Source organism: Leucoraja erinacea, chromosome 13, assembly GCF_028641065.1.
Source record: "Leucoraja erinacea ecotype New England chromosome 13, Leri_hhj_1, whole genome shotgun sequence".
NCBI lineage: Eukaryota > Metazoa > Chordata > Chondrichthyes > Rajiformes > Rajidae > Leucoraja > Leucoraja erinaceus.
The window spans coordinates 28,123,644-28,176,792 of NC_073389.1; the positions used below are offsets into that span (position 1 = coordinate 28,123,644).

A 53,149-nucleotide genomic window follows, 5' to 3' on the forward strand; every position below is an offset into this window, starting at 1 on the left:
ATGAAGCCAAGGATCACGTCTCTCTGAGCTCTGAATAACACTGAACAAATGTTTACACAACTGTGAGTACCCTTAATGTGGTTTGAAAATGAAAATATGATTTGTTTGAAGTAAAACGGCACTGCCTGCAAATGGTTGTTTGGGTGCTTTGGCTTGAAGTTGAAAGGCACTACACTGCACATAGTGGCTTGGGTGCTTTGGCTTGAAGTTGAAAGGTGCTATTTACTGCAAATGGTGGCATGAAGTTGAAAGGCACTACTTACTGCAAATGGTGATCTGGGTGCTTTGGCTTGAAGTTGAAAGGCACTACTTACTGCAAATGGCGGCTTGGGTGCTTTGGCATGAAGTTGAAAGGCACTACTTACTGCAAATGGTGGCTTGGGTGCTTTGGCTTGAAGTTGAAAGGCACTACTTACTGCAAATGGCGGCTTGGGTGCTTTGGCTTGAAGTTAAAAGGCACTACTGCAAATGCACTTCCTGTTTGCGCTAAATTTTCAATTTAGATAAAATGCTACCAATTACGGCTGTGATTTTTGGCCATCTTACTCACTTCCCCCTCCGCTGAGCAGGTTCAAAGAATTCATCCCATCAATGAAAAGTGTTATTAGTGTTTAAAAAATGTTGAGAATCTCTCTCCTGTCAATCACGCCCTGAAAGCTACAACTTTTCCGGTGGGAGGGGGAGGGGTTATAAAACCCGGAAGTGTGCGTGTGGCTCAGTCTCTGCATGATGGGGGAGGGAGAGGTCATGATTCTGGCTGAGCTGTGAATCAACTGAACACACTGAATGTCTACTGAACTGTGAGTTTGGTGTTTTGTGTGGTTTTATGGTGGTTTCACCCTGCATGAAATGGTATGAAGCTGCATTTGAATTTGGTGGTCTTCGACCCTGCTTGAAGTGGAATGAAACTGCACTTGAATTTGGCGACCTTGCATCCTGCTTGAAGTGGTATGAAACTACACTGAATTTGGTGGCCTTGGATCCAGCTTGAAGTGGTATGAAACTGCACTTGAATTTGGTGGCCTTGCACCCTGCTTGAAATGGTAGGAACATGGATTTGAATTTGGTGGCCTTGCACCCTACTTGAAATGGAATTTCAAGGAATAGTCATGAGTCAACAGCAGCCCACCAACCGTGAGTGAGCTGCCAGCAGATCAGGCTTGAGGGACTGAGCTGCCACCCCAAGAACCCATACCAGCACTCCAGAAAGCCCCCCCACTGGCCACCAATATTGGAATTGGTGGTGAGGTGGAATATTACGTCGGGGGACCAGCCCTCCCGTGTGAACATGGGACCCAACGGGTCCCACTTAGTATAGTAATTTTATAAACCTCTATAAGGTCAACCCTCTGTGTCCTACGTACAATGAGAATAAATCTAGTTTAACCAATCTGTCTTGTCCAGCATGTCCCCTGTGTTGAGAGCTGGCATATTTTGTCAGGTTGTAAGACTAATCTTTCTCAAGGTCCATTTAATTGGTGGATAACAAGGTCTTGAAGTGCATAAGTGCAGCAATTGAGAAGAGGAGAGCACAGGTGAATTCAGTAGGCATTGGGGCTGAGAGAGTAGCGATTCATTTTGTCCGTAAGGGAGAGAAAGGTAGAGGAGTTTTCAGGCAGGTATGAATTAGGCCAATGATTGGGAAATGCAGATAGATTTGGGAGTAAAGCTTGTTGTTCCGCAGGTAATAATTAGTACTAGTTTGAGGCCAGATATAGTGTTATGGTCAGTTAGTTAGCGGACGTCAGCGTTCCTTGGGAGAACTTAGTGGATGAGTTTTATGAAAGGAAAGTGCTCAGATATGTAGATTTGGCAGCAGAGGTTGAGCAGCGAGGATGGAAAGCAAACGTACGTCCAGTAGAAGTGGGTTGTAGAGGTTTCATTGCATGATCGACCATGTCGCTATTTGGAGAGCTAAGAATTTGCGGACAGAGTTTGCGTCAGGCCGTAACAGAGATGTCAGAGGCAACAGAGCGAAGCAGTAGGTGTATTTGGTGAAGAAGAAACGGGGTCAGTTGGGGAGCAGAAAGGAAATGTATAGCATGTGGTTGGTGTATTTCTTTGTAACTATTCCATGTAGGTATAACTTCTAGAGTTAACCCTTCATCTATATTACTAAATCTCTGATCTTGACAGCTTTTGGCCCACTGTGCTGCGATTTCCGACAGAACGCCGCCACCTACAGCCGTCATTTTTGGCCACCTCGCTCAGAGCCCCTCTCCGCCTTACGGGTGCAGAGGATTTTTCCTATCGATGACAAATCAGAGAGATATTAATGTTTTTTTTTTAAATCACCATTCTCTCTGCTGCCCCTGCTGGAGGGAGGGGGGGGACTATAAAACCAGGAAGTGGTGTGCCTCACTCACTCTCTGCAAGATGGATGAAGCCAAGGATCACGTCTCTCTGAGCTCTGAATAACACTGAACAAATGTTTACACAACTGTGAGTACCCTTAATGTGGTTTGAAAATGAAAATATGATTTGTTTGAAGTAAAACGGCACTGCCTGCAAATGGTTGTTTGGGTGCTTTGGCTTGAAGTTGAAAGGCACTACACTGCACATAGTGGCTTGGGTGCTTTGGCTTGAAGTTGAAAGGTGCTATTTACTGCAAATGGTGGCATGAAGTTGAAAGGCACTACTTACTGCAAATGGTGGTCTGGGTGCTTTGGCTTGAAGTTGAAAGGCACTACTTACTGCAAATGGCGGCTTGGGTGCTTTGGCATGAAGTTGAAAGGCACTACTTACTGCAAATGGTGGCTTGGGTGCTTTGGCTTGAAGTTGAAAGGCACTACTTACTGCAAATGGCGGCTTGGGTGCTTTGGCTTGAAGTTAAAAGGCACTACTGCAAATGCACTTCCTGTTTGCGCTAAATTTTCAATTTAGATAAAACGCTACCAATTACGGCCGTGATTTTTGGCCATCTTACTCACTTCCCCCTCCGTTGAGCAGGTTCAAAGAATTCTTCCCATCAATGAAAAGTGTTATTAGTGTTTAAAAAATGTTGAGAATCTCTCTCCTGTCAATCACGCCCTGAAAGCCACACCTTTTCCAGGGGGAGGGGTTATAAAATACGGAAGTGTGCGTGTGGCTCAGTCTCTGCATGATGGGGGAGGGAGAGGTCATGATTCTGGCTGAGCTGTGAATCAACTGAACACACTGAATGTCTACTGAACTGTGAGTTTGGTGTTTCGTGTGGTTTTATGGTGGTTTCACCCTGCATGAAATGGTATGAAGCTGCATTTGAATTTGGTGGTCTTCGACCCTGCTTGAAGTGGAATGAAACTGCACTTGAATTTGGCGACCTTGCATCCTGCTTGAAGTGGTATGAAACTACACTGAATTTGGTGGCCTTGGATCCAGCTTGAAGTGGTATGAAACTGCACTTGAATTTGGTGGCCTTGCACCCTGCTTGAAATGGTAGGAACATGGATTTGAATTTGGTGGCCTTGCACCCTACTTGAAATGGAATTTCAAGGAATAGTCATGAGTCAACTGCCAGCCCACCAGCCGTGAGTGAGCTGCCAGCAGATCAGGCTTGAGGGACTGAGCTGCCACCCCAAGAACCCATACCAGCGCTCCAGAAAGCCCCCCCCACTGGAATATTGGAATTGGTGGAGAGGTGAATTATTGCATCAGGGGACCAGCCCTCCCGTGTGAACATGGGACCCAACGGGTCCCACTTAGTATAGTAATTTTATAAACCTCTATAAGGTCAACCCTCTGTGTCCTACGTACAATGAGAATAAATCTAGTTTAACCAATCTGTCTTGTCCAGCATGTCCCCTGTGTTGAGAGGTGGCATATTTTGTCAGGTTGTAAGACTAATCTTTCTCAAGGTCCATTTAATTGGTGGATAACAAGGTCTTGAAGTGCATAAGTGCAGCAATTGAGAAGAGGAGAGCACAGGTGAATTCAGTAGGCATTGGGGCTGAGAGAGTAGCGATTCATTTTGTCCGTAAGGGAGAGAAAGGTAGAGGAGTTTTCAGGCAGGTATGAATTAGGCCAATGATTGGGAAATGCAGATAGATTTGGGAGTAAAGCTTGTTGTTCCGCAGGTAATAATTAGTACTAGTTTGAGGCCAGATATAGTGTTATGGTCAGTTAGTTAGCGGAGAACTTAGTGGATGAGTTTTATGAAAGGAAAGTGCTCAGATATGTAGATTTGGCAGCAGAGGTTGAGCAGCGAGGATGGAAAGCAAAAGTACGTCCAGTAGAAGTGGGTTGTAGAGGTTTCATTGCATGATCGACCATGTCGCTATTTGGAGAGCTAAGAATTTGCGGACAGAGTTTGCGTCAGGCCGTAACAGAGATGTCAGAGGCAACAGAGCGAAGCAGTAGGTGTATTTGGTGAAGAAGAAACGGGGTCAGTTGGGGAGCAGAAAGGAAATGTATAGCATGTGGTTGGTGTATTTCTTTGTAACTATTCCATGTAGGTATAACTTCTAGAGTTAACCCTTCATCTATATTACTAAATCTCTGATCTTGACAGCTTTTGGCCCACTGTGCTGCGATTTCCGACAGAACGCCGCCACCTACAGCCGTCATTTTTGGCCACCTCGCTCAGAGCCCCTCTCCGCCTTACGGGTGCAGAGGATTTTTCCTATCGATGACAAATCAGAGAGATATTAATGTTTTTTTTTTAAATCACCATTCTCTCTGCTGCCCCTGCTGGAGGGAGGGGGGGGACTATAAAACCAGGAAGTGGTGTGCCTCACTCACTCTCTGCAAGATGGATGAAGCCAAGGATCACGTCTCTCTGAGCTCTGAATAACACTGAACAAATGTTTACACAACTGTGAGTACCCTTAATGTGGTTTGAAAATGAAAATATGATTTGTTTGAAGTAAAACGGCACTGCCTGCAAATGGTTGTTTGGGTGCTTTGGCTTGAAGTTGAAAGGCACTACACTGCACATAGTGGCTTGGGTGCTTTGGCTTGAAGTTGAAAGGTGCTATTTACTGCAAATGGTGGCATGAAGTTGAAAGGCACTACTTACTGCAAATGGTGGTCTGGGTGCTTTGGCTTGAAGTTGAAAGGCACTACTTACTGCAAATGGCGGCTTGGGTGCTTTGGCATGAAGTTGAAAGGCACTACTTACTGCAAATGGTGGCTTGGGTGCTTTGGCTTGAAGTTGAAAGGCACTACTTACTGCAAATGGCGGCTTGGGTGCTTTGGCTTGAAGTTAAAAGGCACTACTGCAAATGCACTTCCTGTTTGCGCTAAATTTTCAATTTAGATAAAACGCTACCAATTACGGCCGTGATTTTTGGCCATCTTACTCACTTCCCCCTCCGTTGAGCAGGTTCAAAGAATTCTTCCCATCAATGAAAAGTGTTATTAGTGTTTAAAAAATGTTGAGAATCTCTCTCCCTGTCAATCACGCCCTGAAAGCCACACCTTTTCCGGTGGGAGGGGGAGGGGTTATAAAACCCGGAAGTGTGGGTGTGGCTCAGTCTCTGCATGATGGGGGAGGGAGAGGTCATGATTCTGGCTGAGCTGTGAATCAACTGAACACACTGAATGTCTACTGAACTGTGTTTGGTGTTTTGTGTGGTTTTATGGTGGTTTCACCCTGCATGAAATGGTATGAAGCTGCATTTGAATTTGGTGGCCTTCGACCCTGCTTGAAGTGGAATGAAACTGCACTTGAATTTGGCGACCTTGCATCCTGCTTGAAGTGGTATGAAACTACACTGAATTTGGTGGCCTTGGATCCAGCTTGAAGTGGTATGAAACTGCACTTGAATTTGGTGGCCTTGCACCCTGCTTGAAATGGTAGGAACATGGATTTGAATTTGGTGGCCTTGCACCCTACTTGAAATGGAATTTCAAGGAATAGTCATGAGTCAACAGCAGCCCACCAACCGTGAGTGAGCTGCCAGCAGATCAGGCTTGAGGGACTGAGCTGCCACCCCAAGAACCCATACCAGCACTCCAGAAAGCCCCCCCACTGGCCACCAATATTGGAATTGGTGGAGAGGTGGAATATTACGTCGGGGGACCAGCCCTCCCGTGTGAACATGGGACCCAACGGGTCCCACTTAGTATAGTAATTTTATAAACCTCTATAAGGTCAACCCTCTGTGTCCTACGTACAATGAGAATAAATCTAGTTTAACCAATCTGTCTTGTCCAGCATGTCCCCTGTGTTGAGAGGTGGCATATTTTGTCAGGTTGTAAGACTAATCTTTCTCAAGGTCCATTTAATTGGTGGATAACAAGGTCTTGAAGTGCATAAGTGCAGCAATTGAGAAGAGGAGAGCACAGGTGAATTCAGTAGGCATTGGGGCTGAGAGAGTAGCGATTCATTTTGTCCGTAAGGGAGAGAAAGGTAGAGGAGTTTTCAGGCAGGTATGAATTAGGCCAATGATTGGGAAATGCAGATAGATTTGGGAGTAAAGCTTGTTGTTCCGCAGGTAATAATTAGTACTAGTTTGAGGCCAGATATAGTGTTATGGTCAGTTAGTTAGCGGAGAACTTAGTGGATGAGTTTTATGAAAGGAAAGTGCTCAGATATGTAGATTTGGCAGCAGAGGTTGAGCAGCGAGGATGGAAAGCAAAAGTACGTCCAGTAGAAGTGGGTTGTAGAGGTTTCATTGCATGATCGACCATGTCGCTATTTGGAGAGCTAAGAATTTGCGGACAGAGTTTGCGTCAGGCCGTAACAGAGATGTCAGAGGCAACAGAGCGAAGCAGTAGGTGTATTTGGTGAAGAAGAAACGGGGTCAGTTGGGGAGCAGAAAGGAAATGTATAGCATGTGGTTGGTGTATTTCTTTGTAACTATTCCATGTAGGTATAACTTCTAGAGTTGCTGCATTACAGCGCTAGAGACCTGGGCCCAATCCTAATGATGGGTGCTATCTGTACGGTGTTTGTACGTTCTCTCTGTGACCGTGTGGCTTTTCTCTGGGAGTTCCAGTTTTCTCCTACAGTCCAATGACATGCACGTTTGTAGGTTAATTGTTTTTTGTAAATTGTCCCGAGTATGTAGTATAGAACTAAACGGGGATATCTGATCGGCACGGACTTGGTGGGCCGAAGAGCCTGTTTTCATGTTGTATCTCTAAAATGAAATCACTTGCAAAATAAGAGCATCTACATCAGGCTGCTGTTCATCAACTACAGCTTGTCGTTCAACACCATTATCCCCTCCAAACATATGATCAAACTCAGATAGCTGGGTTTCTGCTTGTCTCCATGTAATTGTATCCTTGACTTCCTCATTGGCAGACCACAATCATTATGAATTGGCAGCAACACTTCCTCCTCGATAATCATATAACCATATAACAATTACAGCATGGAAACAGGCCATCTCGGCCCTTCTAGTCCGTGCCGAACACTTATTCTCCCCTAGTCCCATCTACCTGCACTCAGACCATAACCCTCCATTCCTTTCCCGTCCATATAACTATCCAATTTATTTTTAAATGATAAAATCGAACCTGCCTCCACCACCTCCACTGGAAGCTCATTCCACACAGCTACCACTCTCTGAGTAAAGAAGTTCCCCCTCATGTTACCCCTAAACTTCTGTCCCTTAATTCTCAAGTCATGTCCTCTTGTTTGAATCTTCCCTACTCTCAGTGGGAAAAGCTTATCCACGTCAACTCTGTCTATCCCTCTCATCATTTTAAAGACCTCTATCAAGTCCCCCCTTAACCTTCTGCGCTCCAAAGAATAAAGACCTAACTTGTTCAACCTTTCTCTGTAACTTAGTTGCTGAAACCTAGGCAACATTCTAGTAAATCTCCTCTGTACTCTCTCTATTTTGTTGACATCCTTCCTATAATTAGGCGACCAAAATTGTACACCATACTCCAGAATTGGCCTCACCAATGCCTTGTACAATTTTAACATTGCATCCCAACTTCTATACTCAATGCTCTGATTATAAAGGCCAGAACACCAAAAGCTTTCTTTACCACCCTATCTACATGAGATTCCACCTTCAGGGAACTGTGCACAGTTATTCCTAGATCCCTCTGTTCAACTGCATTCCTCAATTCCCTACCATTTACCATGTACGTCCTATTTTGATTTGTCCTGCCAAGATGTAGCACCTCACACTTATCAGCATTAAACTCCATCTGCCATCTTTCAGCCCACTCTTCCAAATCAACACAGAAACATCTAGGATATGTGCTCAGTCCACTGCTCTATTCTCTCTAGACCCTTAATTGTATAACCAGAGACAGATCCAATGCTATATGTAAATGTGTTGACAATACCACTGTTGTTTGATGAATAATGGGCAACAATAGGTTAATGGACCCGTTAAGCTGCAGCAAGATGGAAGATTAATAATCTGATTGAATTCAATCTTGCTCTGATTGTTAGCAAGACCATAGTTGTTGCAAGTTGACTTTGAATACTCTATGGAGCTTCAACATATGTACAGTACTGAGTATAGAAACTGGTTGCATCCCGGCCTGGTTCAGTAACTCGAATGTCCAGGAGGAGGCTGCAAAAGTGGTAGACATTGCCTGCTCTTCACAGGTTCGGACCTCCCTACCTTCAAAGGGATCTAAAGGAGGTGCTGCATGAAAAGGCAGCAAATATCAACAAAGACCCACACCACTTGGACACACTGTCATCTTGGTACCACCATCACGTAGAAGATATAGGTGCCTGAAAACCATGACCTCCAGGTTCAAGTACAGCTTCTTCCCATCAACCATCAGGCTCTTGAAAACTACGCAACACCAACAACTACCTCAGCAACTATGGTGTTGGAATCCAAACTTCTGTTTTGCACTATTCTGGTTGCCAGTGTTACTCATATTAATTCAGTGTATTATAGATTATGATATATTTATATGTGTCATGGGCCTGTTAAGCTATAGCACGTAAGACTTTCTTTGCTCTGTTGCTGGTGCATGTGACAATTAAACATTTTTGATTCCTGATATTCTTTTTTGTTCTTTCTTCAATCAAGCTTACAGGCTCTCGTGTTAAGGAACTGTATACTCAGTCATATCCATTGCTATCATCTTTGTCATTTTCTTTGCAAATTCCTTCAGTCTGAACTGTCGGAGACATCCTTCCCTCCTAAAGGGCCTGTCCCACTTTCACGAGTTATTCACAAATTCTCCTGAGTTTTCCCCTTGATTCAAACTCGCGGAATGTTGGTAACGAGTCCATAGATCGTCATAGGAGTTCGTAGATATATCGTAGCGGCTCATTATGCCAGCAGTAGGTACTCGTGGCATCAGGTAAGTCGGGACTTTTTTTCCAGTCCGATAAAAAATGTCCACGAGTAAAAAAATGGTCGGGATGAAAGAAATTGCAACTTTTTACTCGTAGCGTTTTATCTAAATTGAAAATACAGCGCAAACAGGAAGGGCATCATAATGGAAACATAGAAACATAGAAAATAGTTGAAGGAGGAGGCCATTTGGCCTTTCGAGCCAGCACCGCCATTTATGGCTGATAGTCCCCAATCAATAACCCGTGTCTGTCTTCTCCCCATATCCCTTAATTCCACTAGCCCCCAGAGCTCTATCTAACTCTCTCTTAAATCCATCCAGTGATTTGGCCTCCATTGCCCTCTGTGGCAGGGAATTCCACAAATTCACAACTCTCTGGGTGAAAATGTTTTTTTTCACCTCCGTCTTAAATGGCCTCTCCTTTATTCTAAGACTGTGGCCCCTGGTTCTGGACTCACCCTACATTGGGAACATTTTTCTTGCATCTAGCTTGTCCAGTCCTTTTATAATTTTATATGTTTCTATAAGATCCCCCTCATTTTTCTAAACCCCAGTGAATACAAGCCTAGTCTTTTCAATCCTTCTTCATATGACAGTCCCGCCATCACAGGGATCAATCTTCTGAACCTACGCTGCACTGCCTCAATCACAAGGAAGTCCTTCCTCAAATTAGGAGACCAAAACTGTACGCAATACTCCAGATGTGGTCTTACCAGAGCCCTATACACCTGCAGAAGAACCTCTCTACTCTTACACTGAAATCCTCTTGTTATGATGGCCAACATTCCATTAGCTTTCTTCACTGCATGCTGTACCTGCACGCCAACTTCAGTGGCCGGTGTACAAGGACACCCAGGTCTCGCTGTACCTCCCCCTTACCTAACCTAACCCCATTGAGATAATAATCTGCCCCCTTGTTTTTGCCACCAAAGTGTATAACTTCACATTTATCTATATTATACTGCATCTGCCATGCTTCTGCCCACTCAACCTGTTCAGGTCACCCTGCAACCTCCTAACATCCTCTTCACAGTTCTCACTGCCACCCAGCTTTGTGTCATCTGCAAACTTGCTAGTGTTGCTCCTAATTCCCTCTTCCAAATCATTAATATATATGGTAAACAGTTGCGGCCCCAACACCGAGCCTTGCGGCACTTCACTCGCCACTGCTTGCCATTCTGAAAAGGATCCATTCACTCCTACTCTTTGCTTCCTGTCTGCCAACCAATTTTCTATCCACGTCAACACCCTACCCCCAATACCATGTGCTCCAATTTTAGTCACCAATCTCCCATGTGGGACCTTATGAAAGGCTTTCTGAAAGTCCAGATACACTACATCCACTGGCTCCCCTTCATCCATTTTATGTCACATCCTCAAAAAATTCCAGATTAGTCAAGCATGATTTTCCTTTCATAAATCCATGCTGACTTGGACTAATCCTATTACTGCTATCCAAATGCCCCATTATTACCTCTTTAATAATTGACTCCAGCATCTTTCCCACCACCGAAGTAAGGCTAACTGGTCTATAATTCCCCGTTTTCTCTCTCGCTCCTTTCTTGAAAAGTGGGATAACATTAGCTATCCTCCAATCCACAGAGACTGATCCTGAATCTATTGAACATTGGAAAATGATCACCAATGCATCCACTATTTCTAGAGCCACCTCCTTGAGGACCCTGGGATGCAGTCCATCAGGCCCCGGGGATTTATCATCCTTCAGTCCCATTAGCCTACCCAATACTATTTCTCGCCTAATGAAAATTTATTTCAGTTCCTCGACCCCCTTAGATCCTCTGTCCTCCAGTACTTCTGGGAGATTGTTTGTATCTTCCTTAGTGAAGACAGATCCGAAGTACCTGTTCAACTCTTCTGCCATTTCCTTGTTCCCCGAAATAATTTCACCCGTGTGTGCCTTCAGGGGACCCACATTTGGCTTTGCTACTCTTTTTCCCTTAACATATCGAAAGAAGCTTTTACTGTCCTTCTCTATATTCCTGGCCAGCTTCCCTTCGTACTTCATCTTTTCAGCCCGTATTGCCCGTTTTGTTTCCTTCTGTTGTCCTATGAAAGTTTCCCAATCCTCTGGCTTCCGGCTACTCTTTGCTGTGTTATACATCTTTTCTTTTAGTTTTATTCTATCCCTAACTTATCTTGTCAGCCACGGTTGCCTCCTACTTCCCTTAGAATCTTTCTTCCTTATTGGAATGAAATGATCCTGTGTCTTTCAGATTATGCCCAGAAATTCCTGCCATTGCTGTTCCACCGTCATTCCTGCTAGTATCCCTTTCTAGTCTACCTTGGCCAGCTCCCCTCTCATGCCTTCGTAATCCCCTTTGTTCAGCTGCATCACCGCCACTTCCGATTTAACCTTCTCCTTCTCAAATTGCAGCTTAAAACTAATCTTATTATGATCACTCCCTCCAAGCGGTTCCTTTACCTCGAGTTCTCTTATCAAATTTGGTTAATTGGACAACACTAAATCCCGAATTGCCTTCTCTCTGGTCGGCTCCATTACAAGCTGCTCTAAGAATCCAGAATTCCCACGACTAAGAAATAGTCGTGGGAATTCGTAGACATACTCGTAGCAGTTCGTAAGAGTTCATGAACATAGTCGTGGAAGGTCGTAGGAGTTCGTAGATTACCACAATCTTGATTTTTTTTTTTAGGTCCTTTAAACTCGGCAGAGGTTTTGAATTATGTCGTGAAAGTGGGACACCAAGTGCTGGGTGAAGTAACTCAATGGGTTAGGTAGCATCTCTGGAGACATGGATAGGTGACCTTTCTGGAGGGGACCCTTCTTCAGACTTGTGCCATAAAAAGTAAGGTTAAGGTCCATTGTAGGATTGGGTGTGTGAGGTCTGGAGCTGCGGGAGGGATAGCGTAAGGGCCTGTTGGTGCCAGCACATGTCGGCCAGTGTAGAATGCAGGCCACAGGAGAACTGTGGAATATGTGTCGATTCCTGAAAATCCTGGTTGGTTCCAAACGAGGAGGCCTGGAAGTGGAACAAGAAGCCATGTGGTAGAAGATGACAGTGGAGGCAAGTGTTGGGGAAACACATGTGGCTGTGGTATCCAGTCCTGGCCAGAAATGGTCGGAGAGCAGCAGCAATCGCAGAGGGAAAGCAGTGAGAGAAGCTCGGAGGAGGAGAACTTCATCAAGGTAGATGAAATGTGTAGGAAGGAATTGCAGATGCTGATTTACACCAAAGATAGACACAAATGCTGGAGTAACTCTATCAGGCAACTTCCGTGGAGGAAAGGAATAGGTGCCATTTCAGCTCGAGACTGAAAAGTAGACTCCAAAGTAGACGCTCTTAATCATCTGCCTAAATAGAATTTGGGTTCTGACTCTCATCCCGCCTCTCCTCGTACCCAGCTAGTGCCCAGATCCTGGCTCCGGCTGCACACCGTGTCCACATTCCAGAGCTTGGCTCAGGACAGCCCACCCAGGCCAGCACTCCCTGTAATGCACAGATTAATTTATATTAATTTGATTAGATTATATTAATTTGATGGTTTCGGCCCGAAACGTCGCCTATTTCCTTCGCTCCATAGATGCTGCTGCACCCGCTGAGTTTCTCCAGCATTTTTGTGTACCTTTAATTTGGTGACTGTTTGTTTGTAAACTGTCAATATAGCCAGCCTTTCATTGTGTTAATAGTCTGTATGTTTATCTTTATTTTTTTGAATAGAAGTATTGTATAATTTAAAAAAAGTAATGCACAGGTGACCTCTCATACAACGACTGTGAATAATGAAATCTTAATATATTGTCACTCAGGTCAAACACAGCTCAGAAAGGCATATTCTTTGTAAGGCATCTCAACAGCAGGCAGCAGCAAAGATAGTCTTTTGGCAGCAGTATCAAGCAAAGATCTTTGGTATCAAGTTCAACTATGTATATACCAGGTGTGGCATCCCCATTCACTGCAGATGCAGAGTGTGGGAGGATATGGATCAGGCAGCAAAGTGGTACAAAAGTCAGGCATGACCTCATCGAAGACGTGGCACTCCAGTAACTACACCCCACCCGCCACCCCCAAGTGACAGCGGCCGCAGCCGCCCACAGTTCCCCAGCTCCCGCTGACACCTGGCAACAGGCCGCGCTGCCGGCGCCGTGACCTCACCGGAGCCTCATTGAGTGGGCGGTGACAACGCTGGGCCCGGACAGGAGCAGGCGGTGATAGCGCTCGCTCGCTCGCTCGGCCCCAGCCCGACAGCCTGGTGAGTGGCAGCAGCGTGACGTGATGTGATGTGATGTGGTTGCTGCGGGGTGTGAGGGGTTGCTGGGGAGGGAGGGAGGGGAGGGGGGGAGGGGAGGGGGAGGGGGGAGGGAGGAGGGAGGGGGGGGGGGGGGGGGGGAGGGAGGGGGGGGGGGGGGGGGGGGGGGGGGGGGGGGGGGGGGGGGGAGGGGAGTGGGGGGGGGGGGGGGGGGGGGGGGGGGGAGGGGGGGGGAGGGGAGGGGGGGGGGGGAGGGGGGGGGAGGGGGGGGGGGGGAGAAGAGGGGGGGGGGGGGGGGAGGGGGGGGGGGGGGGGGGGGGGGGGAGGGAGGAGGGGGGGGGGGGAGGAGGGGGGGGGGGGGGGGGGAGGGGGGGAGGAGGGGAGGATGAGAGGGAGGATGAGAGGGGGGAGAGGAGGAGGAGGAGAGGATGGGAGGATGAGAGGGGGGGGGGGGGGAGGATGAGAGGGAGGGGGGGGGGGAGGAGGAGGGGGAGAGGAGGGGGGAGGATGGGAGGGGGGGGGGGGAGGATGAGGGGGGGGGGGGGAGGATGAGGGGGGGGGGGGGGAGGATGAGAGTGACGAGGAGGGGGGGTAGGGGGGGTGGGTGGGGAGGAGGTTGCCTGGGTTTGAGGGTACCAAGGCCCGGGCTCTCACTCCTGCCACAGCCTCGACTGCGGTGACTTGGGATGGGACTGCAGGGTTTCCCAGCAGAGAACATGCTGTGTGTTCCCAGGGGGTAGGTGGGTTGGGGAAGGAGAGGGGAGGAGGAATGTGCGAGGGCAAAGGTATCCTTGATTGTGTTATATAACCTATTCTAAGTGCTTTGTGGAGTACTGGAGGACCAACAACAGAAATGGGTGGATGGATAATGCCTCACAGACAGTTTTTCAGGAGATAAGAAAATGATTAAGATAACAATAACTTCAAAAGCTAGTTATTTTTTTAATTCTTTATGTTTAAGAAAGAACTGCAGACGCTGGAAAAATCAAAGGTAGATAAAAATGCTAGAGAAATTCAGCGGGTGAGGCAGCATCTATGGAGCGAAGGAATTCGGGTCGAGCGTCACCTTCACTCCATAGATGCTGCCTCACCCGCTGAGTTTCTCCAGTATTTTTGTCTATTTTTTATTCTTGGTCAGGTGCCATTTGATACTGAAATAGGAAGATAATGCAGATGACCGTCATTAGCACAGTTTTTCATTATTTATTCACAAGATGCCTGAATTGTCCACCTCTTGTTGTCCCTAAAATTGGAGATAATTTAGAGTCAACTATAATGGAGTAGGCGAGATCTGTACAAGCCTGATGGGACGCAGTTCAACAGGTTGGAGCCAGTATAATTGTAGACAGGTTTACTTATGAAAAGCGGTAGCTTGGGTAATGGGTTGCAAAGATTCAGAAAGTGTATCTAGAAATAAGTGTATCTAGAAATAAAGGCAAAAATGTATGTAGTGTTTTACAGCCACAATAAACAAAGGTTGGAAAATAGACAAAAAGGCAGCTTGTCTCTGCTTAATTGTATATGTACCTAAATATGTGGAATACAGCTGACGAGTTGAAGACACAGATGTATGCAGGTGTGATATTTTATCTCCATTTGAATTGTAGATTTAAAAGCAGGAAGAAAAATTGTGAGACATCCTGGTCCCTTCCTTGGTTACCATCAGAGTGACCTAGGTAGCCTAGCAAATTATCTTGGTTTTCCACAATTAAAACACATTCCCTCTGATTTCTCTTCCTTCATTTCTCTCATGTTTAGTTTAGAGATACAGTGCGGACGGAAATAAGCCCTTTGACCTAACAAGTCCGCACCGACCAGCGATCCCCGTACACTACTGCTATCCTACAGGCACGAGGGACAATTTACAATTATACCAAGCCAATTAACCTACAAACCTGTGTGTCTGGAGTGTGGGAGGAAACCGGAGCACTCAGAGAAAACCCACGCACGTCACGGGGAGAATGTACAAACTCCGTACAGACAGCTACCATAGTCAGGATTGAACCCGGGTCTCTGGCGCTGTAATGCAGCAACTCTGTTGCTGTGCCACCATGCTTCCCCGTGTTGTCTTGACACCAATTTACCAGGTTCTCAATCTCCAGACTGTACTACGTCTCATTGTTATTTAACATCTGGCCCACTACAGCGGTGTTGTCCTCGAATTTGTAAATTGAATTGGATTTGTATTTGTTGTACAGCCGCTCCACTTAATTACAGCTCCGATAGGAACAGACATAAAGAACATCTCGTAGAGCAGTGGCGAGTTTAGCAAAAAGTCAGTTTATTCAACAGTACACACTGGGAAACACTCGGAGAGAACCCAAAGTGCTTCAAAGATTTGCAGCACAACTGATAATTTTCAGAATTTTCTGAGTCACTGGAAAGGTACCAAAGGATTGGAAAACCTTGTGATGTGATGACCTTATTTGAGGACCAGAACGACGACCGAAGACTGGAACGTGCCCCGGTAGGCCCAGCTTGGCCCACAGACCTCTAAGGGACTGTGGTGAAACAGGGTGGCGAGGCCTGTCTGGGCCGAAGGAGCCTCAGGGGTGGAGGTGACAGTGGGAGAACCGGCGGCGGCACCGGGTGCCTCGACGGCAGTGGGGCCTTGGCGGGCAATGGGAGCCTCGGTGGCAACAGGAGCCTCGGTGGCTGTGGGGCCTCACGGTCCATGAGCGTGGGGGGACTGTTGTGAGGGGCAGTGGGAGAACAAATGGGGACCTGGGGTGGGGGGGCACCCTAGTTTTAGAGTCTTCTGCCCAGGGGATAAGTCTGTGTTTGTTTGTTTCCAGTGATACGGCAGCCAGCTAACAGTTGCTTGTCTTTTTCTTTTTGTTTTCACTTTTAATTTCAAGTTTTTGTGTACCTTGTGTGTTGTGACTGTCGGCAGACCAATTTCCCTCCCTCCAGGGATGAATAAAGTTTTATCGTATCGTATTTACAACTGCCATTTAGCTTAACATGAATTATTGGATAAACAGTAGAATCATTTTTTAAGGAGGTGTGTGCAACAGTAGCAATCTGATTGAGCTGAGTCAGAAGAGGGGAAATCATGTCTGACAAATGTTTGTTGAGGAAATATGAGGCAGAGTGGATTGAGGGTTTACTGAACCATTGGACTCTGGGGAGATTTCATGAATGAAAGTACAGGTACTTGCTCCCTTTCTTCACACCGTTGCATTTATATATTTAAATTAGTTCTATGTTTCGTCCTGGATAAATTGAATTCCAAGGTAAATTTGGTATTCGCCCTTGTTAATATAATAATCAGTGGCAATTTCAGTATTGATCCTGCTGGATGGAAATTCTGGGTCTACAAAAGAAGTAGATGCAGGAGTAGGCCATTTGATCGCTCACAGGTTGCTCTGCAATTCAGTAGGATTATGGCTGGTCATTTGTAACAGGATCACATTCCTGTGCCCACTCTATACTCCTTGATTTCCTTAACATCAAATAATTGTGAATGGATATATATTCCTCCACCGTTGGTTCTGATGCAGGATCTCAATTTGAAATGTCAATCATCTCGTGTAGGAAAGAACTGCAGTTGCTGGTTTAAATTGAAGGTGGACACAAAATGCTGTAGTAACTCAGCGGGACAGGCAGCATTTTTGGAGAGGAGGAATGGGTGACGTTTCGGGTAGCATCTGAAGAAGGGTCTCGACCCGAAATGTCACCCATTCCTTCTCTCTAGAGATGCTGTCTGTCCCGCTGAGTTACTCCAGCATTTTGTGTCTACCTTCTATGTCAACATTTCTCTGCCTCTACGGATGCTGTTTTATTTGCTGAGTTTCTCCAGCATTTTGTTTTTTTGCAATTATTTGTGCTCCATACATAGACATGCAGAGAATTGTACCATTTTATGCGAAGCAATTAGCATCCTAGATTCCTGATTACTATGCATATTTAAGATTCTGTAGTGGAAAAGTGTTTCCAGAAACATTGGAGAAAGAAAAGTGTATTATCCCTATTTGAGACTTTTCCAAGATTCAGTTAGCCAAAAGGCTTCCTTGCACATTTAATATCTTCATTCGAGGGATATGGATTTTGCAGACTGAGTCAGCATTTAATAGTAAGATTAAACGAGTACTTACCAGTACGAAGTTTGATCTGTATTTTATGAGGAGTTACGGTGAGGGATTAAGTGAAGACCCCAGCTCCAGTGCGCATGCGGCATACTTCGAAGCAGCGGTGTGAAATCACAGAATAGACACAATATTTGAAGTAAGATAGTAAAGATCACGAGACATCAGTTTATTAGCTTGATCTGTATAATGAGGGTGGGAGCGGCGGGCACTTAATCCCTCACCGTAACTCCTCATAAAATACAGATCAAACTTCGTACTGGTAAGTACTCGTTTAATCTTACTATTTTACTTCGGAGTCACGTGAGTGATTCCGTGAAGACTTCAAAGGTCTGTGATTTCAAACCGTGTAACAGTTTTTATTTCACTCACTGCCGAAGTTTATGAGGGAGGAAGTGTTATCGTAATCAACCAGTGGATCTGCTTTCAAAAGAAACAGAAAGGTATTTGTTAACAATAACAACATAACAGAGCTCCTCTGAGCTTAAATTAATATTGCAGTTTGTAATATTCTCCTGCAATTAAATCAGGTTTATCAACGGTTTATAATAAAAAATGTTCTGAACGCGGTTCCCTTGACCATTCTGCTGTATTGAAAATGTGGTCAACCGGGATGTCCATTCGTTCAGCCGCTGATATCAATGCTGCCCTAGTGGAATGGGATTAAATGTATTATTATCTATTCCGGCAGCTTTCAGTACCTGTTTGAGCCACCTTGGAGTGGTTTGGCTCGTACCCCGTTTTGGGTTACTGTGGTTGACCCATAGGCTTTCCTCTCCCTCTAAGATAGTGGGTTGTGTCTATATATAGTAGTAGATGGGTCACCACACTCAACCTGGACTCTGGTGGGTAGGCCCGGAATCCCACCAGTGAATCGGGCGTTCCTGGTCCATATAGCCATATAACGACTACAGCACGGAAAACACAGGCGATCTCGACCCTGCTAGTTCGTGCCGAATCCATATACCTGCGAGTTAGATTTTACCAGACCTAAATATGAACTTGATGCGTCTGGGGTAATCACCATGTATCCAGTCTAGTTTATGGAGTGACCGGACTCTTTGAGCGTGTACGAGAGCCATAAGCATGAGCCTTTTTTAAAACATAGATTAAGCAAGCTGAGGGATCTGGCTGGTGCCATTCTCTGAGGTATGTCAATATCACACCAATATCCCATACATGGGTATATACCTGGGTGTTTGGGGCTTATATTATAGTTGCCCTTCATAAGTTTACCTTCAGTGGATGGGATCCCATGCTCTGCTGACATGCGGTTTTAGATAAGCAGATAAGGCGCTCCATGCTGTATTTACGGCACTGTAACTCACCTTTTAGTCATGGTGTAGATGTTCCAGGAACTCCAATACGTCAGTGGTTGAATAGTTCGTTTTCCCTGCGTCGTGGCAGTATTTTACCCATGTTAGCTTTTAGTGACTGTTCGCAGGGATGCCGACATGGTGGTAATGGTTCCTTTGGATAATCCCAGTCCCTGGTAAGGTCTATTCAAAACCTGCACCCAGGAGTTTGATGTTTCCCTGGCATGGGTGGCTTATGCCTGATACTGGGTTGAGTCAGCAACCATGGTCCACTAGGGAAATCCATAGGTGACTCGCCCACCGTGTCGTGATGAACTGGGAACCATGGCTGTAGGCCGGTCGGGCACGTTCAATATCTCGGAGACAGATCCCATCTGTATTGCGAAGTGCCCGACGGATGAGGCAGAAGGGAGGAAGGCAAAGCAGAAATTCCCCCTTCCAGCGTATAGGCATCTATCGCTGCTGCCTCTAATCTGGTTCCTAAGTCACATACATGGGTTACTGGTGATTCCGTCTTGTGCAACCAAATTGATATCTGGCTTTCAAACTGCTTAATAAATTTAGCAGATATTTTGGGTTATGACATCTATTCAATGTAATCATAAATTGTACCCCGTGACATGGTGTCTCCTACTGTGTTCTAGCTTCCTAGGACATAGGCAGCTGATAGTTAAAATGTCTTTTGACACACCATTGACAGATTTGTTTGACCAATTTGTTGCACAATAATGATTATTATGCTCCCCATATGGTTGATATAAGCCACCACCATAGTATTATCAATCCGTAACCACATATGTACGTGCTGCATTTGAAATGCATATGCTTTTTAGCCCAATAGGCGATCACCAATCCCAAGAAGTTGATGCCCGGTATGTGTAGTAACGATGTTTGTGACTTGGTCCATCTGTTACCTGTGCTGGATATGGAGTTTAGTTGCTCCCCAGCCTAAAGTACTGGCATTGGTTTTTAAAAATAACCAAGTTGGGATTGGTGATGATAATAGGGCTGAAAACTATGCCAAATATATGTCTGCCCACCACCTTAATTGTGATATAGCTTCAGTGGGTACATTCATGATTTGATTATAGTGACCCAAGTGTCTTGGCAAAGTAACAGTCATATGGACGGAATTGTTATTGAAGCCCAGATAATCCTTGGTAGTAACGCTTCAATTCTGGTTTATCTGGGCGTGGGATGAACCTCAGCTTTAAGGAGCTGTTTCGTAGCTAGAACTGCTCCACAGCTAATTCCTTTGTTTCCCCTAATTTGAGGATATCATCCAATATGTGCCATGATTATGCTTGTTTTCTTAATATTTTCATGGCCATTTTTAATAGTTTAGGGCGGAGGTTTAGACCATATGAAATGCTATATGCTCCCATGGTTGCCCTAACCGGGATATCCATGATCCAGGTAAATATATTTAGGTATCTATAATGATCCTAGTGTATGGTATAAGATAGTTAGCATCTCCCATATCAATGCTCCCCATAGGTATCCTAGGGAGATCAGATGTCTGGCAGTGACAAAACTCCACCTCCATCTTAAAGTGGATATACTCAACAGATTTATTTAGTGATATTAGATCAATGATGATGCTACATTCATCATCTTTTATAGTTTTGGTGAATATATTCGATACAAATTCCAATCCGTTTAGTAATGTGCCTGTTTAGTTCAGCTTGCCTTCTCACTTCTCTTTTCTTAGAGGGAGAAACAGCCCTTTGGGCGCATTGCTGAACTGGCAGTAAAATGCCCAATTTGAATTCGTTTTTATCCTCTAATGCTGTTGAGTATATTTTGGTTATTTGTGACAGCATCCCATGCTTAGCCCACTCCCCATGCAGTTTAGTAGAACACCCTTGTTTTAGTGTAAACTGGGAGGAACCAGACTACCTACCTCCATGCTTGTTGTTTTTCATGAAGGCGTAGTTTGCTGGTATGCTGGTGCTGTCGGTGGGGCGGCGCATCTTCCCACGGCTCCGCTCTGGGCCCCGTCTAAAAAGAACTATGGGGGATCTGCAGCGGTCACCAGGCTTTCACCAGTCCTTGTTTGATATTGCTGGTGGATGCCGAGGGGTGCTGCCAGCTGGGTGTTGGATGTGATGTCCTGCTCGTCCCATAGCCTGCTCCCTCTTCCCCGCAGCAGCGGTTTGCATAGCCCCATATATTCGGGGTTGCGGGCAGGTCTATATGCACCATCGTTCAGTCGAGTATCCCAAATATGGGAACATCTTAGGCGTCAGCACCAAAGGCGAGCAAAGGTGGTAACATCTTGACCTTCTGTAGAATTCGCTGCTTGTCTGTGAGTCTACGAGACCCAGCTGCCTGCGGATTTGCCTCTGGAAAGGCCTGTTCCTGCAGGGCTTTTGTTGGGAAGATGGTCGCGTGGAGGAGCCATGTAGTGGCCCACGACACCCAGTGGCTCTTCCTGATCCTGCTCCCCTGGCATACTGCTGTTCTCGTCCGCCTGCCCAGCACTTAAGCCAGCCCAGCCCTGGCCTCCTTAGCCCTTAAAAAAGGAGCATAAAGGATGCGCTAAATGGGAGGAGGCAAAGCACTCCACTCCGCTGTTGCATCAATCCCTCGACAAGGGAGATGGCTAGTGCAATAGCACTGGGGTAAGAGTCAGCTCCCTTGGCATTCAGCCAGTGCCCCTTTACACCGGCGGCACAGGGAGCGGCTCGGTGTCGAGTGAGCGGGAGCATTGAAATAGCTCCACCGCTACCGGTGGCTGCCTCCCAGATAAGGACCCTCGTGTGGAGTTGGGCAGGCAGTCCTTCTCCTGGAGGTGAACTTCATGACCTCCTCTGGCTTGGGGAGACAGACATACTCATTTTTGCTGTCTCCAACCTGTTCCAGCTTTGGAGGAAGATGGCTCCTGTAGAACCTGTAAATTGGTAAGATTTCCCCTTACCTGCATGTAGAGGCTGCCTGCCGTTTTCCAGGCGGCGTTGTGGCGGTTCCCGGGCGGTGATTCTCCTTGTCAGGAGTCTGCAGGGCTGCCGGTCGGGTTTTTTTTTTTTTTTAATTTCCCGCCGGTCCGCGGCTGTACGGAACAGCTGTTCAGCGGACCGGCATTGGCGCAGCTCCTTGCAGCGGTCCGCAGCGTTAGCGGTCCGGGTGGCACCTTGTCCCCGTCACTGTCGGCCCCACGCTGGAGTCGAAACGGGGCCCGCTCACCATGCCTCACTTTGCTCCCCCTGGAGCAAAAATCACAAGGCCCGATTAAGGTAAGTACTTACCTCTCGTCCTTGGATGCGGGAGCTAGCCCGACTCCCGCTGGCTGCCGCGTTCTGCACGCTGTGCGATTATGCCGCATGCGCACTGGAGCTGGGGTCTTCACGGAATCACTCACGTGACTCCGAAGTAAAATTGCCCATTCCTAATTGCTCTTGAGGTGACAATCGTAAGCTGCTGGCTTGAACCACTGCAGTAGTTGAGGTGTCCTATACTCTCAATGATGTTAGGGAGGGTTCCAGGATTTTGACCCAACGACAGTGAAAGAACAGAATGATGCCTGGATTAGGGAGTATTAGCCAAAGGGAGTGGTTGGATAGTTGTGCATTGTTCTCCTAGAATGCCGGAGGTTGTGGTGAGAACTGATAGAGGTATAGAAAATTATAAGAGGCTTATAATAATTATTATAGGATAAACAGAACCTTTTTCCCAGGATGGAAAAAAACAAATACAAGAGTGCATAACATTAAGGTGAGAGGGGCAATGTTTACAGAAGGTTTGCAGGGCAATTTTTCTTTTACACAGGTGGCAGTGAGTGCCAGGAACGTGCAGGGTGGTGGTTGAGGCAGATGCGAAAATGGCATTTAAGAGTCTTTTGGATAGGCACATGGATCTGCAGGGAATATTTATCATGTGCAGGCATATATGAGATGGCCATGGTATCATGTTCGGCATAGACATTGTGGGCCAAAGGGCATGTGCTATCTTGTTCTATGATTCCAATTCAGGATAGTGTGTCTTACAAGGCACCTTTCAGGTGGTGGTGTTCCTAAGCTTTTGCTGCCCTTGTCCTTCTTGGATGTGGGTAAAGGATGTGGGTTTCTAAGGAGTCTTGTATGCTATCAAACATCTGATTTACAATGTATTTCAATAGTTACATTTTCAGTAGCTGAATAATTAATTTATAAAATTGAACGCATGACATTGCTTGCAAAAAAAACGTGCATGGTTTTACATTTTGGTCACTAATTTTTTCATCCGTTTCTTTGTAGGATTGTAAATGACCAGAAATGTGTTTTTTCACGTGGTGGCCCTGTGGCTGTGAATTTAATGACACAAAATGAAGCAGTTAAAATTTGAAGTCATCGGGATTGTGTTTGCGTTGGCTTACTGGTGTTCATTGCAAGCTGTGGAACATGTAGATGTGGCCAGACATGTGATCAAGCTGCACAGAGGAAGAGGGGCCCCAATCACTAAAGGAAATTTGTGGATTATGGACAATTGTAAAAGGTTGTCTGGAATGCTTCACCAGAAAAATGTAGTACTCAACAAACTGAAGAAAGCCATTGAAACATTAAAGAAGGAATCCAGATTGTCAGTGGAAGAAAAGATCTTCCAGATTCACACATTTGAGATGTTCCAGAAAGAGTTGAATGAAAGTGAGAAGTCAGTGTTCCAGGCAGTTCATGGGCTTGAAAGAGTTCTTCAGGGGGACTACAAAGATATAGTAAACATGAAAGAAAGCAGCAAACAACGCCTTGAAGCCTTAAGGGAAGCTGCTATAAAGGTCAGACTCTTCATTTTTATTACAGATCATGCCTGTTATATTTCTGTGTGAATGATTACCTTATCTCATCTGGACACCATTTATTGGGATGTGGAGTAAAGGCACCAGGGGTTGCCGTTAAAGAAGTACTATCAGCTGGTGAACTGGACCAGGTACAGAGGATTCCAATAAAATCCTTACCTCAACACTATGACTGCTTTAAAAGCTCAATATCTTACTTTCCATTCAGTCTGAAGAAAGGTTTCGGCCCGAAATGTTGCCTATTTCCTTCGCTCCATAGATGCTGCTGCACCCGCTGGGTTTCTCCAGCTTTTTTGTGTACCTTCTTACTTTCCATTGCTGCCCACTCCATCCCCAATCCATGCTTCTGCAGTTCTGATGAATTCCATAACAGAAATTGCACGTGGTGTAGTGAAACAACCTGAAAATCTTTGCCATGTAATACTTTACTATATTCTACTTGGTGGCTTAATCAAATTATGCGCCCTGAACCCCTTGGTTCTCACCAGGATAATAGCTCTCTGTGATCGTATTGTAGTTATTCAACTCTCCTTTGCCCACTGGAGTTATCAAATGCTTTCATACTTTGTTTCTGACCTTAAACCTTGGTCAAAAATTACTGACTGTGTCTTCACACTCTTGTCTTCATACAGCCTATTTCTCTGCTTTGTGAAGGACCTTGCCATAGGAAGAATAATAGTTATGGTGGCTTTAGAAAGGGTGCAGAGGCAGCTGTGGGGAGACCTGATAGATGTAAATAAAACTATGAGAGTCGTGGATAGGATAGATGGGCAGAATCTTTTTCCCAAGATGGAAAAATCAAATGCTTGAGTGCATAGTTTTGAGGTGAGAAGGGCTTCTGAAAATAGATTGTTTGGGAAAACATTTCTGACATTGTAAGTTTGTTTGTTTAATGCTCTTCTGAAACTGCAGGAAGAGAAAGAGTATGTAGAGATGTTGGCTGCAGAGAAACACCAAGCTGAAGTGCTCAAGAATATACAGCATGCAAATAAAAGCTTGTCAATCCTTGATGAAATTCTTGAGGATGTGCGGAAGGCTGCTGATCGTTTGGAGGAGGAGATTGAAGATCACGTCTTTGACAACAACAAACTTGTGAGTTGTTAACTGCAATGCAATCCATAATACTGAATATTTTTCTAGAAAAGGAAAGGCTGATATTTGTTGCATTACATGCTGCATAAACTGATAAATACTCTACAATGGTCTGATTGCATAATTAATGTCCGCTGAATCATAACAACAGGAAAACGTCAAATCCAGGTCCAGAATTTGACAGAGCTGTCTTCAAATTACATTCTAATGCAGATAAAAGTGGGCACAAAATAAAATTTCATTGGATAAATTTAAATTGTTATTACAAAATGTTTCTTTTTTATTCGGCACACTTTTGGTTACTAGGCGAGAAAGTAGATCAGGGTAAAGGCAGAGACTACTTTCTTACTAATAGGCACGAGTAGGTAAACCCAATATAAAAGCGAGCGGTGGATTCAAGAAAAGTTGATATTGGAATAAAAAAAGTGAAATGAAATACAAACAGTTTTAAGATTTGTACTATCATGCACTGCCGGTGTGGGCAAGTTGGACCAAAGGGCCTGTTTCCACACTGTATCTCTTTCCAGGAATGGGTATTTGGCTTATTTTTTAGCATTCCTACCTGGTTGGAATCTAAAATGTTTGAACCCCATTCCAGCCAGCCATGGTGGCTGGAGATTACATTGTGGTGTGCAAGTAGAGTTGGCATCCATCTGGCATTGTGGTCTGCAGCTGCCAGAAAGGTTAGTTTCAAGTACCATCTTTTAACATTGAACTAACCTAGGAGGAAGTACAGTAGCAGACCACAATGCCAGATGGATGCCAACTCTACTTGCACACCACAATGTAATCTCCAGCCACCATGGCTGGCTGGAATGGGGTTCAAACATTTTAGATTCCAATCCTGTTGCGTGCACTCCCCTGTGGCCTGATTGCCCAGGAATATCACCTATACTTACACAGTGAAAGGTTCCTCCAGCCCCGCAGAAGTAAGTAAATCCAACCCCTAGCACTACTCTGATCTCCTGGTGGCCAGTGAAAAACACCCATACTCACCCGGTAGAAGGAGCCTATAAACCCACACACACACACAGCCACCACGCTGCTTAAATACCTCCACACACACCCAACACACTGGCAATGACCGACAATTGTGCCTCCACCATGGCAGCACATTCAAAAGCACCTCCATGCTACCTATTAAGCCCCCAGCATTCATTAAAGCCAAGGTAAGGACTGGAAATGAAAGAGTGCTATAGCAAAGCAGCATTATGCAGGATATCGTTAAGGGAGGAGTTCCTGTTCTCCAGAATATAAACTGATAAATTACCACGATCAGCCGATCAAAAATCCTAAATTAAAACCTAAATGAGGACCAATACAACGTTTAAAAAAAGAAACAAAGTGCTGAATTAACTCGGAGGGACAGGCAGCATCTCTGTAGTATGCTCCTGACCTACTGAGTTACTCCAGCACTTTGTGTCTTTTCTTTCATAAACTAGCATCTGTGGTTCCTTGTTTCGACATTTTATCAACCCAAAGGTTATGTGCTCAACTCCTACAATGTACAGGTGTTGATGCATGCTTTGCAATGATCAGCTGCAGCTCCCAGAACAGTTGAGGGTGAAAATAACACTGAATAGAATTGTGCTGTACTTTCTGCAAAAAATATCCCAGTGTTTTTAAATCCATAGGGTTGTTTGTGGTATCAGGTTATCTGGGTACTTGCATAGATTTGGGCAATCAAGTTGACAGAGATCACCTGGCGACACAGTGGTGTAGCGGAGGAACTGCTGCCTTACAGCGTCAGAATCCAGAGTTCAATCCAGACTACGGGTGCTGTCTGTACGGAGTTTGTACGTTCTCCCTGTGACTGCATGGGTTATTTCTGCTCTGGTTTCATTCCCACTCCAAAAGCGTACAGGTTTGCAGGTGAATTGGCTGATGTATATTGTCCTTAGTGTGTAGGATAGTGTAGGATTACTGGTTGGCGCAGACTTGGTGGGCTGAAGGGCCTGTTTCTGGGCTGTATGTCTATGGATATTGTCTGACCCCCCCACAAGATTCTCCAGCACTTATCTTTTGCCTGAGAATGAATACAGTTGACCACAGTGCGTTTTATTGATTTAATTCGTTTCCCACAAATTCTGGACCTTTGTATTATATTATTTTTCAGATTCACGGTGGAAATGTTGAAGCTGTCATCAGAGTTCAAGAAGATGAGGGAGATAGTAAACACAATATTTCCATGCGTGAGGTGCAGGATAATTTGGGGCTGAGCATGCTCATTGACTCGCAGAACAACCAGTATATACTGACCAAACCACGGGACTCAACTGTCCCAAGAGCTGATATTCATTTTATAAAGGTAATCAAGCTTTTATTTTGTAATGGTAACCAAATACTTCATATAAGATGAAATAAAAACAGAAAATGTTGGAATTACACAGCAGGTCAGGCAGCATCTATGGAGAGAGGAATAGAATAAATGTGTTTAGTAATGGCTTTTCATCAGAATGTGGGAAACTGAGCAGGCAAGTTGTTTTGGATTTCAGAGGGGGTGGAGAGAACCAAAAGAATGATTGGGTGGAAGGTGAAGGCAGTTGACTGAAATGCTGTTGGAGCCGTCTAAGCAAGGGAATTGAATGTTAATTATATCGGAGGAGTTTGAATAATGGCAGTATGTATTCTTTGAGTATGTATGTTGTAAAATAAATGAGGAAGAATCCGTGCATGTGTGTATTCGTGGAAGGCTGATGAAAAGATTCAAAACTGAAGGTTACTGAATAACATGAGTATGTGGCCCATTAAATGTAACATATTTAAGCTTTCTAATTACATCAAAAAGATATAACATGGCAGAAAGAGTACAATGTAGAAACATGTTTGGTTAGCCACTTTGGTGGGTACTGAATCTTTTAAAAATAGAGATAGATTGGGAAATGTTGATATTCAGTGAAACCTTGGACACACGTCAATAAAAACCAACATACCGCAGGTGGTCAGCAAGGCAAGTGGTATGTTGGTCTTTAGTGCAAGGGGATGAGTTCAGTAAAGGTGCATTCCTGCAATTATATAGGTTTTTAGTTAGATCACAGCTGGGGTTATAAACTACATGTAAAAATGTTCAGCTATATGATTTATGTTTTAACTAGCTGGAATCGCCAGGCAAGGACAAGGTGCTATGAAAGCCAATGTTCAATCTGCACATTTATGTAAAATATCTGATTTTATTTAATGAGTTCCAAAGTGTTTAAACATGTAATTTCTTTGCAGGATATAATCTCTATTGTGGTATTATCTCTGCCTTGTGGCTGGATTTGTAACCTGATGGGGCTTCCTATGATGTTTGGTTATATCATTTGTGGAGTATTGTTGGGTCCTTCAGGACTAAACCATATCAAGGTACTATCATGTAGTGATGCATTCTCATCACATTTGGGTTATCTTCAGACAAGGATTTTTTTTTTAATGTACCTTGCGTTATAAGACATATCATATACATGAATGTGCATACTGTTTGTGGGGGAGAAGCAGAAGGATTGTGCGAGTTTTATCAAGTAAGGATTTTCATAATTATTGGTTATTGGTTACCATGTCTTCCCAGGTTGACTTATTGAATCTTTGTGGCATTGGAACAGTACTGGGATGTAAGTTAGAACATCGAACAGTACCACACAAGAATAGGTCCCTCAGCCCACGACGTCTGTACCTTCTGCCTGCTCATGACCAATTTCCTACGTATCCATATGCCCTACGAAAAGCTTCTTAAATATCACTATCATATTTGCTCCCACTGCCACGCCTGGCAGCACAATATAGGTATCCATCACTCTCTGTGTAAGAGAAAAAATACCTTGCTCCGTACAATCCCTTTAATCCTCCTCCTCTCCCTTAAAGCCCTCTAGAGAAAGATTCTGACTGCCTACCCTATCTATGCCTCTCATAATTTTATAAACTTTTATCAGCTCTCCCCTCAGCCTCCGATGATCCAAGTTTGTCTATTCCCTCCTTTGGTAATACCCTCCAATAAGGGCAGCATCTGGGTAAACCACTTCTGAACCCTCACCAAAGTTTCCAAATCCTTCCTACAATGAGCTGACCAGAATTGCACACAATATTCTAAATGCAGCCTAACCAAAGTCCTATAAAACAAAGTAACATTTTGAGTCCTATACTCAATGCTTTGACCAATGAATGCAAGCATACTGTATGCCTTCTTTATAGGGTTGCCAACTTTCTCACTCCCAAATAAGGGACAAAGAGTCAATATACGGGACAAATTCCCCATGGCAATTCGTTGACCGACTCGGCCGTGGCGGGCTAGCTGAGGCGCCGGCACCCCATCCAACTCATGAACTGATGATCAGCCATGTGAAGAAGAAGAGGTGGTGGTGTCGGCAGTAAGCAAAGGTCCGAAGGTCGAACAGCTGGCCGAGCGACGGGGCCACTGGCGAGGCGCTGCTGCTGCACTTCATCTCGATGGGGGAGACGTGGGAGGCGGAGCCGAATGCGGCGCTCTGATCCGACAGTCCCTTCGACCCGAGTAGTAGCAGTCAAATATGGGACAAGGGCGGTCCCATATGGGACAAACCAATTTAGCCCAAAATACGGGATGTCCCGGCTAATACGGGAGAGTTGGCAACCCTACTTCTTTACCACCCTTTCTACTTGTTTTGCTACTTTCAATTAACTTACGGACTTGAACCCCAAGATTCATTCCTCCGTACATCAATGCTCTAGATAAAGCTGCCATTTACTGTATACTTTCCACTTGCGTTTGACTTCCCAAAGTAAAATACCTCCCACTTGCATGGCCATCATTGCCCAATTCTCTGCCCACTGATCTACATCATGCTGCATCATTTGACAGCTTTCTTCACTGCCTACAGTTCCACCAATTTTTGTGTCGTCTGTGAACTTATCAACCAACTCAACTACATTTTCATCCAGTTGATCGCAAACAATAGAGATCCCAGCATTGATCTTGTGGAACACCACTGGTCATAGACCTCCAGCTAAAATGACACTCTTCCACTGCTACTCTTTGTTCTCCGTGAGTGAACCAGTTCTGAATCAAAACCACCAAGTCACTGTGGCTCCCATGTATTTTAATCTTCTGGATCAGCCTGCTATAAGGAATCTTGACAAATGCCTTGCTGTAGTCCCTAGCAGTCACTACCCAACCTTCATCAATTACCTTTGTCAACTCCTCAAAAAAACTTAAATTAAGTTTATAAGGCATGATCTGCCATGGACAAAGCCATGCTGACTGTCACTAATCAGCCATTCTCTTCCAAATGTGAGCAAATCCTATCTCTAAGAATCTTCCTCATTAGCTTCCCTACCACTGATGTGAGGCTCACCGCCCTACAATTCCCTGGGTTGCCCTTACTATTTTACTTATCCTAACACACTTTCCGATATATAGCTTCTTTATGTGAACATACTTGCTTCTTCCCTTAGGAAGAAGGACTTAGCAAGGTCACTGGATTGCATCAGTGGGTTCTTCTCATGCCTGTGATGTGTATTTTGCTCTTTACTGGCTGAAAGGTGTAATGAGAGTGTAATGGATGTGACTGTGTTGCTGTACACCTGCTGTTGAATGCTATTTTTACAGCTGCACCCTCATTTTCAAGGATCCCACCACATTATACTGTAGAATCACTGAAGATTTATAATGCCATGGTCCATGGTGTTAATGCTGATCAAGAAAGAACTCACCAGTCTAATTACAAATTGATCTGATCTTCAAGTATACATCAGACACTTTTTAAATGTGATGAGGGTTTCTACCTCTACCAATCTTTCAGACAGAGAATTCAAGACCCCTGCACCCTCTGAGTGAAAAGTTTTTTTTGTCATCTATCCAAAATCTAGACTGTCTCAACGCCTGGTTTCTGACCACTCAACTTTGCCAACCTTGCTGATCTTTCCACAGGTACAATTTTACACTCATGGCAATATCCCTATAAATCTCCTCGGCACCATTTTCATTGTTGTCGCATCTCTCCTGGAATGCGAAGCCAGAATCGTACACAGCATTTGTGCTGTGGTCTAAATAACGTTGAATACAATTTTACCATTATCTGTATTCTCTTATATTTTACACCTCTGCTTTAAAAAAGCAAAAAGGAAAGCCTCCCATATGCGATTGTAACCACCTTATTGAATTGTCCCCGCCACCTTTTTCTCCCTGGTCTGTATTCTCCTTATGTACTTTCTTTGCTTTGCTCTCCCAAATACATTATCTCATGGCTTTCTAGACTAAGTTCAATTTCCCACTCAAGTAGGAATATTTATTCGATTTGTTGTGCCTCTTGCATTTCAGTGTAAATCATCAATATGCAAAATTGAGGGATTGAGTCTGGAGCATGGTGATTACCCACTGGTAGCAAAAACACCAGCCCTTCTCAAGATGTCTGCCATTCATTATAGTTTGCTTCCTTTCACTGAGGGAATTTTAGATCTAGTTACCACTTTCTTGGATCCCATTCACCTTTTTTTGTCTGCTCTTCTGTGCAGATTCCTCTCAAAAGACTTGCTCTTACATACAGACTACATTAAAAACATTGGCCTTGTGAAGTTTTTTAATTATCTCCTCTGAAAGTTCATTAAATTAGTTAAATGTAATCCTTCCACAAATTCATGCTGCATCGTTTAAGCTGTTATTTTAAATTAAGGTTTATCATGTCCCTTAGAATTGAATTTAATAATCTGTCCAATTTTCAACTAGCTGGCTAGTAGTACTCAGATTAAGCCTTCCTGTCTTTTGAAACAACAGTACAATGCTCCTCAATTGTTCTATTATCTGGCACTACTATTGCCAGGGAAGATACAAAAAGTGAGGTTCAGACCACAGTTTCACCCCTTGCCTCTTAAAGGACTGAGATATACTCAAACCGAGTCTGATAATTTATCCAAAGATGCTAGCACTCGGAATATTCTACTTTTAACATTGTTTATTCCGTTTAATATTGCACAAAGATACAAAGTGCTGGAATAACTCAGCGGGCAAAGCAGCATCTCTGGAGAACATGGTGACCTTGGGTTGGGACCCTTCTTCAGACTGATTAAGACATCACAACCAGTCTGAAGAAGGGTCCTGAAGCGAAATGCCACCTATCCACGTTCTCACATTTCTGCCCAGTTGGCCAGGCTATTTCAAGTAGGACTATTTGAACATCCTATCTGCTCAAGTTCAAACAAATGCCTCAAAACTCATTGGCCGGCGGTTCATTCTACAGCAAGACAATGATGCCAAATATACTGCTAAAGCAACAAAGGAGTTTTTCAAAGCTAAAACATGGTCAATTCTTGAGTGGCCAAATCAATCACCCGATCTGAACCCAATTGAGCCTGCCTTTTCTATGCTGAAGACAAAACTGAAGGGGACTAGCTCCCAAAACAAACATAAGCTAAACATGGTTGCAATACAGGCCTGGCAGAGCATCACCAGAGAAGACACCCAGCAACTGGTGATGTCCATGAATTGCAGACTTCAAGCAGTCACTGCATGCAAAGGATATGCATAAAATACTAAACATGACTACTTTCATTTACGTGACATTGCTGTGTCGCAAACATTATGGTGCCCTGAAAAGGGGGGTACTATGTATAAACACCGCCTTTATTAAAATCTGTTAATGTGCACTTTAACCACATGTGATTTTTTTCTATTACAAATCTCAAAGTGTGGAGTAGAGGAATTAATTTGTGACTTCACGTGACATTTATCAATTTTGTCTTTTTTTGACAGTCTATTGTGCAAGTGGAGACTCTTGGTGAATTTGGAGTATTCTTAACTTTGTTTGTCGTTGGTCTTGAGTTTTCACCTGACAAGCTGAGAAAGGTATTGACTATTTATCTAACATTCAATGATATTTGAATGAAGTAACCTCTATATATTCTTGAATGAATTCCCTCTTTCCATAGTTTTTTTGAAAATTAATTAATGTTTTCATTATCATAACCCTTTGGTGAAATCTTCTTTGCAGTGAATTAGCTAAGCTCAAGCAGTTGCTACAACTTGCTGATATCTGAAAGTAGCCATCTCTGATGAACTGCTTTATTGCATGAGAATTGACATGAATGCCCTGCTGAATTATGTCCCAAATGTGGACATAATTCATGCAGAAATCTGATCCAAGCATTGTTTTGGGGGATGTGGATGAAACAAAACTACCCTGCTGATGTTAAATTGCCATTTTTAAGCATACCTTATCTGCTAAAAAAAATAATAAATCTGAAATTCAAATGTCAGTGACATCAACTGCAATGTTCAGGCATTTGAAATTGAATTTTTATTCTATTTTAGCCACTTGCAGATGATTCCTTAACGCTTAAACCATGATGTACCTTCAACATTTGAACAAGTCACCTCGTAATTCGGAGGATATGACCATTGTATGCCCTTGGATATCAGATCAATCCTTTATTATCTCATGTTCATTCCTAAAATAATTCTTGATTGGTTTGGCAATATTTTCATTAAAATATTATTAAGCATTATTTTATATTTTTCTTCTCTTAGGTCTGGAAGATTTCCTTGCAAGGTACCAGTTATATGACAATCCTAATGATTGCATTTGGATTGCTCTGGGGATATCTGTTGAATATTAGGCCAACACAAAGCATATTCATTTCCACATGTTTGTCTCTATCAAGTACCCCTTTGGTATCCAGATTCCTTGCTTTCGGTGCCAGAGGAGAGAAAGAAGGTAAATATAGTACAATTAATGGATGCAGTTGTATTGTACTGTAATTTGTAACTTGAATTTAAAGATTTGAGACACTGAACCATATTGGAGTAGTGCCCTATTCTCTGTGTAGTACTCTTTTTCCCTTAATGTACGTAGAATCTTAGATTAGACAGAATATATACTAAGAACTGAATTTTGTGCCTTGTAGCTAGTTATAGAGAGATGCCGCAGTCTGCGTCGACTGTTAACCATCCACTTGCACTAATCTTACGTTAATTCCATTGTTTATTCTCCCCATATTCTCATCAATCCCCAGATTCTACCACTCACCAACACACTAAGGGTGTTACAGTGGGCATTTAATGCATCAATTTGCATGGCTTTGGGATGTGGGAGGAAACCAGAGTAGTACGAGGAATCTTGTGTTGTTACAGAGAGAACTAACAAACTGCTACATCACTCTCCCCCCACGCCTTTGTTGTGCCAATTCTGTGGGTCACAAATGTCAGACAATAGGTTCTAGCCTCCTATTTGTCTGATGGGTAAGAACTGAACAAATGCAGTAATGGCTGTAATTGTCACAAATGAAGAGAAAACTTAATTCAAATAATTTCTCATTGAATGCTGCCCCAAGTATCCTCCGTCAGCTTTGGATTTTGGGCATTCTTCCTACTTAAGGGCTCTTAGGATATTGTCCAAAGCTGTGGCTGGCACTTGTGTTCCATGTGACATTGACGTGCTCGGAGTCGTACTGTGTGGAAACAAACCCTTCAGCCCAACTTGCCCACACTGACCAACATGTCCCATCTACACTAGTCCCACCTGCCTGCTTTTGGCTCATATCCCTCTAAACCTGTCCTATCCACTTATCTGTCCAAATGTTTCTTAAATGTTGCAACAGTACCTGCCTCAACTACCTCCTCCAGCACGTGGATGTCCTCTCAACTACCTCCTCCAGCAGCTTGTTCCATACACCCACCATCCTTTATGTGAAAAAGTTACCCCTTAGATTTCTATTAAATCTTCTCTCCCCCCCCCCCCCCCCCCCCCACCTTAAACTTAGGTCCTCTGGTTCACAATTTCCCCTACTCTGGGCAAGAGACTGTGCATCTACCCGATCTATTCCTCTCATTATTTTGTACACCTCTATAAGATCTATAAGATCCTCCTGCAGTGCAAGGAATATCCAAGTCCCAGCCTACTCAACCTCTCCTTATTGTTCAGTCTCGAGACCAGGCAACATCCTTGCAAATCTTCTCTGCACCCTTTCCAGTTTGACAACATTTTTTCAATAACACAATATTCTAAATACAACCTCACTAATGTCTCGTATAACTGCAACAAGACCTCCCAATTTCTATACTCAATATTCTGACTGATGAAGACCAAAGTTCCAAAGGCTTTTTTGACCACCCTATCTAACTACAGCACGACTTTCAATGAACTATGTACCTGCACTCCTATGTCTCTCTGCTCCACAGCACTCCCCAGAGCCCTAGTGGTCACGGTGTACGTCCTGCCCATGTTAATCTTCCCAAAATGCAAAACCTCATATTTCTCTGTATTAAATTCCATCAACCATTCCTCAGCCCACCTGCCCAACCGATCAAGGACCTGCTGCAATTTTTGACAACCATCTTCACTATCTACAATACCACCCACTTTTGTATCATCTGCAAACTTAAAGTTTCCTGATGGTAAGACAGTACTATTGGCCTTATAAGGATTGCAGCAGTGTGAGGGTGGGGGCTCACACTGTCTGGAAGATAAAATCATTTCCATGTTTGGTTGATGAAAGGAGATTGCAGCTCTGCCCACCCTTTTGGAACTGAGCAAGCAGCTGAAATTACCTGGAATATGTCCACTGATTGTTTTCATGTTCAATCCACTCAATTGATTGGATAGCATGGACAGTAGCAATGCACCATGGCAGATATGGTTCTGATGATGTGATCGGGGACCAAGTATTATTTTAACCAGTGATCTGAGTGGATTTTTTTTGTTTACATGTTTTCAGGAAGGCTGCAGAGAGGTACAATCTTTAAAGTACTTGTCTCTCAATCAAAGTGTTACAACTTTCTGTTATTTTCGCACCGCACTGCTGATTTCTCCAACTGAACTATAATTAAAAAATAGAGGAATATTGATAATAACATGACTTGATTGAACACATTCAGTACATGTCACGTTTGTCCATGCACTCCTTTTGATCTTAATTTCCTGTCGCTGAATAGGGGATACAGATTATAGCAGCGTGTTGCTTGGAATGCTGGTGATGCAGGACGTTCAGCTGAGTTTATTCATTGCTGTGATGCCTATGCTAATTCAAGCAGGCAATAGTACTGCTAACAGGTGAATGCTCGTCAGGTACTTACCATGCCCTCCATAATGTTTGGGACAAAGACCCGTCATTTATTTATTTGCCTTTGTACTCCACACTTTGAGATTTGTAATGGAAAAAAAATCACATGTGGTTAAAGTGCACATTGTCAGATTTTAATAAAGGCCATTTTTACACATTTTAGTTTCACCAGTTAGAAATTACAGTAGTGTTTATACATGGTCCCCATTTCAGGGCACCATAATGTTCGGGACACAGCAATGTCATGTAAATGAAAGTAGTCATGCATGCAATGACTGCTTGAAGACTGCGATTCATGGGCATCACCAGTTGCTGGATGTCTTCTACGGTGGCCAGGCATGTATTGCAGCTTATGCTTGTTTTGGAGGCTATTCCCCTTCAGTTTTCCACCCACATTCCCAATGCACTTCTACCTCTTCTATCAGTCAGGGTGTTCGTATTCCCTTCTACAACCTACAGTGAGGGTGTGGTAATGCCCCTCCCCCTACCCAACCAATTAGTAAATACAAAGCTGCAGTTCTCTGTCCTGGAGGAAGGCTTAGAGTCAGAGAGTGATACCGTGTGGAAACAGGCTCTTCGGCCCAACTTGCCCACACCGGCTAACAATGTCCCAGCTACACTAGTCCCACTTGCTGTGCTTGGTCCATATCTCTCCAAACCTTTCCTATCCATGTACTTGTTTAACTGTTTCTTAAATGATGGGATAGCCCCAGCCTCAACTATCTCCTCCTGCAGCTTATTCCATACACCCACCACCCTTTGTGGAAAAAGTTAACCCTCAGATTCCTATTAAATCTTTTCCCCCTCACCTGGTCCTCGATTCCCCTACTCGGGCCAAAAGACTCTGTGCATCTACCTGATCTATTCCTTTCATGCTTTTGTATACCTCTAGAAGATCTTCCCTCATCCACCACCATGGAGTAGAGACCCAACCTACTCAACCTCTCCCTATACCTCACACCCTCTAGTCCTGGCAACATCCTTGTTATTTTTTTCTGAACCCTTTCAAGCTTGACAATATCTTTTCTATAACATGGTGCCCAGAACTGAACATAATATTCTAAATCTCACCAACGTCTTATACAACTGCAACATGACCTCCCAACTTCTTTACTCAATACTCTGACTGAGGAAGGTCAAAGTGCCAAAAGCCTTTTTGACCACCTTATCTACCTGCGACTCAACCTTCAAGGAACCATGCACCAGTACTCCTAGATCCCTCTGCTCTACAATACTACCCAGAGGCTGAACATTTACTGTGTAGGTCCTGCCTTTGTTTGACGTCCCAAAATGCAACACCTCGCACTTTTCTGTATTAAATTCCATCAACCATTCCTCCACCCACCTGGCCAATCGATCCAGATCCTGCTGCAATCGTTCACAACCATCCTTACTATCTGCAAAACCATTAACTTTTGTATCATCAGCAAACTTGCTAATCTTGCCCTGTATGTTCTCATCCAAATCATTGATGTAGATGACAAACAGTAATGGGGCCAACACTGAACCCTGAGGCACGCCACTAGTCACAGGCCCCCAGTCTGAGAATCAACCCTCCACCATCACCCTCTGCTTCCTTCCATGGAGCCAATTTGCTATCCATTCAGCTTTCTTTCCTCGGATCCCATGCGATCTAACCTTCCTGAGCAGCCTACCATGCAGAACCTTGTCGAATGCCTTACTGAAGTCCATGTATACAACATCTACAGCTCTGCCCTCATCAACCTTTTTGGTCACGTCTTCAAAAAAATCAATCATATTTGTGAGACATGACATCCCACGTACAAAACCATGCTGACTGTCCCTAATCAGCCCTTGTCCATCCAAATACCTGTATAACCTACCCCTCAGAATACTCTCCAGTAACATACCAACTACAGATGTTAAGCTCACCAGCCTCTAGTTCCCAGCATTTTCCCTGCAGCCCTTCTTGAAAAGAGGCACAACATTTGCCACTCTCCAGTCTTCCAGCACATCTCCTGTATTCAAGGACGACTCCTAAATTTCAACCAGGGCTCCCGCAGTTTCCTCTCTAGGTTCCCGCAATGTCCTCGGATATATCTGATCAGGCCCTGGAGATTTGTCTACCTTCAAACATGACAGTACCTTCAGTACTTCTTTGACGGTAACCCTGACTGCTCTCAAGACACTTCCAGTGACTGCTCCAATTTCCTTCGTCCTACTGTCTTTCTCCTCGGTAAATACAGAGGAGAAATACTCATTAATACCTTAGTACCTTGCCCATTTCCTGTGCCTCCACACAGAGGTGACCGCTTTGATTCCTGAGAGGTCCCACTTTCTCTCTAGTTCCCCTTTTCCCCCTTATGTATTTATAAAATCTTTTGGGATTGTCTTTAATGCTACCCGGCAGAGCTACCCCCTGGCCCCTTTTTGCCCTTCTGATTTCCTTTTTTAGTTTACCCCTTAGTTCCCAAAACTCGTCCAGGGATGCACTTGATCCCAGCTGCCTATTCCTGTCCCATGCATCTTTCTTGTTTTTGACTAATGTCTCAATTTCCCTCGTCAGCCAAGCTTCCTTATGTTTGCCTGCTTTGCCCTTCACACTAACGGGGCCATGCACATCCTGAGCTTTCTTCAATAAACATCCCACTTGGCCGATGTTGCTTTCCCCTCAAATAACCTACTCCAATCAATTTAAGCGAGACCTTCTATCATACCCTCAAAGTTGGCTTTACCTCAGTTGAGCATTTTAACACGTGGCCCCTCTCCGTCCCTATCCATAACTATCTTAAATCTAATCGAACTGTGACCACTGGACCCAAAAGGCTCCTCCACACACACTTCATTAATTTGCCCTTCCCAATTTCCCAATACTAGATCCATCATTGCCCTCTCACGTGTGGGAGCCTCCACATACTGCTTAAGAAAGCTCTCCTGAACACTTTTGAGGAATTGCACCCCATCTAAACCCTTCACGCTATGATTTTCCCAGTCTGTATTGGGAAAGTTAAAATCCCCTACTACAACAACCTTATTTGAACTGCAGCTATTTGCAATCTCCGGCACATTTGTTCTAATTCTCGTTGACTATTCGGGGGTCTGTAGTACACCCCCAACAAAGTGATCATCCCTTTCTTGCTCCTCAGCTCCACCCATATAGCCTCACTAGACGAATCATCCGTAATGTCACCTCTGAACACTGCTGTGACATCCACCTTAACCAATAATGCAACCTCGCCTCCTCTTTTTCCCTCATCCTTCTCGCTCCTGAAGCTCCTGTACCCCAGAACATTGAGCTGCCAGTCCTACCTGTCCCTTAATCAGATTTCAGTCACGGCTACAATGTCCCAGTCGCTCGTACCTATCCATGACCTAAGCTGATCTGCCTTACCTGTCAGGCCCCTTGCATTAAAATACGTGCAGTTTAAACAAACCCTCCTTCCTTGCTCTCCGCCTTTCACCTGCCTATTCTGTCCACTAACCTTTCCCACACCACCCTCCATACCAACTTCTGGCCTCTCACGTGCCTCTGTCCTGCACGAGATGCCACCCCCTGCCAATCTCGTTGCACAAGTTACCACAAATATGGGAAATATGCTCGGATGAACTTAAGGGAAGACTGCGCATTTAGCTTCCAGTTTGACTGTCCATGATGGTGGGAAATTATAAATCTTAAAGATAATTTTTACATGCAATAAAGTTGTCCATTTGTAAATATGTCATGTTCAACAGTGGCTCCCTGGGTTAATTTGTCATGCTGAAATCAAACTAATGTGATGTTCCATTAGTTTTATTAGGATGATTATTGAATAAAATGAGAGAAATATAGGAAGTGTGTGCAAAACAATATGGGCTTTTCTGACATGTGGCAAAATCAGCTAATGAACAGTTTTCAGGAATAAAACCCTTACATATACGCAATGTGAAAAATCACCAGTGAAATGTATTAATTAGATTTGTCGTAGATAGGATGGATAGTTGCAATCTTTTTCCCAAGATGGAAAAATCAAATACCAGAGGGCATAGCTTTAAGGTGAAAGGGGCAAAGTTTAAAAAAGACATGTAAATAACGTTTTTTACAAAGATGATGGTGAGTGCTTGGAAGGCTTTTCCAGGGTTGGTGGTTGAGGCAGATACAATAGGTATTCGATACAACACGATATAATGCATATTTTTAAGACGGAGATTGATAGATTCTTGATTAGTGCTGGTTTCAGAGGTTATGGGGAGAAGGCAGGAGAATGGAATTGAGGGAAAGATAGATCAGCCATGATTGAATGGCAGAGTGATGGGCCGAATGGCCTAATTCTACTCCTATAACTTGTGAACTAATAATATTTGCTGACACATCATCATTCCATAATTCCCTGTGGGTATATATATTCATGTCGAGAATTAGTGCTGAATAATAAGGATTCAATTAAATCAGATAATGCCCTGCTCTGTATGGACAGTAAATCCAGGACATGTGGCTCTAAACTGAATTGATAGATTGCTCTTAAAAATTGAATTGAACTGAACTGAGCTGATTGAGGGAGGCTTTCTCTGAGATATAGTTGGAAATATGTAACTAATCTACAGGGAAAACCAGAAACTACCAGAATGTAGAAAAATATACATAAAATCTAAATGTTACCTGGTGTTGGTAAAACAGCAGTAAATTGTTACCCGTCTCAGCCAAAAAAGAATTGCAATCAAGATCCCGCATGAGACTAAATAATCTGGGCCCAGTCCCAATGACTTTATTTGTTGTGTCCAAGGTGATTTGATCCTGCAAAGTGATAGCAGTATCACAAACATTATATGGAAATTGAATAGAACAGAACAGTACAGCATAGGAACAGGTTCCTTTGGCCCACAATGACTTTAGTTTAGTTTAGAGATTCAACGCGGAAACAGGCCCTTCAGCCCACCGAGTCCACGCTGGCTGCAATCCCCGTACACTAACTCCATCGCACACACTAGGGACAATTTAAAATCTTCACCGAAGCCAATTTTAACGTCTTTGGAGTGTGGGAGGAAACTGGAGCATCCGGGAAAAACCCACGCGGTCACAGGGAAAACGTACAAACGCCATACAGACAGCGCCTGTTGTCAGGATCAAACCGGGGTCTCTGGCACTGTAAGGCAGCAGCTTAACTGCTGAGCCACAGTGCTGCTTCGTGTGCCGAACATGATGCCAAGACAAATTCTTATTTGCCTGCATGTTCTCCATATCCATTTCTTTCATTCCATGTGCCTATCCAAAAATCTCTTGAATGCCACTATCGTGTCTACCTCCACCTGGTGAAGTCGCATGGTGAGTGCCTGGAATGCACTGGAAGCACATTCCAGGCACTCGTCATCCACTGTGTAAAACAAACTTATCCCGCACATCTCCTTTAAACTTTGCCTTTCTCACGATAAAGCTTTGCCTATAGTATTTGAGATTTCAATCCTGGGAAAAGGATTCTGACTGTGTAGTCTATCTATGCCCCTCATCATTTTACAAATTTCTGAGCAAAATATTAAAAGAAACAACTATCTGCAGACTATAATCCCTAAAAATTGCTAATATTTAGTTGTTTGATTGAATTGATTGAAAGATACAGCATGGAATTGTTTTTGAATATGTTTTCATAATTTTGTCTTTCTTTCTCAACAGCATAATGTTAGAAATACTGCGGATTTTCGCTCTTGCTGGTCAAATTCTATTTTCGTTGGCTGTAATTCTTCTGATGTGTCTTGTGATAAAGACTTACCTCATCGGACCATTTTACAGGAAACTACACACTGAGGGTAAAGGAAATAGAGAGATAATTGTCCTAGGCATATGTGCATTTATCTTTCTTATGTTAATGGTAATTATATTTATTTTGATTCAAGTTACAGAATTTTAGACCACATTGAGAACAGTAGAAATAAGTAAATCTGTGAGCCTTGTTCATGGCATCCAAAGCTATCAGTTAGATCCAAATGTTTTGGAGCATTATGTAGAATATATATTCAATAGATTTCAGGAAAGGCCTTGTGTTCAAATAGAGCTATAGACAACAGACTATAGGTGCAGGAGTAGGTCATTCGGCCCTTCGAGCCAGCACCGCCATTCAATGTGATCATGGCTGATCATCCCCGTTCCTGCCTTCTCCCCATATCCCCTGCCTCTGCTATTTTTAAGAGCCCTATCTAGCTCTCTCTTGAAAGCATCCAGAGAACCTGCCTCCACCGCCCTCTGAGGCAGAGAATTCCAGACTACTCCCTACTGCCTAATCCCTACTCTTTGTTTCCTGTCTGCCAACCAATTTTCTATCCATGTCAGCCCTCTATCCCAATACCATGTGCCCTAATTTTGCCCACTAATCTCCTATGTGGGACCTGATCGAATGTTTTCTCAAAGTTCAGGTACACTACATTCACTGGCTCTCGCTTGTCCATTTTCCTGGTTATATCCTCAAACAATTCCAAAAGATTAGTCAAGCATGATTTCCCCTTCATAAATCCATGCTGATTCGGACCGATCCTGTTACTGCTATCCAAATGTGCTGCTATTTCATCTTTTATGATTGACTCCAACATCTTCCCCACCACCGATGTCAGGCTAACTGGTCTATAATTCCCTGTTTTCTCACTCCTGCCTTTCTTATAAAGTGGGATAACAATAGCTACCCTCCAATCCACAGGAACTGATCCTGAATCTATAGAAAATTGGAAAATGATCACCAATGCGTCCACGATTTCTAGAGCCATTTCCTTAAGTACCCTGGGATGCAGACCATCAAGACCTGGGGATTTATCAGCCTTCAGTCCCATCAGTTTTCCCAACACAATTTCCTGCCTAATGTGGATTTCCTTCAGTTCCTCCATCACCCCAGATCCTCTGGCCACTACTACATCAAGAAGATTGTTTGTGTCTTAGTGAAGACGGATCCAAAGTACCTGTTCAACCCATCTGCCATTTCCTTGTTCCCCATAATAAATTCACCCTTTTCAGTCTTCAAGGGTTCAACTTTGGTCTTAACTAATTTTTTCCTCTTCACATACATAAAGAAGCTTTTACTATCCACCTTTATATTCTTGGCTAGCTTCCCTTCGTACCTCATCTTTTCTACCCGTATTGGCTTTTTAGTTGTCTCCTGTTGCTCTTTAAACATTACCCAATCATCTGGCTTCCCACTCATCTTTGCTATGTTGCACTACTCTTTTATTTTTATACGTTCCCTGACTTCCCTTATCAGCCATGGTTGCCCCTTAATCCCATTGGAATCTTTCTTCCTCTTTGGAATGAACTGATCATGCACCTTCTGTATTATTCCCAGAAATACCTTCCATTGTTGTTGTCATCCCTGCTTTCCAGTCAATTTTGGCCAGCTCCTCCCTCATGGCTCCATAGTCCCCTTTGTTCAACTGTAGTACCGTCACCTCCGATTTACCCTTCTCCCTCTCAAATTGTAGATTGAAACATCATATTATGGTCACTATCTCCTAATGGCTCCTTAACCTCGTCCCCTTACCAAATCAGGTCCATTACACAATACTAAATCCAGAATTGCCTTCTCCCTGGTAGGCTCCAGTACAAGCTGTTCTGGTTGCCCAGCTACAGGAATTATGTCATTAAGTTGGAAAGAATTCACCAGGATATTACTTTGGCTTGCAAATTTGAGTTATAAGGAGGAGTTGGAGCTTGTGAGTCTGAGGGGTGACCATATTGAAGTGTATAAGATCAGAGACATGGATAAAGTGAACAGTCAATCTTTTTCCCAGGATAAAGAATTCTAAAATTAGAGATGGGCTTAAGGTGAAAGGGGATAAATTTAAGGACATCAGGCAACTTTTTTTCACAGCAGGCAGTCCAGCATTTTGTGTCCATCTTTGATTTAAACCAGCATCTGCAGGTCTTTCCTACACATTTTGTCTGCAGTTCCTTCCTACACAGCCACGGAAGGCAGTGGAGACCAATTCATTGGATGTTTTCAAGAGAAAGTTAGATATAGCTCTTAGGGCTAACGGCAGCAAGGAATATGGGGAGAAAGCAGGAACGGGGTACTGATTTTGGATGATCAGCCATGATCATATTGAATGGCGATGCTGGCTCGAAGGGCTGAATGTCCAACTCCTGTAACGATTTTCTATGTTTCTAGTCCAGTATGCCAATTTGGTTAGCATTGACAAGGTGGTCCAAAGAGCCTGTTTTCATGCAGTATAAGCTATGGCTACACTAGTCTATGGCCTATAAGTACTGTATATCACTGCTTTGTGATATACCAATACAAGTGCTGCTATTTTTATTTTCCATTAATTATTTGGTATTAAATTGTTATTAGCTGCAGATCTTTGAACTACATTTCACTTGTTGAACTTTGTTTACTTACTCCTGCAGGTGACTGAAATTTTGGATATTTCCATGGAACTGGGTTGTTTCTTAGCCGGGGCATTAATTTCCTCACAAGGCCACATTGCCACAGACGAAGTGATGTTGTGTATGGAACCAATACGGGATTTTCTGGCCATCATTTTCTTTGCATCTGTTGGTAATTAACAATATTTTAAATTGTTAGGGAATGTATCTGCTGTTTATAACATATTCTTAAAAGGTATTTAATAACAGTCAGAGATTTGGGCAGATCACAATAAGTATTAACAATACAATTATTTCTGCTATGAGGTCTTTTTTTACATAACACAAATTGGATATTTGTTTGTTTAGTTTAGATACAGCATGGAAACAGGCCCGTTGACCCACCATATCTGCACCGACCAGCGATTCCTGCACACTAACGCTAGGCACAATTTGCAATGATACCAAGCCAATTAACCTGTACTTCTTTGTAGAAACCGGAGATCCTGGAAAAAACCCGTGCAGGTCATGGATAGAATGTACAAACCCCATACAGACAAGTACCCGTAGTCAGGATTGAATCCAGGTCTCTGGCGCTGTAAGGCAGCAACTCTACCGCTGTGCCGCCCCGGATATAAATAGAGTGATGAATTAGGGAGCACTGCTTAGATTATGTGGGTGGATTTGATAAAATATGTTTTTGATCAGGAACTAGCCCCACAGGAATCAGGCATCTGTTACTTTAGAAACTGATGAAGCTTTCTTGTAATCAAACATTATTGTTTAATTAAAAAAAACATGCTGCCAGTTTTATCATGGGAGGGCAGTTACTTTAGAAATTGACGAATAATCGTTACATAGAAAGGACCCTTCGGTTCATAGTGTCTGTGCTGAACATAATGCCAGGACCATCATTTATCTACCTGCGCATAACCTATATCCTTCCATTCCCTGCATATACATATGCCTATCCAAAAGTCTTTTCAATGTCACTAATGTGTCTGCTCCAACCACTACCCCCAGCACGTATTCCAGGCACTCACCACCGTGTATGTGCGTGTGTGCGTGCGTGTTTATGTGTGTGTGTGTGTGTGTGCGTGCGAACAAAAAACCACTTGCTCCCTACATGACCTTTAAACTTTCCTCCTCTCACCTTAAAATGATGAGGCAGGTATAATAACATTTAATACATTTGGACAGTGCATGGATGGAAATATTTGAGAGATAGGCCAAATGTGGGCGAATGGGACGAGCTTAGGGCATCATCATCAGCATGGACGAGTTGGGTCGAATTTAACTAGGCATCATATTCAATGCAAACATTGTGGGCCAAAGAGCCTGTTCATGTGTTGTACTGTTCTATGTTCCCTGGTCCACTCTTCCATTCCCATCAATCGTTCCATTTCTCACTTTTTCACCTTAACTACAGGAGAATAATGTTGTAGCTTTCTGAACTCTACTGAATTCAACAACTTCTGGTCATGTGTTTTCTTTGTTAGTATCAAAAATGGACAGTTCTGACGGGTTATCCATCTGTCCCAATTCTGATCAAGGGACTCCAACCTAAAACATTAACTTGTGTATGTTTCCATTGATGCTGCCAGGCCAGCTGAGTGTTCCACCATTTTTGATAGTGTTTCAAATTCCCGCATCTGGAGGTTTTGATGTTCATTTTGTGTTTCACTGTTTTATAGCTGATAAAGCCAAATTAGTGCTGTTGGGTAATGATATGTAAACTATCATTTTAACAAGGTATCTGCGTATTGAATGAATGCACATCCAATTCTTCTGCTCTTCTTAGGTCTTCACGTGTTCCCAACATTTGTTCTTTATGAACTGACTGTGCTAATGTGCCTTACACTGGCCGTGGTGGTGTTGAAGGTAACGTAGTTAATGTTAGCCTTAAGGAAGGTTGACAAAACTTTCATTTCTCCATAGATTGACCCAAGCATTTCCACTTTCTAATGTTTGGGTTTTGGAAATCTGTGGTGTTAGAATGTATTGCTGGGATGGCTATGCGTTCACAACATGACATGAAATTCAGTGTGAAGAATGTGGATACTATATTCCAGCTAAAATTAAGCTCTTACTTCATATGGGTTTGGCATAATTGTTTTGTTTTTGTACATTTGTACACTGTTATCAACAATTGTTTCTGCTTTTGCCTTATTAAAATTATACTTGGAACAGTACAGCACAGGAACAAGCTCTTCAGCTCATGCGCATAAAGCTTCAACACTACCTAATGCCAAATTAATCTAATCCCTTCTGCCTGCACTTGATCCATATCCATCTTTATGTGCCTATCTGAATGAAACTATTTAATGTAACTATTGTATCTGCTTCCACCATCACCCCAGGCAGTGCATTCCAGGCACCCACCACTCTCTGTAACAAAATTAATTCTCCTTTAAACTTTCCCCCTCTCACCTTAAAGTTATGCCCTCTAGTTTTTGACATTTCCACCCTGGGAAAATAGATTTTGACTGTCTATCCTTCATTTTATAAACTTCAATCATGTCTCTCCTCAGCTCTGATTTTGGGAAAACAATCCTAGTCGGTCCAAACATTCCTTACAGCTAATGCCATCTAATCTAGGCAGCATCCTGGTAAACCTCTTCTGCATCATTTATCAATCAATCAATGCCTCCACAACCTGTAATGGAATGACCAGAACTGGACACAATATTCCAAATACGGCCTAGCCAACTTTTTATAAAGCTTCAACATGACTCCCTGCACTTTATATTTATTGCCCCTAACTAATATACTCAATGCCCCAATTTGTATTTAAAATAAACTCTGTGTTACTAGTTGCTGCTGCTTATTTGGACCAACCCCAGATGGTCTTTCCAACTAATCAAAATGGAAGTTTAGTTTAGAGTTACAGTGTGGAAATAGGCCCTTGGACTACTATGTCCACACCATCCAATGATCACCCATACATTAGTTCTATGATATCCCATTTTTGCATCCTACATACGAATGGCAATTTACAAAAGCCAATTAACCTACACGCCTGCTTGTCTTGGGAATGTGGGATGAAAGTGGAATGCAGGTCATGGAAATATATACAATTAAATCACCTAGAACATAGCGAAAGATGTGTGAGTGATAATGTTAACACATTTTTTAATTTATTTTTTCTAGTTCGTCTTAGCAGTACTTGTCCTCTCTCTAATTCTTCCAAGAAACAGCAGGTACATCAGGTGGATCGTTTCCGCTGGCTTAGCACAAGTCAGTGAGTTTTCCTTTGTTCTGAGTAGTCGAGCCCGCAAGTCGGGGATTGTCTCTCGAGAAGTAAGTTGCCTTGTAATTGTTCAGCATCTGTTTAAATGTAGCAATAATATATTCAGTTGTGGTTCAATTCATTATATACAATGTAAAAATTAAAGCTGTTGTACAACTTCTTTCTCTGCAGGTGTACCTCCTCATTCTCAGTGTCACTACCTTGAGCCTTTTACTTGCCCCAGCACTGTGGAGAGGAACAATTTTAAAATGTGCGCCTAAGCCGGACAGGCGGTTAACTACATGATGAAAAGTGGATAAGATAATGTTCCAATCACCGCATTTGTTAAATGTTGGAGATTGAAGACTCCTGTTCTCTAGATTTCCATAAGGAGCTTTTATGCAGAAGCTGGTACCAGTTGAAATATGGAAGTTGGTTTCCCCTAACATCACTGTTTTATCTTTTGTTTCCCATGCATATAACTGACAACTGGATTCAGAAGAGCAATAGTCACTTTAAATCCATTGGTAGAATGCTTTGTACAAATATGCTGCTTCATATTTCTGATCTTTAAATGAGGAAATGGGTTTCAGGGCAAAATGACAGGCAAATGTGCTGAACTTTATAATATATATTGTGGATTAACAATTGAAGGAAGGAATAAGATGTATTTTTGGTAAATGTATTTAATTTATAAATACTGGCAATGTTTTCATTAGATGATGGTACAGCTGATGAATATTCCAGATTGGCTTGAATCCTTGTTACAAATGCTTTATTGAACTTGAATTTAAAGTATTTAACTAAATCATGACTAATCTTCACCTAATTATCTACCTTGATTGCATATCACAAGACAAAATAACTTTCTACTTGCCCCTATGTACCTAGTGCATGCATCAAAGTTAGTATTAGGTCCAATTCTTGGATAACTGGCTCCCAATAGTCATTTATAAATATTATGAAAATCTGATGCCCTGACACAGACATCTGGGAACATTAGGAGGTGTTGTGTAATTGGTTAATGAGAATGTCACAGCAGTGGTCAGAGGTGATAATACAGAGTGTTTGTCCAGTGAGGCTTTATGGGTGGAGCTGAGGAACAAGAAAGGGATGATCACCTTGTTGGGGGTGCACTACAGACCCCCAAATAGTCCAGGGATTTAGAAGAAAAAATATGCCAGGAGATTGCAGACAGCTGCAGGTCAAATGAGGTTGTCTTAGTATGGATTTTAATTTTCCCAATATTGAATAGGAATATCATAGTGTGAAAGGTTTAGGCGGGATGCAATTTTTCAAAAATGTTCAGATGAGTTATCTCCAGCAATATGTAGAGAGGCCCACAAGGGAGAGGGCAACACTTGATCTAGTCCTGGGAAATTGGGAGGGGCAAGTGAAGTATTGGTGTATGAGCCTTTTGGGACCAGTTACCACAGTTCGATTAGATTTAAAATAGTTATGGATAGGGACAGAGTGAGCCCAAGAGTTAAAATCTTAAATTGGGGTAAGGACAACATTGAGGGTATGAGAGAGGGACTTGTTCAAGTTGATTGGAGCAAGTTGTTTTAAGGAAAAGCAACATCAGGGGAGTGGGATGTTTTTAAAAGTGTGCTGTCAAGAGCTCAGGACATGCATGTTCCTGTTAGATGTAAGGGGAAGGCAGTCAAACGTAAGGAAGCTTGGATGACGAAAGAAATTGAGGCTTTGGTCAAGAGTAAGAAGGAAGCATGGGATGGGTATAGGCAGCTGGGATCAAGTGTATCCCTGGCGGAGTTTCGGGAACTATGCAACAAACTAGAAAAGGAAATCAGAAGGGCAAAAAGGGAACAGGAGAGAGCAAAGGCAGATGGAATTAAGGATAATCCCAAGAGCTTTTATGTACATAAAGGGACAAAAAGTATCAAGAGAGAGAGAGAGTGGAACTCCTCAGTAATCAAATCGATCAACTGTGTGTGGAGCCACATGAGATGGGCAAGGTCTTCAATGTATAATAGCTTGTACATTTGTAAATCTTCTCTGCATCCTTTCCAGCTTGACATTTTTCCTATAATATGGTACCCAAAACTGAACGCAATACTCTAAATGTTGCTTTATCAACGTCTTATATAACTGCAACATGACCTCCCAACATCTATACTCAATATTTGTAGGATGGAACTGCAGATGCTGGTTTAAACCATAGACACAAAAAGCTGGAGTAACTCAGTGGGTTAAGGGCCTGTCCCACTTGGGCGACTGCGGAGCATAAGTGACTGACGCCCGCAAAACCGTCAAGTTGCACAACATACACGCTGACGTATGCTGTCATGCGGGTGACGCCCGGTTAGGGTTGAGGCTGTAAAATATTCTTCCTTCAATGCATGGATTTTAAACATTAATATATTAAATTTAATACAATAAAATCAATTGTGCAAATGAAAAGATGTTGAGTCGTTCAGTTTTATTTATAGTTGTATTGGTCCGCTTCCAGATCCGATCACCGTTTTTTCACAGGGATGGATTCAATGAGTGTAGACTGAACTCCTCTCTCCCCTCTACCAGCCACATCCAGCCTTCTCCACTCCCTCCTATCCTTCTCACTTCCCCCCTCTTCCCTTCCCTCCTTTTCCTCCCTTCTCCCCATTCTTCTTCCCCTTATCCACTACCCCCTCTCCTCACATCCCCTTCTCCCCCTCACCTCCCTTCTCCCATTCTCTACACCCCACCCCCCCCACCCCCCCACGACCCCCCCCCCCCCCATTTGTGGACCCAGCCTGTGACCAGCGATCCCCTACGCACTATCCCACACACACGTTAGGGACAATTTATACAAACCTGTGCGCCATTGGAGTGCGGGAGGAAACCCAAACCCTAGCCCTAACCGCAACCCTAACTCTAGGTTGATAGGCTTGGTATAGGTATAAATTGTCCCTAGTGTGTGTGGGATAGTGTGCGGGGGTTCACTGGTCGTTGCGGACTCGGTGGGCAGAAGGGCACTGTATCTCTGAAGTTTTGAACTAAATGTGACACAGGGACCCCAGGAGTTGGACTCAAGCCCGCAATGTTCTGCTTGCTCCTCATGGCTACGAGTTGTCCCAGAGGCAGATCTCTCTTCCAATGGTCTCTCCAAACCCCCAGAGGCAGTGGGCTTTTCAACTGGGTACAGGCAATGTTGTCAATGTAACAGTGCCACCCACCTGCTCCGGCCACGGTCTAAATATCCATCATCCATTTTGAAGCAAGGGGGGAGGTGGGGGGTGTTGTTCCCAAAGTCTGCATTTAATCGCAGTCAGAATGTGGCCTTTGTGCGTTACTAAGGTGGGGGGAGGGGTGGTGGTGGGGAGGGGGGGGGGGGGGTAAGGGGGTGAAGAAGAATGGGAGAAGGGACGGGGGAGGCTAGGATGGGTTTTAGTGGATAAGGGGGGAGAAGAGTGGAGCGGGGAGAAGGGAGGAAGAGGGGGGAAGAGGGTAGGGGAGAAGGATATGGGGGAGTGGAGAAGGAGGTATGGGGGTGGGATGGGGAAAGAGGGGAGCTTAGCCTCCACTCACTGAATCCATCCCTGTGAAAAGTTATAGAGACGGTGATCGGATCTGGAAGCGAACATTACATCTATAAATAAAATTGAACGACTCAGACATCTTTTCATTTGCACAATTGATTTTATTGTATTAATTTTAATATATTAATGTTTAAAATCCATGCATTGAAGGAAGAATATTTTACAGCCCATCTGTGTAGCAATGTTACAAAATTTTGAGATTTTAAAAATCAAGTCTGCAATTTATCCCAACAGATAAAGCATAAAAAGAAGTTTAATTTGACCTAATTCACTTTCATATCTTCAGTATTAAAAATGTCATAGCCATTTTCATACTCGGAAATTAGCATCTTGCTCCCTATTGTTCCCTGCTGAGGGCGTTAGAAGTCGCTTTTTATTTTAATCCAATTATTGAATTGTCTAGCGATTAAAAAAAAAAAAAAAAAAAAAAAAAAACGGGAACGGAAGTCCAATCGATTTTTCTTCAGTAGCTAGCAGACCGAGGGAATCCGCCTCCGTCAGGCAGTACAAAGCTGAATTTTAATTCCCCCCCCCTCCCCAAAAGGCGCCAGAGACGCATACACGACCAGTGGCAGAACTACAGCGCCGCTGAAGGCAAGCTTTGTAACATCGCTAATCTGCCGTCCCTAACCCTAACCGGGCATCACCCACAGGACAGCATACGTCAGTGTGTGACAAGGGCGCACGACATGAGACACCCAAATTATGCCCCAGGATTTTGAACATTCCAAAGTCCTGGGGCGACATGGAAGCACTGTGCGTCACTGCATGCGTCACCACGCATCACGCGCATCACCAAGTGACAACCTCTTAGGCTGTCGCCCAAATGACGCCCAAGTGGGACAGGCCCATTACAAACATCTCTGGAGAAAAGGAATAGGTGATGTTTCGGGTCAAGACCCATCTTCAGATCATCTTCCTTCTGAAGAAGGGCCTCGACCCGAAACATCATTGATTTCTTTTCTCCAGAGATGCTGTCCAACCCGTTGAGTTAATCCAGCTTTTTGTGTCTATCTTCTATACTCGATAGACTGACTATATTCTAAATGGCTGAAGAGACGCTCTGTGAATTGCAGTGTGTATCCTGTCCATTTAGAACCAAGGTGAGCATGATCATCATAAGCCAACTCCAAAATAAAATGCAGAAAGTAACATAAACCAATGTGCACGCTCTTTCACTAAATCTTTTGATTCTATTGATCAATGAGTCAAGAGTATTTTATTGTCATATGTCGTAGATCGGACAATGAAATTCTTACTTGCAGCAGCAGAACAGAATATGTAAACATAGTACTCTGTAAACGATATGGAAAAAAAAGTTCAATGTGTGTATCACAATCACAGTAATACTCTATTGGCCAAGTATGTTTTGCAACATACAAGGAATTTCATTTGCCAAGTCAGTCATACCAATAAAAAACAACTGAACACACAAAATACATTTTAACATAAACATCCACCACAGTAACTTCTCCACATTCCTCACTGTGACGGAAGGCGAAAAAAAGATTAAATCTCTTCCCTTCTTTGCTCTCCCGTGGCTGGGGGCCTTGAGTCCTCCGTTGACGGGACGAGCTTAACTCCCGTAGCTGGCGGCGTTTGGGCCCTCTGCATCAGGGCGATCTGCTTCTGCATCGGGGGGGGGGGGGGGGGGGGATGTCAGCTCCCCCGCGCTGGGCGATCGGACCCCGGGTTGGGGCTGATCGAGCCTCAGCGTCATTGGAGCTCCAGACTGTGAGCTCTTGATGGTAAATTCACAGGCCGCGGGTGGAGCGATCCCAGGCAAGGGATCGACTCCGATGTTAAGTCCACGACACGTGTTGGGGCTCAAAGTCAGTCCGAGAAGGCCTCCAGCTGCATCGATGGTAGGCCGCAGAGCAACCAGAGGTGCAATCTGGAAAACAATCGCATTTCCAGCAAGGTAAGAAATTGAAAAAGAAATTCCCCCGACCCCCACATAAAACAAACCAGAGAACATTTACACACACACAAAAAAAAAATAGACAGACTGTTGGCGGGGCTGCAAATTGTGCAGCGCCCCTAGTGATATACACACACCCACACACGCGCATACGTACACATAAAAAACAAACAATAACTGCAACAATAACAATAATAGTCAATGTAGTTCAGAGCTTATTTGACATAGCCGTACGGAAGAAGCTTTTCCTGAACCTGGACGTTAGTTTTTAGATCCCTGTACCTTCTTCCCGATGGCAGGGGTGAAATAAGTATGTGACCAGGGTGGTGTGGATCTCTGATGATGTTGACTGCCTTTTTGAGGCAGCGATCTGGTATATCCCCGATGGTGGGGAGGTCAGTACTGGTTAGTGTTCATAACTTTTTTCAATCTTCATCACTCTTAGACATTCATGTTGCCGAACCAGGCCATGTTGCA

At 43.7% G+C, this 53,149-nt stretch overlaps 1 protein-coding gene across 3 annotated transcripts; it reads left to right on the forward strand.

Moving 5' to 3' along the window:
* Window positions 1–13,284: 13,284 nt before the first annotated feature.
* Window positions 13,285–48,020, forward strand: tmco3 (transmembrane and coiled-coil domains 3). Of its 3 annotated transcripts, XM_055644692.1 has the most exons (14): window positions 13,315–13,440; window positions 15,196–15,904; window positions 23,077–23,591; window positions 24,525–24,704; window positions 26,821–27,012; window positions 27,921–28,049; window positions 32,404–32,496; window positions 33,178–33,364; window positions 35,581–35,698; window positions 41,311–41,509; window positions 44,026–44,176; window positions 45,785–45,864; window positions 47,134–47,283; window positions 47,405–48,020. In XM_055644692.1, exons 3-14 carry the CDS (start codon window positions 23,145–23,147, stop codon window positions 47,516–47,518), a joined length of 2,040 nt encoding a protein of 679 aa, XP_055500667.1. In that variant the 5' UTR covers window positions 13,315–13,440; window positions 15,196–15,904; window positions 23,077–23,144; the 3' UTR covers window positions 47,519–48,020. The 3 variants fall into 3 exon arrangements, with proteins under 3 accessions (XP_055500666.1, XP_055500668.1, XP_055500667.1); XM_055644691.1 differs by lacking the exon at window positions 15,196–15,904 and having other exon boundaries at window positions 13,285–13,440; XM_055644693.1 differs by lacking the exon at window positions 15,196–15,904 and having other exon boundaries at window positions 13,285–13,440; window positions 41,314–41,509.
* The last annotated feature ends 5,129 nt before the right edge of the window (window positions 48,021–53,149 follow it).

Bases quoted from the DNA above. Each gene is read 5' to 3' on its own strand.
- tmco3 (XM_055644691.1), top strand. From the start codon at position 23,145: ATGAAGCAGTTAAAATTTGAAGTCATCGGGATTGTGTTTGCGTTGGCT. The intron at 24,705-26,820 runs GTGAGTTGTTAA...ATTATTTTTCAG, and splicing joins TCTTTGACAACAACAAACTT to ATTCACGGTGGAAATGTTGA. The intron at 35,699-41,310 runs GTGAATGCTCGT...TTTCTTTCTCAA, and splicing joins GGCAATAGTACTGCTAACAG to CAGCATAATGTTAGAAATAC.